Genomic DNA, 63683 nt, shown 5'->3' with positions numbered 1-63683 from the left:
TCATTCATTGTTTAGCTTTAACTGGGTTTAAGCCTCATTCGTTAAAGATTTTCATTGTTAGGCCTCTGTTAGCTTCATGTAAAGGCTTCCCCCCTGTAAAAACAACTTCATGTTAGGCTCATGTTAGGCTTTAATTGGTTAGGGGCTTCATTTTTGTAAAACTTTTCATTTTTGCTTCTTGTTAGGCCTCATGTTAGGGCTTCATGTTAGGGGGCATTCTCATGTAGCTTCAGTTAACTACTTCATGTTAAGATTAATGTTTAGGGCTTCAGTTAGCTTCATTGTTAATAAAATAATGTAGCTATTGTTAGCTAGTGTAAAGGCTTCATGAAAGCCCTCCTGTGAAAAAGCTTAATGTTAAGCGTAATGTTGAGTTCATGTTTAGGCTTAATGTTTAGCATTAATTGGTAGAACATTGTTAACACTTTTCCGTGTAAGCTTTCATGTTGAGCTTTAATGTAATAGCTTTCATGTTAGCTTATTACCATGTTAGTTTAGATACACTTCCTGTTTACTAGCTTTCATTAGTTGTTAGGCCTTCATGTTAGGCCTTCATGTTTATGTAGCCATTCTTCATGTTAGCTTATTTGTTAAGCTTCATTGTTAGCTTCAGATTCATGTAGCTTATGTTCTTACATGTTAAGGCTTCATGTTAGCTTCATGTTGCCTCGTAGCGTTCGATTAAGCCCAGACTTATGTGTAGCCCTTGCTTCAGTAGCTTTAGTTGCTTTCATTTAGCCTACATTAAGTTAGTAAGCTTAGCTCATGTTTAAATAGCTGTACCCATTGTTTCACTAGCTCCATGTTAGATTAGGTCTTCATGTTAGGCCTTTCATGTTAGCTTTCATGTTAGCCTTCATCTTAAGCTTCGATGTTCGTAGCTTCGTAGGTAAGCTTCATGAAAGCTTCGGTTAGCTTCTGTTAGCTTGTGTAAGGCATTCGTGTTACTTTCATGTTAGGCTTCATTTGTAAAGTCTTCCATTGTTAAGGCCCTTTTCTTGTTAGCTCTGTTAGCCTTCATGTTAGGCTTCATTGTACGCTTCATGTAAGCTTCATTGTAGCTTAGTTGGAATAGCTGTGTGCTTCATGTTAGGCCTTCATGTTACTGCGCCATGTCAGCTAGTAAGCGCTTCATGTTAGCATTCATGTAAGCTTCATGTTAGCGTTCTGTTAGCCTCATGTTGCTTTCATGTTAGCCTCATGTTAGCTTCATGTGCTCCTGTTAGCTTCATGTAGTATAGCTTTCATGTTAGACGTATGTTAGCTTACATGTTACGGCTTCATGTTAGCTTTCATGTTAGCTCTAGCTTCGGCTCATGTAACTCTCATGTTCGCCTTCGGTTAGCTACCGTAAGCTTCTGTAGCTTCATGTAAAGCTTCATGTAAGCTTCATTGTTAGCTCATGTAAAAACTTCATGTAGCTTCATGTTACCTAATCGTTAGATTCATTTAGCCTCATGTTAGCTTCATTAACAATTCTGTTACTGCTCATGTTAGGCTTCATTGTTTGCCTGCATGTAGCTTCATGTTAGCTTCATGTACGCTTCACTGTTAGCTTCGTGTACGCTTCGTTTACGTTTGGTGTTAGCTTCGTTTTAGTTCGTGTTCAGCTTCATGTTAGCTTCATGTTAAGCTTATGTTACGTTCATGTTAGCTTCATGTAAAGCTTCTGTTTAGCTTCATGGAGCTAAGCTAACGTCCTGAGTGTACGATGTGTTTTGTTGGTTTCACGTGTTTTAGCGCTAACATGTAGCTCAACCTCGTCATTCAGTCCACCTTAAAACACCTGAACGTCCTTTAAGGTGGTTTCATGGTACAAATTATGGCTAAGCTAACAGGACACATTGATGTGAGACCAGCAGGATACCCGGTTCTGTTCGGTTCTGATCAGGTTCTGTTCAGACAGTTAGCAGAGGCTGGTCCAGTCCGTGTGCTGGCTCTGCTGGTCCATTTCTGTCTCGGGTTTTGTAACGGGCTCAGCTGGTCGGCTCGGTGTCGACAGGAAGGACCGCTGCCGCGACACTAAATCCTGCTGCGTCCACAGAACTCAGCCTTTGGGACGTGTTTAGCCCACATCAGACAGGCAGCGCCCCCTAACAAACCCCAGAGGTACGCAGACTGCTGTACACACAGGGGTCTCAAAGGGGGCCTTCAAGTCCAGGATGCTTCTTTCCAACAGGAAAGACACTGGAACACAGGAAGTCCCACCCTCATCTGTTCAGTCCGTCACGACCAACGGTCGTGGACAGGAAGTCGACAGAGCGGGGCTGGGCCTTGTCGTCTGTGCTTTATCTGCATTTACTTCCTGCTCTCACAGAAGAAAAAACAAGCGCTCCTACTTAAAACCGACGGTAACCACAGGGATCCATCGTCTGCCGGTGTTGGTTTCAAGATGTCGAACAAACAACGGGTGATATGCAAAATATGAAGCGTGCTTCAAATGCCAGCAGTACATCAACTTAGATCATCATCTGAGCAACACCAGAACATGAAGTTGCTTGAACATCTCAGGGCTGCCCTCTCAAAGAAAATGCGACGAATCAACCAGCACTCGGCAGAGTCTGGCCTCTTCTTCCAGATCAACACCGGACCACAAAAACAGACAAACAGATAACGTGCAGTAACACACCACGTCGCGACATGCCCCGGGTGGTGGTGGGAAAGCTCAACACCTGACCCAAGACGAAATCTGCCAGGTCTGCCTGAGGTGTACATGTGTGAGGAAGAAGAGCTGGCCAGCCAGCCGTGAATTGAAACACATGGAGCCATGCCTCAGTCTGACGGTCACTATAGAGACGACCCACGGCCGGCCCCCGCACACGGCCTGCAGGTAACTCATGTCATGGAGCTTAAAGAAGCTCGTCAGGTGTGTGACCACTGATACGCGAAGCTGTGAGCCTGAACCACGTGAATAATTCTCTTATTAATGTAAATGTAAATTTATTTATTTCTTAATTTAATTTTATTATTACAATAACCCACTGCTGGTCCATAACACAGAACGTAATGATCTATCTATGCCGGGATGGGCAACTTAACTTTTCTTTGACATTACCAGAGGGCCACATTTGTTGTGTGTGTGTATGTATACAGTTACCCACACACAACAGTGCAGTAACTGAACATATGTTCACGCTCAATGCATGTATAACAGTTTAGTCTTTTGTATCTTGTAAAATACAAAAGCTTGAGATAATGAAATATACAACCACTCGCTGTGATCTCATACAATAAAAATACATACCATATCCTCAAAGATGCCTTGAGTGCAGACTGCTGTGTGGTTGTGGTCTGGTAAAAAAGTATCTGTTGTTTGTGTACTTTTGATTTGAGGTCAGTTGCTTATAGAGCCCTTGCAGCTCCAGTATATTTTTGTATTTAGCTTAAACCTAAATTAAAATCTTTCATAGAGATAGTGTCTGAGCATACTGAGCACCAGTGGCGGTCACTAGGCCATTTTAGGGGGGCTTAGCCCCTGTCAGTGCGCATTTATACAACCATTCCACTTTTTCATATAGGAACGCCCACATCACTGAATTCCAGTCCATGTTTTCCATGCGACCCTGCTCACTGACCTTGCGTGTTTACCTCTGAAGTTACCAGAGCCGAAACCTCACAGCGGCAAGGCAGAGCGCGAAACGCATGAAGGATGGACATTAGAGCCTTTTTAAAGAAAGTAAGCTCATCACTGTGGTAGTAACACTTAGCTAACAGCAGAAAAAGTTCCATGTAATTAATAAACCAAAATGTTCCGTGTTTGAATCCCAGCTGGCCAGCTCTGAAAGGTCCTAGCTGCTGAGCTAGTTGAGATGACTTCTGTTAACCCTTCCCGCTATGGGCAAGACATATGGGGGTTGAGACCAAGTTTTCATTCCTGGTTTAATGGCTCCACATTGGTGCGATTTCTAGTTTTCTGGCAGGTGGAGGGGAAAATAGGAGGGTGAAACGAGGGGCAGGGGAGTAACATCGTGATGGCCTGGTTTATGAAGATGTTGGTAAGTCTAGGGTGGTGGTTAGGTTACGAGAACAGTCTTCTCCTGTATATGTTTCCATGATGATGGAGTTATGAAAACCACTTGCCCTACTTCATTTTGTGCAGGTACGTATGGCACCTGCAATTGTTTTGTATTTGTATTTTAGCACATTAACTGGTTGGTTGTTTAGCTGGTAAAGCAGCTGAAGGTGTATGTGAGGCGTCATCGTCTTAGATTAATCAATTGATTGACAAAGCTTTAATTGGTGCTCTGAAAAATTTTCGGCGATGGGCTAAGCCACCCCAGTTTCTTAAACCTAGTGACGTCCCTGCTGGGCACAGAGAACTCTTCTTAAACTCTTAGGCTGTGCCGAAATCACTCACTCATTCCCTACATAGGGAAATAAATGTAGTGGACTATATAGTGGAGCTCACAGAAAAAAAAGTTCGGACACTTTCGGACACTTCTCTTGGCGCCGGTAATTACTTTCATTGCTGTCGCAAATTTAAACGTACCACATTAATGTCGTCTCACATAATTCTTGACCATATACTACTGGCTTTTTATTAAATTAGAGTCTTTTGATTACTGTCCTGTATGTTTTATTTTCGTGTTTTGTTTTCTATTTAAGCATCATCCTCATCCTCTCATCCATCCGCCGAAAAAAACATACACCGTTATTTTAGAAAACTCCTGTAGCGCTGTAGAAATGCCATCTACTGTCAGTCTGGCTGTTTGTGTTTTATCAATAATTCAATTATTTACTTTTTATTTACTTTTTTATGTCAATTTATTTCAATTTATTTCCTTTCCGCGCCCAGAGAACTTCTGGCAATGCATGATGGGATATCTTGCTTCGGTTAGTGACCATCGGATGTTCACTACATCTCGCGGTGAATTGTGGGATACATGCAGTGACTACATAGTGGACACTAAACATTCGGACACCACTACAAAATGGCGTGGTCACTACATAGTGGTTAGGGAGTGATTTCGGACACAGCCATGGTCTTCTTCACACATTTCTTTAGACATGTCTGGACGTCTCTCCCTCACTGCTCCAGAAGAAGCATGCACAAGGCGGCGTCTGCATTGGAGGCGCTGTCTAGTGGCCAACTGTGTAATTACAACTGAAGACACATTTTTATCATTTTCAAAAATGAATCTAAGGGCCACGAGTGACGGCATCCCTGATTAATTAATGTGTGTGTGTGTGTGTGTGTGTGTGTGTGTGAGAGAGAGAGAGAGTGTGAGTGAGTGAGTGAGTGAGTGAGTGAGTGAGTGAGTGAGTGTGTGTGTGTGTGTGTGTGTGTGTGTGTGTGTGTGTGTGCATCTCTTCCAGTCCAGCCTCTTGGCCTGTCAGGACGATGACAGCCCACTGACTGTGACTGATCTATCAAAGCCTCCATCCTGGATTACTGAGGGAGTGTTGCTGGACGTGGCAGGTTGAAGATACCAGACTGCACAGAAGAAAAGGTGGAGCACATGATGGAGGCAGCGCTCTGTTAGACTGAGCTGGATCACAGCACAAGCTTCTTTAACATCAGAGCTGTGTGCCTCCAGCAGTCTGTTCATAAAACACCCTGAGCAGTCAAACTGTGAAACACAACTCTATGAAACGTTCCTCAAACGTTCCTCAAACGTTCCTCAAACGCTCCTCAAACGCTTCTCATACGCTCCTGATAGGACAGTCCAGAACATTGTGAATTGTGGTCACATGATGTCACCAAAAAAAAACACGATTTTTACTGACCTGGATCATGTGACTCATTTCACTGAAGGTGGATCAGAACAGACCAATCAGCAGCCTCCGTGTCTGTGAAGTCACAGGCTGCAGTTCCTCAAACATCCACTAGAGGCTCCAGAAGAGCCTTAGATCTTTCTTAGATTGATCTCAGTTTGTTCACGTCAATGATGAATCCTCCATGCAGACCAAAGTTTGTCATGGAGTCCCACAAGGTTCTGTACTAGGACCACTTCTATTCAGTTTATATATACTTCCTTTAGGGAACATTATTAGAAATCACTCTATCAATTTTCATCGTTATGCCGACGACACCCAATTATATTTATCGATCAAGCCTGATGCAACCAATCAGTTAACTAAACTCCAAGCATGCCTTAAGGATATAAAAAGTTGGATGACCTACAATTTTTTGATGTTAAATTCAGACAAACTGAAGTTCTTGTAATTGGACCCAAACACCTCAGAAACTCTCTTTCTAGAGACTTAGTTACTTTAGATGGGATCACCCTGGCCTCCAGCTCCACTGTAAAGAATCTTGGAGTTGTTTTTGATCAGGATTTGTCCTTTAACGTCCACATAAAACAAATTTCGAGGACTGCATTCTTCCACTTACGTAACATCGCTAAAATCAGACGCATTGTCTCTCAGGCGGATGCAGAAAAACTAGTCCACGCATTTGTTACTTCAAGGCTGGACTATTGTAACTCTTTGTTATCAGGCTGCTCCAATAAGTCTCTGAGGACTTTGCAGTTAATTCAGAATGCTGCTGCACGTGTTCTGACAGGAACCAAGATCAGAGATCACATCTCTCCCATTCTGGCTTCCTTGCATTGGCTCCCTGTTAAATCTAGAATAGAATTTAAATTCTTCTCCTTACTTACAAAGCTCTTCATGGTCAGGCACCATCATATCTAAAAGAGCTCATAGTACCTTACTACCCCTCTAGAACACTGCGCTCTCAGGACGCTGGGTTCCTTGTGGTTCCTTGTGGTTCCTTGTGGTTCCTATAGTCTCCAAAAGTAGATTGGGAGCCAGAGCTTTCAGCTATCAGGCTCCTCTTCTGTGGAACAAACTACCATTCTGGGTTCAGGAGGCAGACACGGTCAACACCTTTAAGAGTAGACTGAAGACTTTCCTCTTTGATAGAGCTTATAGTTAGTGCTGGCTCAGGTCATCCCTTAGTTATGCTGCCATAGGATTAGACTGCCGGGGGACTCCACCTCCCCCAGGGTTATGCCTTGGTTGAAAATGCAAAAACTCTCTCTCTCTCTCTCCATCTGTAAACCTTCATGTCTCATTAATCATGTCTCTAACTAAACTTCTTCCCTGGAGTTTCTGTCTCTGTCGTCCAGCAGGTTCTCGTGGATCGTGGCTGCTGCTGTGGTCCTGCATGACGTCCACTACACATATTACTACTGTCATCATTGCTGCCATATCTCCATCACAGTTTATAGTTAGTTGATGATTTGCTGCTGCTGAGCATCTGTGTCTCTCTGTCTCTATCACAGGTTCCACTGTTAAAGGTTTTTTGTGGGCAAGTTTTTCCTCACTGGAACCGAGGGTCTAAGGACAGAGGGTGTCACTGCCTGTACAGATTGTAAATGGACTTTGTGACTTTGGACTGTACAAATAAAATCTGATCTGAGTCAGTCCAATAACAGGGCTGAATGTTAGCACGTTAGCACGTTAACATGACAGTGTAACAGGAAGTCGAGTTCATTAAAACATTTTTTATTTTATTTTTGAATTTTTAAACAAATTTACAGAAATTAATAAAAACTCACAGAACGAGAAACAAACAAAAACAAAGTTTAATAAAGTTTAAAGAAAAAACAGATTTTCAAAATAAAACCTCACCTGTCTGTACCTTACCTGTCTGTACCTCACCTGTCTATACCTCACCTGTCTGTGCCTCACCTGTCTGTGCCTCACCTGTCTGTACCTCACCTGTCTATACCTCACCTGTCTATACCTCACCTGTCTGTACCTCACCTGTCTGTACCTCACCTGTCTATACCTCACCTGTCTATACCTCACCTGTCTATACCTCACCTGTCTGTACCTCACCTGTCTGTGCCTCACCTGTCTGTGCCTCACCTGCGACGATGCGTCGACTACTAAATTAGTTGTTGATGACTTTGTTCTTCATCATCTTCATCTGCAGCTGTTCTTCATCATCTTCATCAGCAGCTGTTCTTCATCATCTTCATCTGCAGCTGTTCTTCATCATCTTCATCTGCAGCTGTTCTTCATCATCTTCATCTGCAGCTGTTCTTCATCATCTTCATCTGCAGGACCTTCTGGCTGGCTGAGGCTCGGTTCTTCTGAGGCTCGGTTCTTCTGAGGCTCGGTTCTCCTTCTGGCTGGAGGAGGCTCGGTTCTCCTTCTGGCCCGCCGGACGTTTGAGCGAAGAGTCGGAAATAGCCGAGCGTCACTCGGGTCAGTCCGTGACACCGAGACGTGACGTCACTTCATTGGCAGGCTCGCTACCGGAACTACCTTTCAAAGTAAAATCCCATAAATCTGAATCTATATGTTATGTATGGTCCACAGTGAATATTTGAGTTGTGTTATATTATATTATATTATATTATATTATATTATGTTACATCTGACACAGTGTGAGGTAAAACAGTCACATGACGTGTGAGGACTTCATTTAAATTAAAATACATTTAGCTGATCAAACTTCAGCCCTTATTGTGAAGGACACTACATGTGACATTATTATGAATTATTAGTTTGAACTTTGACCCTTCTTCAGAAAATGTTTTTCTAAAAGGTGTTAAAAATATTTGTTACGTTTTTTTAACGTTCTCTGCGTTCAGCTTCAGTCCTGACACAACATGATGTTACATAATGTATGAGCTTATCATCAGAGACACAGGTCCACCTCTCCTGCTGGACGTGTCCTCCTCTCCTGCTGGACGTGTCCTCCTCTCCTGCTGGACATCTCCTCCTCTCCTGCTGGACGTCTCCTCCTCTCCTGCTGGACATGTCCTCCTCTCCTGCTGGACGTGTCCTCCTCTCCTGCAGCTGCAGTCAGGGCGTCCTACATGTGTTTGAGTTGTAGCAGCAGCTGAGTAAACATGATCACTGAAAACAAACAAACAAACAAACAAACAAACAAACAAACAAACACTTTGCTTTGATCTTTCACCTTTGATCCTGATAAGAAAGGAAGACAAACACACACACACACACACACACACACACACAGAAAAAGGCCTCAAACAGTATGGAATGGAGCCCCCGACCATATGATTTAAATAAATTTCAATTCAGTTGTATTTATAGAGGTGGAGGGGTATCGGAGTCCCTGGCAGTCTAGTCCTATAGCAGCAGAACTCAGGGCCCGGTTCTGGTGCTAAAGGCAGATTTAGTTAGCAGCAGCTCATGAGCAGTTAACTGTCTGTCAACCTGTCCATCATGAAGTGGACGTCACATCAGACCCAGTTTGAAGAAAGTTCTGTGGTTCTGGTTCTGACCGCAGCAGCCCTCACAGACTGGATCAAACAGGAAGCGGCGGCCATGTTCGTTCACCTGTTCGGCTGACATCGTCTCTGTCGCCGGTCGTCTCCATGGTAACCGAGTCATCAGTGTGACATCACCACCTCCTTCATTAAGGACCTGATTCATCATCTGATTCAAACCTCACACACTCCATCATGTGTTGCTCCATCGTCTCCACCGGGTGGTGCTGCTGTCCTCAAGAGAAACCAGACTCCACCCACAGATCTGTGCTCACACAGAACCAGAAACTGGACCTGACATCATATTCATAAAGACTCACTCTGGTTATGTGATGTCATGAATAAGACGACGAGTCTCTCTGAGTGATAGAGCAGAACGGCTTTAATTCAAAGGTTAACAACAGGTGGTGTCTTCATATTCTAACATGCTCTGCGTGTCCGGAACACACTGACAGATACTTGGTCCCATAGGAAAGTATTTACATAAATACATGATAACTGAAGAAATACAACAACAGACAGACAGCAGGGAGGTCCATCAGAACCATCAGATCCATCAGATCCATCAGATCCACCAGAACTATCAGGTCCATCAGATCCATCAGAACCATCAGGTCCATCAAAACCAGACGGATACAGCCAGTAAACTTCCCATCCTGCATGTGTGCTGTCTAAATGTGACACAGCAGCTCGGATATGATCATAAGAACAGAAATAACACGAGACAGTTTGATGCAACGACAGGAAGTGACTTTAAAGGGTTAACTCAGCATGTGGGACGCTTCCTGTTCTCAGTCAGCGTGAAAACGTTTCTGTATGTTGATAACGTGATGTCACACACCTGAACAGTCATTCTCAGGTAGCAGGAAGTTGACCTACTCAAACAGTAGAAACAGTAGAAAACAGAAAGATGTTTTAAAGAAGGCATCTCAAAGTAAAGTCAGATAATAATATTAATAATATTAATAATAACAGAATATAGATAAAATTCATATCATGTTGACAGCGTGTAAAAACATATTAATTATTATACATGAATCATAAAGCTGATTAAGACAATGAACGAATAATTAAAGTGCATTAAGCTGATTAAATGTTGATAACTTATTGTAGTTTAATTAAAGGAAGAATCTGAAATCTGAAACTTCAATCAGACTCTGTAAAAACAGATAATCAGTTATCTCGTCGTCACTTCCTGTTTCTTTTCTTTAAAAAACATTTAAAACATTTTTATCTTCTACAGCTGCTAAATGGAAATACTTCGTAAAGAGTAACGTAAAGGTATAAAGTGGATTAAAGGTAAGCGTCTCAGCATCTCTGACAGCTGCTGGACAGCAGCTTGGATCAGTTCATACGGTGGTTATTCTAAAATAAAGTGCTGTGGATATAATTCAAATTATAATCTGAATTTACTCGACCGACCAAACAAAGTGTCGACCTGTGAGAAGTGCTGCATTAAAATAAGAAGTTCAAACCAACGTCAGAGATCATTTAGTTTGAGTCTTACTGAGACCTTTAAGTTATTTGAGCTCCGTCCTCCACCTTCCTTCTTCTTCTTGATCTATAAATAAGTAAACCATGAGCGTCCCGTTCATCGTAGACGTGTTGTAAAGGTTCCTGAGGAGGTTGAACGTGGCCGAGGTAACGCAGGCCACAAGGCTGACAGTTGGATGAACTCAGCGGGAACGACGTGGCTTATCTCTCTCTGTCGACGTCCTCCGTCCTTCCAGCCCAAACATGGCGGTCGCAGCAGACCTCACAAGGCAGTTGAGACTACTTCATAAAAGAAATTGCAAATCAGAAGAATACAGATCCTCCAGCAGCGACGTCATCAACGGGACGACATTGTGAGCTGACTGCATAGCTAGAGTTTAAAGCAAAGACGCCTCTGAACTCACAGAACGCCGTACAAAGACACAAAACACAAAGTACTGTTGTGGCTGCACGAGGTCTCCTTCATGGTTTGTTAGTTTCCTAAAGTATTTCCAAAGGTTTGACTAACTTGACTCTATCCTCTCTAACGAGCCACTGGACAGTTGTATAAGCCACCAGCTGAGTCATCGCAGGAGCCTGAACATCTTCCAGAAAGGATCCTGAACTGATCACGATTAACTTGAAGAAATGTTGAAGCCTCATGCAGGATCACTGACTGTATAAATAAACATCAATCATGGATCTCTTAAGAGTTGGAGGCTCAGTGTGGTGGTTCTGGTCAGTGACATCCTGACGGTTATTCCTTCACCGGCTAATGCAGGCTACCGAGGTTGCAGCTTGGTTAGGATCCAGGCCATATTTACAACAGGAGCTACTGTATCAAGAAGTAAAGAAACTGCCTCGGTTCACCAGCAACAGGAAAAGATTAGAGAACTTGAAGGCCTTGGGTAAAGAGGGTGAACATCTAGAAGCCAAAGGTGAACCTGTGGGACCCCAAAGTCTACCACAAACTTCCTTTTTGAGCACTTGAGCAATTTTGTTACCCAGGTAATATCAAGACCACATCAACTAGCAACTTACTACACAAACCAACCACAAGGCTACAGCCCCGACAGCAGCCAATCATCTAAATGTTAAGGATTCACCACCAACACAAACATACTTTGGACATCGCAGTTGTCGCTACACAGGCAGGGTCAAAGTTCAAATAGACTGAGCCAATCGGCAGCAATTCGTCAAAAAGTGGAGATGCAAGAAGAAATCCAAACTCTGATTCTCAGTCCTTGAAGTCTGTCTGTCTAAAGACTCTGGAGCTTCTTATTGTGGGTCATGTTTTGAGCGTTACGTCAGTTTAGTGCGGCAGAAGGTAATCTCTATTTTCCACGAACGAAAGAGAAGGAAGACAAAGAAGTGAAAAATTAATCTGCTCTTTAAGAAAACAAACAAAAAAAACTTTAAACCAAGCGTCTTCAGAAGCAGGTCATTCCATCCGGCTCCGAGGTCGTGGTCGCTGTGGCTCCTCCTCCAACCAAAAAGACAGCCATGCTGGACTTTGACTGGTTGATTTTGGGGGCACCGATGCTCCCTGCTCTTTGAGAGAAATGGGTCTGACAGCTGCTACCACCGGTGTTGAAGTTGAAGTCCGGGTCGAGAGCTGTGTCCGTGGAAACAACCCATGATGCCGGACGCCATTTTTTCAGGGTGTACGGAGTCTTGACACGGCGTTTGATTTTCTCTCCTGAAGCACTCAGACTGCCGTTCTCTGTCAGAGAAACATCATCTGGGGAGGAAACAAATCAGAAAATGGAGGATTCATACCTTTAGTTTAAATCACAGGTACAGAGTATGAGCGGTGTCAGAACCTTGTTGCTTTAGGAGCCTGTTTTGTGCCACTGAATGTGAACTCAGACAGTGAAATTTATGTGAGTGTCCTTGAGAAACAGTTGGTGTTACATCCTTGGTGACTACTTGTGGGGCTCGCTGGTGTGCTACTAATTCACCACCTCATTTCTATCTACTGGCAGACATTCAGCTGATATGGATGTTCATGGTCATGGGGGGATTCTTAATGCTTTAGACCCATCCTGACCACCTCGAGTTCAGACACTGGTAAAAGGGTCTTCAACAGCTGTACCATTGTCTGGTAAGGTAGCTGTACAGACCACGGACCCTGCAGTAAATAACAAAACTAATGTGAAGTGAAAATAATGTTGGCTCACCTGAGGAGATGCAGGAAGAAGACAGATCCAGGGAACTTGGACGCACAGGCCTTTTGGCTTTGGTCGGTCCCATCTGGGGCCGCAATTGAGCTGGAGTTGGATCTGAGGCCCGACTTTGTAAAGCTGCAGGTTCTGGTGTTGAAGCTTCTGCAAGAGTCGTGGTTTCTGGATCTTGAGACAACACAACTGTTTTTTCTGGTTCTGGGGCTTCTGGATCTGTGGGATCTGGTCCTGGGGCTTTTAGGGGTTGATTTTCTGGGGCAAGGATTAGTGGATCTTGGGCTTGTGAGGTTAAAGTTTTGGTGGCCGGTTCTTGTGCTTGTGAAACTGGGGATGCTGAACCAGAATCTGGATTGCTGCAGCCTGGGACTGGTGGACTGGCAGTGAATTGGACCAGATGAGCCTTTGGGCTTCTTGTAGGTCGTGGGGTCAATACTGGTTTTGTACAAAGGGTTCTCTGGACACATGGACCTGTATCTTCTGAACCTTGGCCAATGGGAGGGACCTGTGGTGTTGGGCCAGATTCACTGATCTGCTGACCTGCCAGGTGTGGCTCAGGTTTAGGGCTGCCCTGGATCTTGACGCCTGATCCTGAAGCTATTCTGTTGTTGTTGTTGTTGGAGTTTGTGCCTCGTCCTGTCAAGATGCTTCCAGGTCTTGACTGATGATGATGCAGATGAGGAAGGGGTTCGCTCTCAGCTGGCGGTTGTTCGCTTGTCAGCAGCGGTTCGTGTTCATCAGGACTGAAGTTCAGCAGGTTCATACAGTTGTCCTCTCCTCCGATCATCCCTCTCTCCATCTTTTCCTCCTCCTCCACCTGTGGGCCCGCTGGATTGGTTCGACCTCTGCCTATGACACCATTCGTCACCAAAGTGGGGACACCCGCACTGTAGCTGTTGGCAACCACCATTCTCGGCTGGCCTCGGTTCCCAGTCGTGGCACTGCCTCTCGTGTTGGTGTTGTTCGTCACCGTGGTTACCAGGTAAGGCTCTACGGCCGTGGCGACCGTAACCGCGTTCATTTTAGCAACACCTGTTTCCACCTGAAAGACAGAACGTTCTGTTAGTGACCGACACACTGAGGACTTCAACAGTATCAGCTGTGCCCCCTCACATCATGTCAATGCTACAGCAGCTGCTATAGTTAGCTTGGAGCCTGATCAGACTTTAACCAAAGTTCTGGAGGTCACTGATGAGTTAACGAGGCAGATCATAGGGAGCAGAACATCTTCAGACTTTGACCATCGAAAACCTAAGGTCTGAAGGCCGGCAGGACAAGTACAACTAATTAATGGAGTCATGGATTGACCAGCTACAAGTAGAGACTAAAACAGGCTGGGTCAAGCTTTAAAAAGGATCCTGAGAGGTTCTGGTCACCTCATGAAACAATTTTGCAACTTCAGTTTTGGTATCATGGTAGAGGTGATGTGTGGGGATCAGTCCTCACCAGGTCGGTTCAGATCGTGCTTTACCTGTCTGTGGTTTAACTTGAGCTTCCCTAGTTTGAGTCGGGAAGAGGCTGAAGTGGTCTCCTTGGTCTTGGGGAGAAGGTGGAGAGTGGTGGGCCTCTGGGGCAGGTTCTGCTGTTTGGGGAGGGGGTGGATGGACGAGGAAGGAGGGGTACCAACCCCACCAACAGCCCCCATTTCACCCTGAGGGGTCGTCACCGAACTACTCGTCTTGAGGAAGCACAGGAACAGATCACAGTTAGTTCATACAATCAATAACACAAGCTGTTCAGTGAAGTGTCAGCAGAACCGAACCTCTGACAGGAACTGTAGTAGTACCTGATGGTACAGCAGGTTGTTGATTTGATGCTGTGATGATCCAAACTGTTTCTGTGAATGTTCCATCAGGTTCTCGTCAGATGTTTCCCTCAGGTTCTTATCGACCTGCAGAGACCAACTGATGTTAACACCAGCTCAGCAGAAGAACCAAAACAATAAGAACAAACTGCAGGTAAAGACCTCTTTGGGGTCCAGTTTGTTGGTCTCCAGGTCTTCTTCTGTCAGCTGCAGGCAGACTGGGACACTGGACACAGCGCCACCTGGAGGACAGCAGGGACGGTTACAGCAACAAGTCAAACAGTTCACGTCATTCATTCAGTTGTGTTCCTGACTGTGTGTTTGTGTTTGACTTACCGGTGTGTTCAGACTCGGAGATGCTGCAGAGGACGGTGGACGGAGTCTGGACTGTGTTGGACAAGACGCTGCTGTCTGAACCAGACGAGCGAGCCTGACAGACAGATGGACAGATAGAGAGACAGGACTGAATATGACGAACACATTAAAGTTTGTATTTTCTCTCTCGTTGATTTTTTACCTGAGCCTGCTGACGTTCGTAGTTGATGGAGTTTCTGTTCTTTTCTGCACCTTCAGCTCCACTCGTGGTCGTCCTGACAACTGATGATGGGTGGCCGTCTCCCTGGAGATTCTTGACCACACCCACCTGCAGATCCTCAATGTAGGAGGAGGTGGAGCCAGCCTGAGGAGGCCAGTAGCTGTGAGACAGATTCCTGAGAGAGAGACAGAAAGTCACACGACAGATAACGGTAGTCCTTTATTTAGTGTGTGTACCTGAGGAATGGAAGGAATCCTTGTGGTTGTGTGTATACCAGTGGTTGGTTGTGTGTACCTGTAGTTGTGTGTATACCAGTGGTTGGTTGTGTGTGCCTGTAGTTGTGTGTATACCAGTGGTTGGTGTGTGTGCCTGTAGTTGTGTGTATACTTGTGTGTATACTTGTGTATACTTGTTGTGTGTACCTGTGGTTAAGTACTGCATTGTGTGTACTCAGCAGTGTGAGTTCCATCAGTCTCTCCTCAGCACACTGAGCGGTGAGTCGAGCCTCAGCGTCCTGATCCCAGCAGTCCTCCATCGTCTCCTTCAGAGAACGTAACACCTAAAACACAGTGACAGTCTGTTAGCATGACATCATGACCTGTTAGCTCTAGCCTTAGTTAGCTGCTAGCAGCTAGCTTCATGTGTATGTTTGAGTTGGACCTATGCTGAGCAGGAACACTAACCAGGCTGTTCTCCTTCCAGGCTTCAGGGAATCTGGGTCTGAACTTCTCTCTGGCAACGAGGATCTGCATCTCCTCGAAGCTCGGATGATTCCCCAACTCTGCCTGGAACGCCAGCTGATACTCTGGTACTGCTTCATCTGCACACACACAACAACATTATGCTATCAACTCATGAAGTGCTAATATAGTGCTAATGCTCTACACTAAGAGTCTGTTAGCATGACTTCATGTTTTGACTCGTGTCACTTCCTGTCTGTGTGCTGTGTGTCGTTGGCTCACCTGGGAACAGGTGTGAGCACCTCCTGAAGCTCTCCCAGTACAGCAGACCCAAAGCATAAACATCCACCTGCTTCAGCGCCGACTCACAGTCCCTGAGGTTCAGAGCTCCACCCAGAACCTCCGGAGCCATGTACCGGACCGTCCCCACCTGAACACACAATCATCTTCATCACCACCATCATCACCATCATCACCATCATCATCATCATCACCATCACCATCACCATCACCATCGTGATGATGATGATGATGATGATGATGATCACCATCATCATCATCACCACCACATCATCATCACCATCACCATCATCACCATCATCATCACCATCATCATCATCACCATCACCATCATCATCATCATCATCATCACCATCATCATCATCACCATCACCAGCATCATTATCACCATCATGATGATGGTGATAATGATGATGATGATGATCACCATCATCATCATCACCACCACCATCATCACCACCACATCATCATCACCATCATCATCATCATCATCACCATCATCATCACCATCATCATCATCATCATCATCATCATCACCATCATCATCATCATCACCATCACCAGCATCATCATCACCAGCATCACCACCATTATCATCACCATCATCATCACCATCATCATCATCATCATCATCATCACCATCATCACCATCATCATCATCACATGACCTGACCTCAGATATTGCCATGGTGTCGTCGTCTCCGGGACAACAGGGCTGATTCCCCGTCAGTCTCATGGACAGACCGAAGTCTGCGAGGACGCAGGACAGATCGGACCGGACCAGAACGTTCCTGCTGGTCACGTCTCTGTGGGCCACAGCCGGCTTGTACTGGTCTGAGACAGACAGACAGAGAGAGTGACAGGGAGAGACAGACAGACAGACAGACAGACAGACAGACAGACAGGTTTGACCTGACTCTCTCTGTTGACATGAACAGTGTGATAAGAAGTCGTGGTACCTCCTCTGTACAGCTCTGTGTGCAGGAAGGCCAGTCCTCTGGTGACACCGTGAGTCATCCTGCAGCAGGTAGACCAGTCCACTGTGTAGACAGACAGGTAACGAGACAGGCAGCCCTAAAACAGACAGACACACACACAGATCATGATCATGTTGTCACAGTGCAGGTACAGGTGTGAGTCTGTTTCGAGGTCCCCCCCGACCCTTCAAAGAGCAGCAGGTGCATGGGCTGAAATATGAGTCACCAGAAACTGAATCGTTTATATTTGAATTGTTCAGTTTGAATCATTGCATTGAAATTATTAGTTTGGAACATTAGTCAATAGATCCAGGTCAATGGATCCATGTCAATAGATCCATGTCAATAGATCCGGGTCAATAGATCCGGGTCAATAGATCCGGGTCAATAGATCCAGGTCAATAGATCCGGGTCAATAGATCCGGGTCAATAGATCCAGGTCAACAGATCCAGATCAATTTTATAATATTTATAGCACCTGTACAAAATTAAATTTTTCATTTTTGTGTATTTTGTGTCACTTCAGTAAAAGTCAAACATCATGTTAAAGAAGGTGTGTATGTGTGTTACAGTGTGTGTGTGTGTGTGTTACAGTGTGTGTGTGTGTGTGTGTGTGTGTGTGTGTGTGTCTGTGTGTTACAGTATGTGTTACAGTGTGTGTGTGTGTTACAGTGTGTGTGTGTGTGTGTGTGTGTGTGTGTCACAGTGTGTGTGTGTTACAGTGTGTGAACTGACAGTTAAGTAGTAATGACTGTCTGACAGAGGAATGCAGTAAACCAACCAGGCAGACGTGTGTGTGTGTGTGTGTGTGTGTGTGTGTGTGTGTGTGTGCATGCGTGCCGTCAGTGGCTCCAGACAGGAAGTCGGCCTGAAGGCGCCGTCCTGCAGCACAATAACAAACTAATGGAGTCTGAGAGACGCCTGCAGTCTGTGAGCGCCTCCTGCTGGCTGCTGAGCTGAGCACAGTCACATGTTAGGAACTGAGAGTGTGAATGGACTGAATGTATATATAAGCACACACTCACACACAGACACACACACACTCACACTCACTCACACTCTCACTCACACTCACACACACACTCGGCAACCAGCGATCTTCTGATCAGTGGACAACCCTCTCTGTGTGTGTCAGATAGGGCTGCCACGATTAGTCGATTAGTCACGATTATGTCGACGAACAAAATTGTTGACAACTAATTTAGTAGTCATCGCATAGTTTTTTTTTCTTCGCTTTTTTCTCGAAACTGCGGCTGCAGCTTCCACTGCCGCGTCTGCCTTTCTGTCACACACACTCACACACACACACACACACGCAGTAGTGGTAATCGGCGTCAGGCCTGACTGTACCGTAAATGATACCATAACACAGACCCTCCAGGAATTCACAACGTTGCGATTTGCAACTTCAGTGAATCCCTGTGAATTCAGGGGTGTTGCAATTTTAACCAATCACCGCGATTTTTCAGCAACTTCGCGCCTGTGTTCAACTCGCGCGAGGATCCCCTCGTGGGACCTCTCCCCGGCGCTGACTGGCCTCCGCCGGGTGCATTTCCTCCGCGGCGGCGGACTCGGTGGCTCACGGCTCCGCTAGCATTAGCCTCTTAGCCTTAGCCTCTTAACATTAGCCTCCTAGCCTTAGCCTCTTAACATTAGCCTCCTAGCCTTAGCCTCCTAGCATTAGCCTCTTAACATTAGCCTCCTAGCCTTAGCCTCCTAGCATTAGCCTCCTAGCCTTAGCCTCCTAACCTTAGCCTCTTAACATTAGCCTCCTAGCATTAGCTTCCTAGCCTTAGCCTCCTAGCCTTAGCCTCCTAGCCTTGGCCTCTTAGCCTTAGCCTCCTAGCCTTAGCCTCTTAGCCTTAGCCTCATAGCCTTAGCCTCCTAGCCTTGGCCTCCTAGCCTTAGCCTCCTAGCCTTAGCCTCTTAACATTAGCCTCCTAGCATTAGCCTCCTAGCATTAGCCTCTTAGCATTAGCCCCGTAGCTTTGGCCTCCTAGCATTAGCCTCCTAGCCATAGCCTCCTAGCCTTAGCCTCTTAACATTAGCCTCCTAGCCTTGGCCTCCTAGCATTAGCCTCTTAGCATTAGCCTCCTAACATTAGCCTCTTAACATTAGCCTCTTAACATTAGCCTCCTAGCCTTAGCCTCTTAACATTAGCCTCCTAACATTAACCTCTTAGCATTAGCCTCCTAGCCTTGGCCTCCTAGCACTAGCCTCCTAGCCTTAGCCTCCTAGCATTAGCCTCCTAGCCTTAGCCTCTTAACATTAGCCTCCTAGCATTAGCCTCTTAGCCTTAGCCTCTTAGCATTAGCCTCCTAGCCTTAGCCTCTTAACATTAGCCTCCTAGCCTTAGCCTCCTAGCCTTGGCCTCGTAGCGTGTTCTCTTACGTGTGGGTAGAACTCCATGAGGATCATGAACTCTGGCCGTCCGTCGGCAGCCGTCCTCTCGTCGGCGGCGGTGAAGCGTGCGATGTTGTCGTGTTGCGTCAGCAGAGGCAGACAGTAGATGGAGCGCTCGTTAGCGTAGTTCTGACGGTTAGCCGAGCTGAAGAGTTTGACGGCCACGCAGCGCTCATCGAGACAGCCGCGGAACACTGTGCCATAACGACCTCGACCAATCAGCTGCCGGGAGGAAGGACAGGGTCGTAAGTGACATCACACAATGTTTTGTTGCAGCTAACGTGATAGTGATGTCATCAGTGTGTGTGTGTGTGTGTGTGTGTGTGTGTGTGTGTGTGTGTACCTCCAGTAATTTCAGGTTGTCCAGGTCAACAGCAGCACCTGAGTTTGCCGCCTCCATCACGTCCAGAGAGGACAGACTGTGCTTCTTCTTCCCTGAAAACACACACACACACACACACACACACACACACACACACACAGGTAACATCAATTATTAATAATAAAGATCATTAATGACCTGTGACCTCACAGTGTGTGTGTGTGTGTGTGTGTGTGTTCACCTCTCATCATGCGGTATCCCAGGAACAACGCTATGATGACAATGGCTGCTACAGCAACGGTTACCAGGGCGACGAGGGCCGTCTTTCCCCGCCACAGCAGCTCAGGAGCTGCGAGATGATGATGTCATTCATTTACATCACTGTGACATCACAACTCAAAGGTAAACACATGAGGGCGTCACAGTTTGTTGCCTCTTGTTTGTCCTCTTGGCAGCAACAACATGCTAAAGTAGCAAAGCGCTAATTAGCTGCTAATGCAATCTGCCGTTAGCATGCTAACAGAACACAGCTAATGCTAATGTAGCTGATTGCTAACATGAGTTAGCTCACTGCTAACATGAGTTAGCTCACTGCTAACATTAGCTACATTACTTGATGCTGAGATGCTAAGTAGTGAACCGCTAACTGTGGTTAGCTGATGCTAGCTCATAGCGCTAGCTGCAATGCTAACGCACACTCGCTATTGGTTAAAGGAAATTTCTGCCTAGCAACAACGAGCAGGAGACACGTGATTGGTTGGCACAGAGTGATGGGCTCACCTGTCTGTCGGTCCCAGCCGTGTGACATCATCGCCCTCAGGGCGGGGATGTCGGCGGTGGGCGGGGCCTCGGTGTAGTTAACGTTGCACAGGTGTTGGCTGCAGCAGCAGAACCTGTAGTTACTGTTCCGCATCGCTGTTACCAGGCAACGGTCGCCTTGACACTCCAGCTGATGAGTCCAACAACCTGGAAGAGACGGACAGGTCCAGTTTGTACCGGACTCAACCGGTACGTGTGTGTGTGTGTGTGTGTGTCTGAGTGTGTGTGTCTGAGTGTGTGTGTGTCTGTGTGTGTGTGTGTCTGTGTGTGTGTGTGTGTGTGGTCTGTGTGTGTGTGGTCTGTGTGTGTGTCTGTGTGTGTGTGTGTGTGTCACCTTGTTTGACCAGGTGTATTTCCCCGTCTGATCTCTTTTCCCACAATCCATAGCACCGGAAGTTATGCCTGCAGCGAATCGTGCCGTTTTCTTGAACCTCTCCTCGCAGCTCAATGGTCAGTCCACTGTGAGGCTCCGCCCCCTGATCAGCGTAGGCGCACTCCAGATGTTCAGACTGGAAACCTGCAGACAGACAGACTGAAAACCTCTGTCGGTGAGTCAGTGTCCATAAGTCCCCATGTCCAAATGTCCAACTTCACAGCAGAAATAAACATGTTTACAGCCTGGAGCTAATTTCCCCGTTCATGACAACTGTACTGAGCTAACAGCAAGCTGCCAGGTGTCGTCATGCAGGTCCACTGATGATCCACATCTTTGACCATATTTAGATTAGCCATGAGGAGGACTACAAACATGGCTGCAGCCTCTGTTTGTTTACATGATACGTAATAAAACAACTGCAGCTGTGCTCTGTCTGTGTGTGAGTGACTGCTGAGAGACACAGAAAATCTCTAAATGAAGCCCCTCCAACTAGTGGACACTAATGCCAAACGGTAGGTGGTATCAAAAAGGCCAAATGAGCGTGAGCATCCTCATCTTGTCGACCATGTGAATGCTGAATTTCAGTGTGTGAAGTTAAAAAATGTGACCTGGGGAGAGAGAGAAAGAACAGGTGCCCCGTGCTCCTTTGGGAAATTTCTCCTCTCCAGTTTACATGGGAGTAGATGGGGCTGTCGGTGGGTGATCCTGGAGCATCAGTGCGTCTCCCGCCAAAACTATAAGTCTGACAGCTTCAGCAGTGATATCGCTGCGTAGCCCACGAATTTTCCTACGTTTCTATGTAGAAATTATTTCTGTAGAGTGACATTTGTGGCCACGAGAGCCGTTTGCAAATGTATTTTTTGACAAATGTTTTTCTCTTTCTACCAATACACACCCATTGTAAACGCACACCATTCCTGACCGAGCCGGTCGCTTTGAGACCCGTTTTGTGTTTGTGCGACCAAAACTGAGGGAGAAGTAGGACGCTGAAATCCCGAAAATGACATGACTAACTTTGAGATGAGTTCATGTCTCTGTTCAGGGCGGCCTCAGCGTGTCATCGAGCCGTCCTTTAAATCCTGACACACTGTTGGAACCTGGAACACATTTCACTGATATATCCTAAGATGTTTCCAACATGTTTAGAGAGTCACACAGACTCTGCATGCTGACCTGAAGACTGACGGGTGGAGACCAGCTCAGGAATCTGACAACAAGCTGAGCTGGAGCCAGGAGGACTCACTGTTTAGACTGAACACACAATGAGAGGATGTGTGCACGTCTACATCTTATCACCACATCACAACTACAACTGATGCAGACTGACTGACGACAGTGTGTGTGTGTGTGTGTGTGTGTGTGCGTCACAAGTTAATTACAGAAACGATTCATTAACTGAACATGGCACGCCACTTCCTCATGTTTCTGTAAACTGACACCAGAGCATGATGGGAAATTAAGTTCTTCTGATCAGACACACACACACACAGACACACACACAGACACACACACTTGACTAACATTTACTGCAGCTAAGCTAGCAGTTTCCCTTGGTTTGCAGTGTTTGTGCTAAGCTAAGCTAAGTGTGTACCTGTGGCAGGCAGCAGCACGACGCACACTGTTAACCACACAGCCGCCATGTTGGATCCACCTCACAGATTCAAGTCCCTGAAGACGTCACACTGGAACGCCAAGCCGCATCACGGGTCAGGTGATCCGGGGCAAGACCCTCTGCAACACAAAGAGACCACATCAGACCAGTCCAGACCATTCCAGACCAGACCAGACCATTCCAGTCTAATCCAGACCATTCCAGACCAGTCCATTCCAGACCAGACAATCCAGACCAGACCATTCCAGTCCAGTCCAGACCAGACCAGACCAGACCAGACCAGACCATTCCAGTCCAGTCCAGTCCAGACCAGACCAGACCATTCCAGTCCAGTCCAGACCAGACCAGACCAGTCCAGTCTAATCCAATCCAGACCATTCCAGACCAGTCTAGTCCAGACCAGTCCAGACCAGTCTAGTCTAGACCATTCCAGACCATTCCATTCCAGTCCAGACCAGTCCAGTCTAGTCCATTCCATTCCAGTCCAGACCAGTCTAGTCCATTCCAGTCCAGACCAGACCAGTCCAGTCCAGACCAGACCAGTCTAGTCCATTCCAGTCCAGACCATTCCAGTCCAGTCCAGACCAGACCAGTCTAGTCCATTCCATTCCATTCCATTCCAGACCAGTCTAGTCCATTCCAGACCAGTCCAGACCAGTCTAGTCCATTCCAGACCAGACAATCCAGTCCAGACACTTTTTTAGATTTTTTAGCAGGAAGTGACAAATGTGACATCATAGAGCCGAAACACATTCTGAACGTTGCTGTAACGTTAATCTAACATTCAGACACTGAGAGGTTTCATGTGTTTGACCTGCTGTGACGTCACTTTAACGTTGTTGTAATGTTTTCAAACGTTTGTGTTCTAATAATCTGATCGTGTTTCCATGGTAACCAGGTGAAATCAGTGTGTCTCTGTTCACACAGTCAGAACCAGAACTCACACTTCACAGAGTCTTTTAAAAACATATAAATATATAAATATATGTTTAATGTTTCAGAGTCATCGTGCTGAACATGTGAACTATAAAAACTGTTTATTAGAAATGTTTAAATAAAGTCCATTAAAAAAAGAAGTCTCAATCTACTCAACACAAAACACAAACAAAAAATATAGAAATATATTAATAATATAAAATATATAAAATATATAATAGATATAAAATATATGAAATATATATATATATATAAATATATTAATAAATATAAATATATAATATATTAATAATAATATATAAATATATTAATATATTAAATATATATATATATAAAGTATTATATATAAATATATGAATATATATTAATATATAAATATATTCACATATTTAAAATATATCAATATATTATATATATAATTATATTAAATATATTAGTGTGTGTGTGTGTGTTGGTGGTGTGTGTTCAGATCATGAAGGCAGACACACACACACACACACACACACACAGTCGTGTCAAACGGCCTGTGCGCGGTGCTGATCAGGTTGTTGGTATTGATCAGCTGACTGCAGGTAACGACAGTTGAGGATTGAAGGGAGTGGCGCGGCGCGCACACACACCACACACACACACACACACACACACACACACACACACACACACACACACACACGGTAACGGTAACGGTGTGTGTGCTCATACCGGGGAGGAGGATGACTCCGGCCGTCGCGCAGGAGGAGAGGAAGCAGCCTGTCTGTCTCTCTGTCTGTCTCTGTTTTGATGCGGCCCGGTTCGGTTCGGCTCGGCTCGCTCGTCTCTCCTTCAGGGTGGATCCGGATCCGGTCTCAGGTTCTTGAACAGAATCAGAAAATCCGCAGAAATGAATCCGAGCTGCGAGTCCCTCGACCAACATCCAGATCTGTGCAGCTTCCGGAGCAGACTTTCAAAATAGAGAGCAGAGGAGGCGGCGAAGCAGCTGGTAAAGAAGCAGACACCGGAAGTGAAGTCAAAGACTGCAGACAGTCTGCGGGGACGTCACGGAGACTACGTCCAGGTTTCAGACAGTCTGCGGGGACGTCACGGAGACTACGTCCCAGTTTTCAGACAGTCTGGGGGACGTCACAGAGACGACGTCCAGGTTTTAGACAGTCTGCGGGGACGTCACGGAGACACGTCCAGGTTTTCAGACAGTCGGGTGGGACGTCACAGAGACACGTCCAGGTTTCAGACAGTCTGCGGGGACGTCACGAGACTACGTCCAGTTTTAGACAGTCTGCGGGGACGTCACGAGACTACGTCCAGGTTTTAGACAGTCTGTGGGGACGTCACAGAGACTAGTCCAGGTTTTAGACAGTCTGCGGGGACGCACAGAGACTACGTCCAGTTTTAGACAGTCTGCGGGGACGTCACGGAGACTACGTCCAGGTTTAGACAGTCTGCGGGGACGTCACAGAGACTACGTCCAGGTTTTAGACAGTCTGCGGGGACGTCACGGAGACTACGTCCAGGTTTAGACAGTCTGCGGGGACGTCACGGAGACTACGTCCAGGTTTTCAGACAGTCTGCGGGGACGTCACGGAGACTACGTCCAGGTTTCAGACAGTCTGCGGGGACGTCACGGAGACTACGTCCAGGTTTCAGACAGTCTGCGGGGACGTCACAGAGACTACGCCAGGTTTTAGACAGTCTGCGGGGACGTCAAGAGACTACGTCCAGGTTTTAGACAGTCTGCGGGGACGTCACAGAGACGACTACGAGGTTTTAGACAGTCTGCGGGGACGTCACAGAGACTACGTCCAGGTTTCAGACAGTCTGCGGGGACGTCACAGAGACTACGTCCAGGTTTTAGACAGTCCGGGGACGTCACGGAGACTAGTCCAGGTTTAGACAGTCCGCGGGACGTCACAGAGACTACGTCCAGGTTTTAGACAGTCTGCGGGGACGTCACGGAGACTACGTCCAGGTTTTAGACAGTCTGCGGGGACGTCACAGAGACTACGTCCAGGTTTCAGACAGTCTGCGGGACGTCACAGAGACTACGTCCAGGTTTCAGACAGTCTGCGGGGACGTCACAGAGACTACGTCCAGGTCAGACGCTGCGGGGACGTCACAGAGACTACGTCCAGGTTTCAGACAGTCTGCGGGACGTCACGGAGACTACGTCCAGGTTTCAGACAGTCTGCGGGACGTCACAGAGACTACGTCAGGTTAGACAGTCTGCGGGACGCCACGACACACGCAGTTTTAGACAGTCTGTGGGACGTCACAGAGGACTACGTCCAGGTTTCAGACGTCTGCGGGGACATCAGAGACTACGTCCAGGTTTCAGACAGTCTGCGGGACGTCACAGAGACTACGTCCAGGTTTCAGACAGTCTGCGGGGACGTCACGGAGACTACGTCCAGGTTTCAGACAGTCTGCGAGGACGTCACGGAGACTACGTCCAGGTTTTAGACAGTCTGCGGGGACTCACAGAGACACGTCCAGGTTTCAAGCAGTCTGCGGGGACGTCACAGAGACTACGTCCAGGTTTTAGACAGTCTGTGGGGACGTCTCAGAGACTACGTCCAGTTTTAGACAGTCTGTGGGGACGTCACGGAGACTACGTCCAGGTTTAGCACTGGGGACCTCAGAGACTACGTCCAGTTTGAGACAGTCTGCGGGGACGTCACAAAGACTAGTCCAATTTTAGACAGTCTGCGGGGACGTCTCAGAGACTACGTCCAATTTTAGACAGTCTGTGGGGACGTCACAGAGACTACGTCCAATTTTAGACAGTCGCGGGGACGTCACAGAGACTACGTCCAGGTTTTAGACAGTCTGTGGGGACGTCTCAGAGACTACGTCCAGTTTTAGACAGTCTGCGGGGACGTCTCAGAGAATACGTCCAATTTTAGACAGTCTACGGGGACGTCTCAGAGACTACGTCCAGGTTTTAGACAGTCTGTGGGGACGTCACAGAGACTACGTCCATGTTTAGACAGTCTGTGGTCTCGAGAGACACGTCCAGGTTTTAGACAGCTTGGTCCAGAGACTACGTCCAGGTTTTAGACAGTCTGTGGGGACGTCTCAGAGACTACGTCCAGTTTTAGACAGTCTGCGGGGACGTCTCAGAGAATACGTCCAATTTTAGACAGTCTACGGGGACGTCTCAGAGACTACGTCCAGGTTTTAGACAGTCTGTGGGGACGGCACAAGAGACTACGTCCAGGTTTTAGACAGTCTGTGGGGACGTCACAGAGACTACGTCCAGGTTTTAGACAGTCTGTGGGGACGTCTCAGAGACTACGTCCAGGTTTTAGACAGTCTGTGGTCTCAGAGACTACGTCAGTCACGTGTTGTTGTTGAACAGCGCCCTCTCGTGTCTGAACGCGTTGCTTACGTCTCTTACGTACAGTGTGGAGGGCGGCAGCCTTGACGTCATCACGTTGGGCGTCGCTGTGGACTGTGGACTGTCCGCGTGGAGCAGCGGGGAAGGTTCCAGTGTTTTGGTTTGTTGCGGGTTGTTTTGGTTTGTTGCGGGTTGTTGCGGGTTGTTGCGGGTTGTTTTGGTTTGTTGCGGTACGTGCTGTCAGTGTGTTTGAGTCAGACTAACTTTACACGAGCTAACATGCTAATCTGTCAGTGTGAGACGCGTTAGAAAGTGAAGGACAGACAGTTACACACACACACACACACACACACACACACACACACACACACACACACACACACACACACACACACACACACACACCAGGTCCAGCCGAGCTAACGGAGCTAGCCGAGCTAACGTCAGGTGTTTCTATTTATACCTGCACGTGCACGTACAGCTGCACGCGCACGTACAGCTGCACGTGCGCGTGTGACATGAACTGTTTAACACTTTATTAATTTTAATTAAACAAAGTGTAGATTTAAAGTTCGTAAAACATAAATAATAATTAATAAGCATGCCTGCAGCCTATTGGCTGCTGAGCAGGTCAAACCATTCTCAGAGCGCGGGGGTGTTTAACACGTCATCAACGTCCTGTCATCTGCAGGTCATCATGGCTCTCACTCAGGTGTCCTCCAACAAGTGTGCAGGTGGCTTCCAGAAAGTGTTCGAACATGAGAGGTGAGCGCTCACACACACACTGACACACACACACACACACACTGACACACACATACTGACACACACACACACACACACTGACTGACACACACACACACTGACACACACACTGACTGACACACACACACACACTCACACATACTGATACACACACACACACACACTCACACATACTGACACACACACACACACTGACTGACACACACACACACTGACTGACACACACACACACACTGACACACACACTGACTGACACACACACACACACTCACACTCACTGATACACACACACACACACACACACACACACTGACACATACACACACACACTCACACATACTGACACACACACACTCACACATACTGACACACACACACTCACACACACACTCACACATACTGACACACACGTACTGACACACACACACACTCACACCCCTGTGGAGCTCTGAAGGTGTGTTCATGTGTGTGTTCATGTGTGTGTTCATGTGTGTGTGTTGCAGCACGGAGCTCAAGTGTAAGATGAAGTTTGCGGTTTACCTGCCGCCGAAGGCCGAGACGGACAAATGTCCTGTCATGTACTGGCTGTCAGGTGAGTGAACGTCCTGCTCTCTGATTGGTCACTCAGCTGCTTGCTGTCAATTGTTGGGGACTATTTTCTGCGGTGGATAAATCCTGCGATCCTCCTGAGTGACCTCTAGAACCTCCTAAAGATCCTTTAGAACCTAAGCATTGACCACTCAACTCTCCAACAGCTGGCCAAGACTGGATTAGTAACCACCAAAACCTACTGAACAACCTTTAGAACCTCCTCACTGACCATTAGGACCTCATGAAGAACCTTTAGAGTCTGCTCACTGACCATTAGGACCTCATGAGGAACCTTTAGAGTCTGCTCACTGACCATTAGGACCTCATTAACAACCTTTAGAACCTCCTCACTGACCATTAGGACCTCATGAGGAACCTTTAGAGTCTGCTCACTGACCATTAGGACCTCCATGAGGAACCTTTAGAACCTCCTCACTGACCATTAGGACCTCATGAAGGACCTTTAGAACTTGCTCACTGACCATTAGGACCTCATGAAGAACCTTTAGAACCTCCTCACTGACCATTAGGCCCTCATGAAGGACCTTTAGAGTCTGCTCACTGACCATTAGGACCTCGTGAAGAACCTTTAGAACCTCCTTTCTGACCATTAGGACCTCATGAAGAACCTTTAGAACCTCCTCACTGACCATTAGGACCTCATGAACAACCTTTAGAACCTCCTCAGTGACCATTAGGACCTCGTGAATAACCTTTAGAACCTCCTCACTGACCATTAGGACCTCATGAAGAACCTTTAGAACCTGCTCACTGACCATAAGGACCTCATGAAGAACCTTTAGAACCTCCTCACTGACCATTAGGCCCTCATGAACAACCTTTAGAACCTCCTCACTGACCATTAGGACCTTGTGAAGAACCTTTAGAACCTCCTCCCTGACCATTAGGCCCGCATGAACAACCTTTAGAACCTCCTCACTGACCATTAGGACCTTGTGAAGAACCTTCAGAACCTGCTCACTGACCATTAGGACCTCACGAAGAACCTTTAGAACCTGCTCACTGACCATTAGGACCTCACGAAGAACCTTTAGAACCTCCTTCTTAGTTCTTAGAGGTTCTTCAGAACCTCCTGGTTGGCGTGGTGAACCTTCTTTAGCTGCTCTCTGATTGGTTGTTTGTTCCCATGCAGGCCTGACGTGTACGGAGCAGAACTTCATCACTAAAGCTGGAAGTCAGCTTCCTGCTGCAGAACACGGTATCATCATCGTGGCTCCAGACACCAGCCCACGTAAGACACACACACACACACACACACACACACACACACACGCCTTCGTTCAAAGCTCCGAGCTGACTGTCAAGTTTCCCATCGTGCATCAGGTGGCTGTAACATCGAGGGCGAGGACGAGAGCTGGGACTTTGGCACCGGAGCTGGTTTCTACGTGGACGCCACAGAGGAGCCGTGGAAGAACAACTACCGCATGTACTCGTACGTCACCGAGGAGGTGCGTTTGATTCCCTCACCTGAACACCACAGTCTCATTTAAAGTTAACAAGCATTAACGGTGATCTCCGTCTCTCCGTCAGCTCCCCAAACTGATCAACGCCAACTTCCCCACCGACCCAGACAGGATGTCCATCAGCGGGCACTCCATGGGCGGCCACGGGGCGCTCATCTGTGCCCTGAAGAACCCTGGGAAATACAAGGTAACCGTGGTGATGGTGATGATGGTGATGATGATGGTGATGATGATGATGATGGTGATGATGGTGATGATGATGATGATGGTGATGATGATGATGATGATGATGGTGATGATGATGATGATGATGATGATGATGATGATGATGATGATGATGGTGATGATGATGATGATGATGATGATGGTGATGGTGATGATGAAGATGATGATGGTGATGAAGATGGTGATGATGATGATGGTGATGGTGATGATGATGGTGATGATGATGATGATGATGATGGTGATGATGGTGATGGTGATGATGGTGATGATGATGGTGATGATGGTGATGGTGATGATGGTGATGATGATGGTGATGATGGTGATGGTGATGATGATGATGATGATGATGATGGTGATGGTGATGGTGATGATGGTGATGATGATGATGATGATGATGATGGTCATGGTCATGGTGATGGTGATGGTGATGGTGATGGTGATGATGAAGATGATGATGATGATGATGGTGACATGTCCTCGTGTCTCTGCAGGCTGTCTCTGCGTTCGCTCCCATCTGTAACCCGGTCCAGTGTCCGTGGGGACAGAAAGCGTTCTCGGGATATCTCGGCTCCGATAAGTCCACATGGGAGGTCAGTCCACCGCAGAAGAAGAGCGTTCTGATGGGTCGCATCACTTGTCCCGCCGTCACAGACTGAACTCGTCTTCGTCTCTTTCAGGTGTACGATGCCACCGTGTTGGCAGCGTCCTACTCCGGTCCTCAGCTCGACATTCTCATCGATCAGGGCCGTGACGACCAGTTCCTGTCAGCCAGCCAGCTGCTGCCCGACAACCTGATCGCTGTCTGCTCCGAGAAGAAGATCCCCGTCGTCTTCAGGCTGCAGCCGGTCAGTTCCTGTACAGTCTATCAAAATAAAAGCACAATTAAAGATCAGTCTGAACAGGTCTCAGAGTTTAGTCTGAACAGGTCCAGTCTCAGAGTTTAGTCTGATCTTGTCGCTTCATGACCTGAGCGTTGGGTTTCCTCCTGCAGGGCTACGACCACAGCTACTTCTTCATCTACTCCTTCATGAATGATCACATCAAGCATCACGCCAAGTTCCTGAACGCCTGAAGCTGACAGTTGTTTACTGCGACCTGCTGCCATCAATCCCAAACCTTCATGATCCTGATGACGGAATCTGACAGTTCGAAGTGTTCGTGCCTTCAGTTTGAAAAGAACAAAACCTTTTATTTTGAAGGGCTAGGTTGTGGTTCTCATCATTTGTTGTGTTTGGTAATACTTCATACTTGAGTGCAGCATCTCGTTTAGTTTCATTGAACATGTTTGCTAGTGGGGCAGTGATCATGTGAACAGTCCCAGCTGTTTTTCACAATAAAATCCTGTTCTTCATAGTGGTGTTTTGTTTGTTGACCTGCAGGTCCAGGACCAGTTACTGAAACACATCGTGTCACTTTACATTAAAGAACTTTAGCAGGTTCTCCTGAAATATCAATGAAACAGTAAGAGACCTGCTCAGTGGTTCTTCCATGTCTAGCAGCTCGTCACTCTGCAGTCACATACTAAACATGTCTGCAACGTCATACATGATACAAACTGGACAAGTCATGAACTTTGTTGAGTTCTCACCTGTTCAGCAAACCCATGAAAATATTTAATGCACAAACCTGACTAAAGAAAAAGGTTTGGACGCCATGAAAAACAAAGCCGCAACAAAACTGAAGGATGCCAAACACTCAACACCTGTCTGAAGCTTCCACAGGTGAACAGGTTCGTTGGTAACAGGTGTATGAGGTGAGGTTCACCACTCCATGGGTAAATAAACAAAACTACAGTCCATCATACATGACTGACCTTCAACATCTCAGCATCTACAAATAAAGTTCAGACTACTAAAGAGAGAAAGACCGCACACTCCTCTGGACCAGAACATCTGAGACCAACTGACGAGTCCACGTTTCAATCACGGTGAAACTAGAACCCTTCAGGGCAAAGAGGAAAAGGAACATGCAGACTGTTACCAGCTCTAGAGCAGTCTGTGATGGTATACAGGTGTGTTAGTGTCCATGGCATTATGGGTATTTTCCTGAAGATTCTGATCAACACGCTGACATCCAGGGACACTGTAACGGTACTAACACTTGTACTAGGACAGGACCGCCGGTAACGGTACTACTTACTAGGACTGGACATCACCGCCTGGTGATGAGTTGAAAGCTCCGCCCTCTCTTCCCCCGAGTGTCCAAGACATACGGACGCAGATCTGATGACACGACCACAAAGTCGATCATCGACCTGCACCTTAGGGTGCTCTGGTACCAGGTACACTTATGAATACCATTATGCTCATACATTGTGTTTGTTATGGCCAATCCATGACTAGCACAGAAATCTAATAAAACACAGCTCGGGTTCAGATCAGGCAGGCCGTTCCTCCCAATCACTCCCTTCCAGGTTACTCCGTTGTCACCCACGTGGACCCCACCCAGAGACTCCAAGAAGGCCGGGAATAAAAACACGCCCAGGTTCCCGCCTCTGCCTGCCGCCCAGCTGGACACCACTTGTGGCAAACCCTGATTCTCTTCCCTGAGTGATCTGACAGTTTGTCTGAGCTTCTTTGGGCCGAACCAAAGTCCTTTACAAACTCCTTCCACACCAAGAGTTTTCCTTTTGTAACCACTGTCTGCTTCTTCAAAAGACTCTTTGATCAACCAGGCTTGAAAGTCCTCCTTCAGCACGTTATCGGGTTTCCAACATGAAAAAGTCCTTGAAGACAGGGCCCCCCGTCAGATGTCCCTAGATCACCCTCACTGCACATTTTACCTTGTCTGACAGAGTTCATCAGTCACAGCTCTACTGCTCTCTTCACTTGATTGTTCTGGACAAATATCTGCAGACCTGATTTGACCATCATTGATCATGGGGTGTCTGATATCAAGTACATTCACAAATCACTCCATGCGAGGACACTGAAGACAGGTTTACACTACACGGTATCAGGAACCTGCACACAATGATTAACAAGGCCTGCAGGTAAAGTGTGATACCAAGATAACACCTTCTTAACTTGTAATGTGTAATACACAGGTAGGTCCCTCATGCACCTGATGGGTCGGTTCTCTACCTGCACAATGTGACGTTTGGATTTTATGAACTGCATGTGTGTTTACTTCCTGTTGACTCTACAGTGACATTACCTTGGTCTCTAACCTCACCATCATCAGCCTGATTCTCAGCTTTCCTAACATTGGGTTGACATGGCTTTTCTTTCCACGTGGTTTAAAATGACACTGACTGAACGACACCGCCTTACGCTATCAATAAACCGAGCTCAGAGCTCAGTGCTCAGTACAGGATTTAAATTAAAGTGTGTCCGGCTGAATATAGGAGTTTATATTAAATCATTTCTACTTCTTAAATAAAAACACATGGATTCATTTAGAGTAATCAAAACACATGAGCAGTAATACATCACAGGAACAGTCCACATATTGATAAATATAGAAACATAATCTATTAAATAGTCTCAATATAAGATGCAGTGAAACATATTAATGATTTACTAACCTTACATAAGTCTTAAAAACACTGATCACTTACATATCGATAGCTAATGAGCAGAAATATGCAAAATGAATGAAATCTTCTGAGAGTACCAAAATCACTGAAATTTATTTGGAGTATTTCTGGGATCAGCCGCCGTGTCAGAGCTTAATGTGACTGATTCTGTAACATGGAGATTCAATGGAAGAACATGAATGCAGGACTCATGCATCTGAATCACACAGGTTTAATATAAATAACAAAAACTACACAGCAGTGCAGCAGTAACCAGGTTTATTCATTCAATATTAATAAAGACAGTTTGTTTGTCCAAACCCAGCAGGGAACATGAATGCAGTCATTCTGACTTTATTAGTACTGTTACATAAATCTGATCACTTGCTTCACGTTTAGTTTGTTAGTTCATTTGTGTTAAAACTTTGTCATTCAAATGAGAGGAGAGCTGTATACATGACTCATTTTGCTCGGTACGCTGAACTGAAGAAAAGATTGATTAATATACAGAATACTAGACGTGCATGAGTTATTGTGGATCTTTAAATACTCTGTAGACAGAAAGTGTTTTACAAAAACACGTTCAAACATTCTGAATGATTTTACTGAGAGCAGCAGCACAGAGCGCCTCTACAGCATGTTGGCCTCACACGAGTCCGGCTGCAGGATCTGAAGAGTGACAATGTGTCTGATAGCTTTTCTAAACCAGGGGTAGAAAAAGGCGTAGATCACAGGGTTCAGACAGGAGTTAAAGTACATCAGGAAGCTCATAGAGGCCTCGAGTGGAGAACCAATCAAGATATTACCACCTGTGAGACACAGGCAGTAATATGGAGAGTAACAAAGCAGAAACACAGCAACAAGAACACCCAGAGTCCTGGCTGCCTTCAGCTCCGATTTCTTTGTTAGAGTCACTGAAAGCTGGAGTTTAACGGCTGTAACATGAGAGCGCATGGCACGAGCCTGAGCGGCCGCCACCACAAACACTCTCAGATACAGAATCACAATGATAGAAATGGGAATACTGAAGGCGAACGCAAGATCCACATCTCCATCAACGCCAACTACACACTCTCCATAGCAGGAATTATACCTGCCCGGTTGTTTCAGGTGATCATATGAAAGAAAAACGCTGTAGATAACAGAGCAGATCCAACACAGACAAACAGCAGAGGTGACTGTTCTTTCAGTGACTCTGCTGGGATAATGCAGAGGATCACAGATGGCCACATAACGGTCCATTGATATGAGCACCATGCTGCCCACAGAGGCAGAGATGGCGGTCAGAGGTAGGAAATAATAGAAAACACACATCAGGTCACCCAGAACCCAACAGGTCACCAACATAAGGGCTTCAATGGGCAGTACCAGGAGGCCCACAAAGAAGTCTGAGACAGCCAGAGAGAGGAGGAGGAGGTTGGTGGGTGAGTGGAGCTGCCTGCAAGGGAGAGATCATCATCACAAATGTTATGAATTGAAATGAATGCTTATTGGAGCTCAGACACTTGTTGAGTTTGAGGAAATGATGTGAAGCTGAGAGATTATCTGTGCCTGAAGTGGGAGATGGAGATGATGACCAGCAGGTTGAGAGTGGCAGTGAGCACAGAGATGAAGAACAGCAGGAGGTAAAGGAGCAGAGTCCCAGACTGAGGAGGCTTCGGCTTCCTGCAGGAGGTGTTGAGGAGCTGTGGAAAGCAAAGTTCAGCTTCTTCCATGGTCACAGACAGAAGCTGCTGAGCTCTGACAGCTTCCTGACCAAAGATCTCTGAGGGTCACACACTTCATTTATCTCTCTCCTCCCTCCTCTCAAACCCAGAGGGAGCGTGACTGTGGCCCGGCTGTGATGTTCTCATCAGCGTGATGTGTATAGATCGGACTTTAACATCACATGTTGTGCATGACGTCATTCTTTAAATATAAATATTAGACTTTATGTAGTATAGAATTAAGTTTTTTATCTTGTGATTCAGACAGTCACAGAGTTTTTATCTAATCATGAAGTCAATTATTAAACAATATTAACGTCATTTTCAAATGACTCAGATTCAGAAATGTAACGGGGGGTCGGTGCCTTGCTCAAGGGCACCTCGGCAGTGCCCACGAGGTGAGATGGCGCCTCTCCAGCTACCAGTCCACCTTCTATATTTTTGGTCCATGCTGGACTTGAACTGGCCACCCTCCGGCCCCAGCCTAATGCCAAACTTCTCCCCAGGAGAAAATCATTGAGCCACTTCATCTGTGGTCACTACCCAAACCTAGTGTTACTGACAGTTCGGTCTGCCTCTTGACCAGCATTGTCACCAAGTTGAGTTCAGGAGCTCCTATGAATCCTCTGAATCCACTACCACACCATTCTGAGTCTGGGTCAACAGTTTTCCTCCCCTCCGGAGTCATCTGACCGTTTCTCAGAACAGTCCTTCTTCATCACTAACCCAAACTCATCCCACGCCCAGACTTTTCCACAACTACACTCCTCCATCTTATCAAGGTAACACCAACAATTATCCATCCATGCATTTCCTTCCTCTTAACCAGGGTGACCTGTACAGTGGCAGCAGGTTTAGAAGGGTGTTCCAGACGTTTCCCTCCCCAGCAACACATTCAAGCTCCTCCTGAGATGTTCCCCCGGCCAGATGGTCTATGTAGTCCCTCCACGAGTTCTGGGACTCATTCCAGTTGGATGTGCCCAGAACACCTCCAAAGGAAGGCGCCCAGGAGGTATTATTATGAGCAGCAGCTCTACCTCAAGCTCACTCCGACTTCCTGTTCTCCTCACCCTATCTCTAAGGCTGAGCCTAGCCACCATACGGAGAAAACTCATCCAGGCCGCTTGTGTCTGATCTCTTGGTCACTACCCAAAGCTCGTGACAACAGGTAAGGGTTGGAACGTAGATGGATTGGAAAATCAAGAGCTTTGCCTTCCAACTCGGCTCCCTCTTCCACACAACTGTCCACGACAACAGCCACAGTACTGCTGACACTGGACCAATCCACCGGTCCATCTCATGCTTCATCTTCACATCATTCATGAACAACACCCAAAGAATCATGGCCCCAGACTTGGAGATGCTATCATGTTGCAAGGTCATGGTCTGATGAAGCCAACAGAACCACATCTTCTGCAAATAGCAGTCTCACAGTCTGCCACTCCACAGTACTGTTTAGACCTTCTAGCTGCCTCAGGATACCCATAGGCCAACCCAGCCAAAAAGGCTTCTTCATGACTGGTGTCCACTCACAGGGTGGTTGCAGATGTGGCATGAGCAAGGAGAATTTTGCGACAATGCCACCTGGGGTATGTTTACCCACAGGAAATTGTTGGTCCCTGACTTTTAATGTACAAGGCCACAGGTTGAATAATACCACGGGGCAAGAGACAGTTTGCAAACTAAGAAGATACTTTATTAAACAGAAAAGAAATAAGTAATTAGAGACGGAGGTTAAAGGGCTCAAGGCTGCGGGTCAATCACCCAGCTACACCAAGACAGAGAAATAATTAGCTGGGGGCTGAGCGACAGAGCCGCTGAATGGCAAACAACTTCGTACTTACCAACAGGGGCAAGCAAGCGCACCCAGGAAGGGCTTCTGGTAAAGCGATGCGATACCTGAATGGAAGGACCGTACACCTGCAACGGATACGACAACCACCACGAGGCCACGCCAACAGGCCACAGCCGCCGGAAGAAGGTGGAGAAAGAGGAAATCACCGGTGTCCGCACCTCTCGCTCTATATAAGAGCGCATTGTGTCGGTCTTCATCACGACGCTCCGCCATCAAGTGGCAGGGAAGGAGACGACCTGTCACAGAGAGTTTTGAGAGGGTCCAGTCTCTCTCTAGGATTTTGGTTCTGGAAGCAGTGCTATGCATTTTTTTAAGTATATATTTTTGGGCCTTTTATGCCTTTAATGGATTGGACAGCTGAAGAGAGACAGGAAGCAGAGAGGGGGAGTGACACGCAGTCCGATGCGGGATTCGAACCGGGCCGGCTGCAGCGAGGACTGTAGCCTCTACACACGGGGCGTCTGCACGACCCACTACGCTACCGACCTCCCCAGCCCAACTATATCTAGTTGGCATTGCTCCACCTCCCCAGCAGGCTTTAGTTCCTTCCCCAAGAAGAAGACAGCTGCTTGGAACAGGACAGACAAGGAATGGACTTTAGACCAGATTTTTGGTTCAGGGTCTTTGTGATACGCAGAGGAGAACAGATGGTATCTACATGTGTGGTTCCCACCGTGAAGCATGGAGGAGGAGGTGTGATGGGGTGTGGATGCTTTGCTGGTGAACAAAAAACACTGCACACGAAGGTGTGTCCAAACTTTTGACTGGTACAATGTGTGAGTATGTCGGATATATTTCAAGGCCACCTTGTGTTGTTGAGACGTCCTGGATTGACTGACCTGATGTCTCTTTACTTATCTGAGCAGTTGTTAATATGGATTACTGCAGTCGTCTAATAGGGCTGTATCTGTAATGAACCTCTCATACGCTGACAGCTTCCTCAGCAACAGACAGTCAGAGTGGGCACTGTGGGATCCTGCACCATCATTTACACTCTACACCAGTGACTGCATCAGCTCCTAATCTGCCACCACATATATCAAATACTCCGATGACACTGCCATACTGCACTCCTGTGTAACGGAGTTAAGGTGAAGATGATTCCACGATGATTAAATGTCCTATTGACCTTGAAGGCAGCAGCCCTGTAGTTTCGGGTGGTGCACCCTGTGGGACCTCGCTGCAGGTGCATGAGTTGTTTTATATTAATTACACGTGGTTAGCTAACCTGCTTTCTTTTCGTTTGATATTTTTCAGACGTATGTTTGTGTGTGTGAGGGAAACAGGACTGACTGTGTGTGTTTGCCAAAAGTGACGAGAGAGGACGGAGCTGCTACACCTGCATGACGATCATTCTATCTCAGTTATCAAGACACAAACAGTCTGGAACCTCGTCCATCACCCCACACACACGGGTAATGAACCCGTTGAGATTGTGGAGTTCTTCAAATACCTCGGACTCACGCTGGACAAACTGAACTCTGATCGACACACCACTGACACCCACAAAGACTCTCAGAGCACTTCCTTTCCCATCGTTGTCCTGAGCTCCGACCTCAGACCTGCACAGTCTTTATGCACAGAGAATGCAGTCACATGACCCAAGCCACCACCAACACCGCCACAGGTCCACGGCCTGTAACCGAGCATCTCTTAACGAAAGCACCATGAGCTGAGAGGAAAAGATGTTCATTGATTATCTGTCATGTTTTCAAACATTCCACTAATTAACACACCTGGTGATTGAAAACCATTCCAGGTGACCTGACCTGTCAGTCCCCGAACATTATCTATGGGAAGATGAACAGGCTGGGGTTGGATGGTGCCTCAGATAAACAGATTCATGAGTTTGATTGATTATTGATTCAGTTTAGAGTCAATCATTTAGAAAACATAGGCAGTAATACATCACAGTGACAGTCCACATATAGATAAATATAGAAACATATTTATTAACTATTCAACAGTCATGATATAACCTGCAAACATGCTTAGATGCGTACTGTACTGTACATAAAATGCATCTACTCATTTAAAAGGATATTTATACTTTGAGATATATTTTACACGATCACTTCAATTCTGATAAACGAGCAGAAATATTCAAAAACTGATGCAATCTTACCAAAATAAAAGCAATAAACTTTGTCCTGACTGAATGTTCAGATCATGAAATTACACTAAGACGTCACAGAGGGCGTGAAATATATATTTATATTGTCTGTGTATCATAGACTATATGGAAGGGATTTTAAAACATGTTACTGTGAATCTGTCAGCAGCCGACAACATTCACATTTTCTCCTTAAAGCTACAAAAACACTGAGTGAGAGCAGCAGCACAGAGCGCCTCTACAGCATGTTGGCCTCACACGAGTCCGGCTGCAGGATCTGAAGACTGACAATGTGTCTGATAGCTTTTCTAAACCAGGGGTAGAAAAAGGCGTAGATCACAGGGTTCAGACAGGAGTTAAAGTACATCAGGAAGCTCGTAGATCACAGGGTTCAGACAGGAGTTAAAGTACATCAGGAAGCTCATCAAGGCTTCAGTTGGAGAACCATACAAGATGTCAGAGCCTGAGAGAGAAAGGCAGTAATATGGAGAGTAACAAAGCAGAAACACAGCAACAAGAACACCCAGAGTCCTGGCTGCCTTCAGCTCCGATTTCTTTGTTAGAGTCACTGAAAGCTGGAGTTTAACGGCTGTAACATGAGAGCGCATGGCACGAGCCTGAGCGGCCGCCACCACAAACACTCTCAGATACAGAATCACAATGATAGAAATGGGAATAACAAAGGCCACAGCGAGGTCCAAATCTCCTGCAACGCCAACCAGACACTCTCCATAGCAGGAATTATACCTGCCCGGTTGTTTCAGGTGATGATATAAAAGGACAACGCTGTAGATAACAGAGCAGATCCAACACAGACAAACACTAATGATGACAACTTTAGAAGTGACTCTGCTGGGATAATGCAGAGGATCACAGATGGCCACATAACGGTCCATTGATATGAGCACCATGCTGCCCACAGAGGCAGAGATGAGGGTTACAGGTAGGAAGAAATACAGAGCACACATCAGGTCACCCAGAACCCAACAGGTCACCGCCATGAGGACTTCAATGGGGATCACCAGGAGGCCCACAAAGAAGTCTGAGACAGCCAGAGAGAGGAGGAGGAGGTTGGTGGGTGAGTGGAGCTGCCTGCAAGGGAGAGATCATCATCACAAATGTTATGAGACCACAGAGTGTGAATAAAGGCTGGAGCCACGGCAACTCCCTCAAATAAAGTTCAATAAGACTGAGTGTGTGAAATCATTTCAAAGCCTGAGTCCAGATCAGCAGCACAAACCGAGACAAAGACACGACAAGCTGTGAAAGGAATCAAAGTTATTGAGCCTTATTGGAGGAAATGATGTGAAGCTGAGAGATTATCTGTGCCTGAAGTGGGAGATGGAGATGATGACCAGCAGGTTGAGAGTGGCAGTGAGCACAGAGATGAAGAACAGCAGGAGGTAAAGGAGCAGAGTCCCAGACTGAGGAGGCTTCGGCTTCCTGCAGGAGGTGTTGAGGAGCTGTGGAAAGCAAAGTTCAGCTTCTTCCATGGTCACAGAGAGAAGCTGCTGAGCTCTGACAGCTTCCTGACCAAAGATCTCTGAGGGTCACACACTTCATTTATCTCTCTCCTCCCTCCTCTCAAACCCAGAGGGAGCGTGACTGTAGAGTCTGACAGACTCAGTGATTCGTTTGATTCGTTTGATTCGTTTGATTAACCATCGATTCAGACAGAGAGAGGAAAACACACACACACACACACACACACATCATTAGGAAGGAAGGAAGGATACCAGGTAGGCTGCTGTGTTAGACTGGACACTGCTGGTTCAGAGGTTCTGTCACCGTGTTCACTGTTAGACTGGACACTGCCGGTTCAGAGGTTCTGTCGCCGTGTTCACTGTTAGACTGGACACTGCCGGTTCAGAGGTTCTGTCGCCGTGTTCACTGTTAGACTGGACACTGCCGGTTCAGAGGTTCTGTCGCCGTGTTCACTGTTAGACTGGACAGCTGCTGTTCAGAGGTTCTGTCGTGTTCCTGTTAGACTGGGCACTGGCCGGTTCAGAGGTTCTGTCACCGTGTTCACTGTTGACTGGGACACTGCCTGTCAGAGTTCTGTCGCGGTTTACTGTTAGACGCGGACACTGCCGGTTAGAGGTTCTGTCGCCGTGTTCACTGTTAGACCGGACACTGCTTCAGAGTTTCTGTCGCCGTGTTCACTGTTAGACTGGACACTGCCGGTTCAGAGGTTCTGTCGCCGTGTTCACTGTTAGACTGGACACTGCCGGTTCAGAGGTTCTGTCGCTGTGTTCACTGTTAGACCGGACACTGCCGGTTCAGAGGTTCTGTCGCTGTGTTCACTGTTAGACTGGACACTGCCGGTTCAGAGGTTCTGCTGCTGTGTTCACTGTTAGACTGGACACGCGGTTCGAGGTTCTGTTGCTGTGTTCACTGTTAGACTGGACACTGCGGTTCAGAGGTTCTGTCGCTGTGTTCACTGTTAGACTGGACACTGCCGGTTCAGAGGTTCTGTCGCTGTGTTCACTGTTAGACTGGACAATTGCCGGTTCAGAGGTTCGTCGCTGTGTTCACTGTTAGACTGGACACTGCTGGTTCAGAGGTTCTGCTGCTGTGTTCACTGTTAGACTGGACACTGCGGTTCAGAGTTCTGTCGCTGGTTCACTGTAACTGGACACTGCCGTTCAGAGGTTCTGTCCTGTGTTCATCAGAGGAAGGGGGGTTAGTTAGACTGGACACTGCCGGTTCAGAGGTTCTGCGCTGTGTTCACTGTTAGACTGGACACTGCCGGTTCAGAGTGTTCTGTCGCTGTGTTCATTGTTAGACGGGACACTGCGGTTCAGAGGTTCTGTCGCTGTGTTCACTGTTAGACTGGACACTGTGGTTCAGAGTCGCTGCTGTGTTGTTCACTGTTGTTAGACTGGACACTGCCTGGTTCAGAGGTCTGCTGCTGTGTTCACTGTTAGACTGGACACTGCTGGTTCAGAGGTTCTCTTGCTGTGTTCACTGTTAGACTGGACACTGCTGGTTCAGAGGTTCTCTTGCTGTGTTCACTGTTGACTGGACACTGCTGGTTCAGAGGCTCTGTTGCTGTGTTCACGTTAGACTGGACACTGCGGTTAAGGTTCTGCTGCTGTGTCACTGTTAGACTGGACATGCGGTTCAGAGGTTTGTTGCTGTGTTCACTGTAGACTGGACAATGCTGGTTCAGAGGTTCTGTTGCTGTTCACTGTTAGACTGGACACTGGCTGTTCAGAGGTTCTGTCGCTGTGTTCACTGTTAGACTGGACACTGCTGGTTCAGAGGTTCTGTCGCCGTGTTCACTGTTAGACTGGACACTGCTGGTTCAGAGGTTCAGCAAACCAAATGTTCATGTTGAAAACTTTACTAATGTAATGAACACTTTCTGAACTTTTATGTTATACTGTAACAGGTAGAGTACGTGCACCTTACCACTGAATTGGAATCCTGAAGGGGATCTCGTCAGGACAATCACGGCTGATGTCGAGGAAAGGAGAAAAGACCAATCAGCTGCTGAAACGTTATCAGCTGATATTCAGTAAAAATAAACGATCATCAGATCTGAATGTTTCCACGGAAACAACCACAAAAATGATCGATGACACAAACGGTATACATTTACTCGCAGATCTCGACCTCTCGGACAGGATGAACATGTATTTGTAGAGTGGCGAAATACAGCAGAACGTGGTCCACGACATAAGCAGAACGTGGTCTACATCAAACCATAAGTGGTCGGTTGTGAATGTGGTCTAAGACAGACCAGGGCAAGTAGAGGAGTGAGGAGTCTTCAGTCGGTATACAACACTATAGTCAAAGATCGATATAAAGATTTATTAATTTACACTTGACTGAATTTTGGATTTCAGTAACAAGCTCATCGAGAGATTTAATTACTGACAGAATACCTGATTTATGAATTTCCTAGGACTTAGGAGCATTTTCAAGGACTCACCTCTTAGCACAGGTGTGGAATAGCCAGGGTCTCAGTTTGTTCATGTCAATGATGTCCTCCATGACCGACCAAAGTTTGTCATGGAGTCCCACAGGTTCTGTACTAGGACCACTTCTATCAGTTTAATATTGCTCCTTTAGGGAACATTATTAGGAATCACTTTAATTTCATCGTTATGCGCAGCGACACCCAATTATATTGGATCAAGCCTGAGAAACCAATCAGTTAACTAAACTCCAAGCATGCCTTAATTTATAAAAGTTGGATGACCTACACATTTTCTGATGTTAAATTCAGACAAACTGAAGTTCTTGTAATTGGACCCAAACACCTCAGAACACTCTCTTTCTAGAGACTTAGTTACTATTTAGATGGGATCACCTGGCCTCCAGCTCCTGTTAAAGAATCTTGGAGTTGTCTTTGATAGGATTTGTCCTTTAACGTCACATAAAACAAATTCGAGGGCGGCATTCTTCCACTTACGAACATCGAGCTAAAATCAGACGTCGTGTCTCAGGCGGATGCGAGAAAACTAGTCCACGCATTTGTTACTTCAAGGCTGACTATTGTAATCTTTGTTTATCAGGCTGCTCCAATAAGTCTCTGAGGACTTGCAGTTAATTCAGAATGCTGCTGCACGTGTTCTGACAGGAACCAAGATCAGAGATCACATCTCTCCCATTCTGGCTTCCTTGCATTGGCTCCATATTAAATCTAGAATAGAATTAAATTCTTTCTCCTTACATTACAAAGCCTCTCATGGTCAGGCACCATCTTATCTAAAAGAGCTCATAATACCTTATTACCCCTCTAGAACACTGCGCTCTCAGGACGCTGGGTTCCTTGTGGTTCCTTGTGGTTTCTTGTGGTTCCTTGTGGTTCCTATAGTCTCCAAAAGTAGATTGGGAGCCAGAGCTTTCAGCTATCAGGCTCCTCTTCTGTGGAACAAACTACCATTCTGGGTTCAGGAGGCAGACACGGTCAACACCTTTAAGAGTAGACTGAAGACTTTCCTCTTTGATAGAGCTTATAGTTAGTGCTGGCTCAGGTCATCCCTTAGTGATGCTGCCATAGGATTACACTGCAGGGGGACTCCCCCTCCCTATTTAAACTGATGAACTGTCAGTATTTAAACTTTATTTAAATCAGTTTCTACAGTGACCACAGAGAGAATCACTGTTACATATAAATGATTAATATTCAGGGATGTAGTACTGATACACGACGCACATGACGTCACCCAACAGCCAGCAGCCGTCAATGAAGAGCGCCTGGAAGAACATCAGGACACCAACGAAGAAGTCCTTCACACAGAAACCAGAACACCATCCAGGTCAAACTGGGTCCAGTACGGCAGGCATGTACCGTGGTACCTGGTACCGTGTACCAGAACTTGAAGTCATGAGTCTGAAGTATGGATCACATCACGTCTACATCAGACATCAAGCCAATGACGACTACTGGACTACGTCAATACCTTGGACCTCTGCAAGGGACACTGAGAGCCAGACCTGGATCGTCTACATCCAGGCCTCCTTCAGGTGGAGGACGTGAAGTCTGGCCTCAGCCAGGAAAAGTTATATTTAAAAAAAAACCATAACAGGACCAGGACCCAGGACCAAGACCAGGACCCAGGACCTGTCTTTCTTGGCTCTCTTGGTACTGGCTGGAGAACAATGGATCCAGGAGCGTCATGGTGACGAGGTGTTACCTGGACCTTCAGGTCTGTGTGGTGACCTCCAGTCATGTTCATCGAACGGTGAACTGGCCCTTTAAACAGACATTACATCATTCTCTGTGAAGGTTGCAAACAAAGAACCCTCTGAAGATCCATTACATCATGTGTTTACGCTGAAGCCCGTTAGCGCTTCACACCTCTGATTGCTGCTGCGTCCTCATGTGACACTAATGAAGCAGGTGTGAAAGGTGACAAGATAACGAGCCGCTCAGCGATCAGCCGTCTACAGACGAGACTGAGGAACGGACGGCAGATTACTGTGACGGAAAGTAACTGAGTACATTTACTCAGGATCAGAACAGACAGGAGATCATTAGAATAAAGGTGTTAGAGCTGCTGCTCACCTGTACGAGGCTGAAGTGATGCGTTCACTTACCGCTGTACAAACTGAACTCAACTCTCTGTGATTTACAGAGTTTATGATGGACAGTGAAGTAAACTGCTGACAGCTGTAGCTGCTGTTAGCTCCTGTTAGCTCAGTCTGTTAGCTGCTGTTAGCTCAGTCTGTTAGCTGGACTGTGAGAGCAGAGCACCGGGGGAGTGTTAGTGTTTATACCAAAGAAGAAGAGGAAGAAGAAGAGGAAGAGGAAGAGGAAGAGGAAGAGGAAGAGGAAGAGGAAGAGGAGGTCTACAGGCCCGTGTCACAGGCAATGCTGATGGGGAGCAGAGCCAGTGTCGTGCCAGAACAGGAGCTTGGCGAGCGGACAGTGTATCCGGGCCCAGCAGTCAGCAGCTTCTATGGCAGAGGAGAAGAGAGTGAAGAGGACGCTGAGCTAAGAACTTTAAAAGGAGAGAGTGAGCGCGGCTTCTGAGCTGTGATTGGAGCAGAGACATCAATAAACAATAATCACGTTAAGATCTTTTTATTGAACCTGACATAAAACACACGTCAGACTGGAGGATCATGGGAAATGTAGTGCGTCATCACTCAGCAGTCTGACAGATTTAATATAAATACACAATAAATAACCTTCAAAGAACACATTTATAACGCAACAGTAACGTTTCTTCATGAACTGATTCAGTGACGACATTCGACGTGAAAAACTGTCCGACTGTCCCTGAACGCACCTTTGATCTGACGCCTGTGAACAGCCAATCAGAGGACAGCTCTGTGTTGGCGTTCGTCTGATTGTCTTTGAGCCCGTTTTAGGTTTTTTGGTCAGAAGCTTCTATTTTTTATCTTTCAGGAGTTACGATTGGCCGAGGGACATCCTAAGCTCCTCCTCCCTCAGGCTGCGGTCCAATCGCTGCGTCTCAGACTCCAGGACTGACGGGATTGGACGGCGTGTGACGGTGGCCAGCGAGTCAGTGAGGTCGCTCCTCAGAGAGAGCAGCCACTGGCTGTTTTTGGTCGACTGCTGGATAAACTCCGCCCTCTGCTGCTGGTCCACAGCCAATGAGAGGCGGAGCTGACTCACCTGAGGGGCGGAGACACAGTGACATCATCAGCATCCACCTGATCACTCACGTCACCTAAAACTTCTTCTTCTGTGGTCTCACCTGGTCCTCCAGCTCCCTCACTCTGCTCCGCAGGCGCTCTTCTTCTGTGGTGTCCTGAACACACACACACACACACACACGTTACACACACACACACACATTACACACACGTTACACACACACACACGTTACACACACACACACAATTTACACACACACACACACACACACGTTACACACAGACGTAACATGTGTGTGTGTGTGTGTCTCACCTGAGGTCTGCTGTCAGTCAGCTGCTGTCTGAACCTCAAACGCTCCTCCTCCACCTGAAACACAACAAACATTACCTGTCTCACTGTATACCTGTCTCACTGTATACCTGTCTCACTGTGTGTACCCGTCTCACTGTATACCTGTCTCACTGTGTGTACCTTACTCATTGTGTGTGTACCTGTCTCACTGTATACCTGTCTCACTGTGTATACCTGTCTCACTGTATCCCTGTCTCACTGTGTGTACCTATCTCACTGTGTGTGTACCTGTCTACTGTATACCTGTCTCACTGTATCCCTGTCTCACTCTGTATACCTGTCTCACTGTATACCTGTCTCACTGTGTGTACCTGTCTCACTGTATACCTGTCTCACTGTGTGTACCTGTCTTACTGTTCACCTGTCTCACTGTGTGTATACCTGTCTCACTGTATACCTGTCTCACTGTGTGTACCTGTCTCACTGTATGTGTACCTGTCTCACTGCGTGTACCTGTCTTACTGTTTACCTGTCTCACTGTGTGTACCTGTCTCACTGTATACCTGTCTCACTGTATACCTGTCTCACTGTGTGTACCTGTCTCACTCTGTATACCTGTCTCACTGTGTGTACCTGTCTCACTGTATACCTGTCTCACTGTGTGTATACCTGTCTCACTGTGTGTGTACCTGTCTCACTGTGTGTATACCTGTCTACTGTACACCTGTCTCACTGCGTGTGTACCTGTCTCACTGTGTGTATACCTGTCTCACTGTGTGTGTACCTGTCTCACTGTGTGTGTACCTGTCTACTGTATACCTGTCTCACTGTATACCTGTCTCACTGTGTGTGTACCTGTCTCACTGCGTGTGTACCTGTCTCACTGTGTGTATACCTGTCTCACTGCGTGTGTACCTGTCTTAGGGTGTCTCTCAGCCTGTCTCTCTCTCTCTTCAGGTGTGAGTTCTTCTTCTTCACTTGTTTCTCGTTCAGCTCCAGTTCAGCCACCAAACGCTGGAGGACCACCAGTCTGTCTGCCACGGCCTGCACACACACACACACACACACACACACACACACACACACACAGGTAACAGTTAGCTCTGCCTCAGTCAGGTGCTCTGGACATCCAGGTGTGACCCACTGACCTCGTCTGGGTTAGACTCCGCCCCCGGACTCTGCTCCTGTTGGTGGGCTCTCTCCCTGTAGCCAATCATAGCCGCCTCAGTTCGCTCCAGAGCCAATCGGACGCGCTCCCTGTCTGCGTGCAGCTCCTCGGCCCTCTGAGTCAGAGTGTACACCTGCACAGACAGACAGTTAGCTCCATGCTAACACATCATGGGAATGTCCATTAACGTGCTAAGAGGAATTAGCATCATTAAAAGTAGTTTGACCTCAGCTTCTCTCTGCCTCAGCAGCCTCCTCATCTCCTCCTTCTCCTGCAGTAGGGAGGTCTGCTCCTCCTCCTGCTCCTCCTCAGGAATCTATAAACAAACATTTAAAGGTCATGTCGGCGTCTCCTCTTTACTTTCTGTAAAAAGTTAAAGCACCTCCTCCTGCTCACCTCTTCTCCTCCTCCCTCCTCATCTGTCCCTTGGTCTCTCCTCCTCTTCTTCAGTCCGTCCACCTCCTCTCTCTGTGTTTTATACTCCTCCAACTCGGCCCGGCTCTCCTCCACCTCCCTCTGCGCCTCCTGCACTCTGGACCTCCACACCTGCTCCCTCTCCTTCAGTGTCTGGATTTCTCTCGACAGAGTTTTCAGTGTCTCCTTCATCTCCTCCACTTTGCTCCTCCACCTCTCCTCCACCTCCCTTCTCTTCTCCTCAGCCTTATCCTTCGCCTGTCGAGCCTCCTCCACCTCCTCTATCATCTCTCTCCTCCTCGTCTCCAGAGCTTTGGCTCGGGCTCTCAGCTCCTCCACCTCCTCCCTCTCGTGTAGTGCCTCCTCTCTGACAGTGGGCAGGTTCTTCCTCTCCACCTCCTCCTTCTTCTCCTTCAGAGCGCTCCTCAGACGCTCCCCCTCTGCATGGCTCTCCTGCATGTTCACACATGATGACGGTTAGCTTAGCTTAGCATAAAGACTGTAAACGGGGGGAAACAGCTAGCCTCGTCATAAAGCTAACTGCGGTACCTGCAGGAGGAGTTTGAGCGTCTTCATCTCCTGCAGCGCCTCGCTCAGACCCTCCCTCATCTGCTGCTTCTCCTCCTCTTTCTCCTTCACCTCCTGCTTCCCTCGCTCCCTGCTCCTCCTCAGATCACTCACCTGAAACAGACAGACAGTTCATGTGCTAACGTGCTAACGTGCTAACCTTAGCGTAGCATCAGTGAGGCGTACCTGAGTGTGCAGGGAGGTCAGGTTCACCTCCATCAGCTCCACACGCTGCTGCACTCCTCTCAGCTCCTCCTGGGCCTCCCTCCTCATCTTCTGCTCCTTCTGCACCTCCTCTCTGAGAGCCATCACCTCATCTCTGCTCTTTATCAGCTCCTCCTGTACCTCCTCATTCTCCTTTTCCTCCTTTTGCACCTCCTCTGTGATGACCTTCAGCTTATTTTTGGTTCTCCTCAGCTCTTCTTGTACCTCCTCCATCTGCCTCGACTCCTTCTGCACCTCCTCTCTGAGAGCCATCACCTCTTGTCTTCTCTTCCTCAGCTCTTCTTGCACCTCCTTCTTCTCTGTTTGTTCCCTTTTCACCTCCTCTCTGAGTACAGATACTTCCCTCTCACTCCTCCACAGCACCTCCTCAGCCTCCTCCTTCTCTTTCCTTTGCACCTCCTCTGTGATGACTTTCAGTTCATTTTTGGTTCTCCTCAGTTCCTCCTGTACCTTCTCCATCTGCATGCACTCATCCTTGGCCTCCCCTCTTTTCTTCTGCACCTCCTCTCTCAGAGTTGTTGCCTCTTCTCTCCTCGTAATCAGCTCTTCCTGCGCCTCCTTCTTCTCCTTTTGCTCCTTCTGTACCTCCTCACTAAGTACAGACACTTCCAGCTTGCTCCTCCTCAGCTCCTCACTCATCTGCTTCATCTGCATCCACTCCTTCTGCACCTCCTCTCTGAGAGCCGTCACCTCTTGTCTTCTCTTTATCAACTCCTCTTGCGCCTCCCTCTTCTCTCTTTGTTCCCTCTGCAGCTCCTCTATGAGAGCTATCACCTCCCTCTGGCTCCTTTTAAGCTCCTCCTGTACTTCCTCCATCTGTTCCTGTTCCTCCTGTACCTCCTCTCTCTTCTTCTGCACCTCCTCTCTGAGAGCTGTCACCTCCTCCTCTGTCCTCATTAACCTCTCCTGTGCCTCCTTCTTCTCCTTTTGCACCTCCTCTGTGAGGACTTTCAGCTCATTTTTGGTTCTCCTCAGCTCCTCCTGTACCTTCTCCATCTGTGTCCACTCCTCCTTGGCCTCCCCTCTTTTCTTCTGCACCTCCTCTCTGAGAGCTGTCACCTCCTCCTCTGTCCTCATTAACCTCTCCTGTGCCTCCTTCTTCTCCTTTTCCTCCTTTTGCACCTCCTCTGTGAGGACTTTCAGCTCACACTTGGCCCTGCTCAGCTCCCCCTGTACCTCCTCCATCTGCCTCAACTCCTTCTGCACCTCCTCTCTGAGAGTTGTTGCCTCTTCTCTCCTCCTAATCAACTCCTCCTGCGCCTCCTTCTTCTCCCTTTGTTCCCTCTGCAGCTCCTCTATGAGAGCTGTCACCTCCCTCTGGCTACTTTTAAGCTCCTCCTGTACTTCCTCCATCTGTGTCTGCTCCTCCTGTACCTCCTCCCTCTTCTTCTGCACCTCCTCTCTGAGAGCTGTCACCTTCTCCTCTGTCCTCATTAAGCTCTCCTGCGCCTCCTTCTTCTCCTTTTGCTCCTTTTCTACCTCCTCACGAAGTACAGACATTTCTAGCTTGCTCCTTCTCAGCTCCTCATTCATCTCCTTTATCTGTATCCACTCCTTCTGCACCTCCTCTCTGAGAGCTGTCACTTCCTCCTCTGTCCTCATTAACCTCTCCTGTGCCACCTCCTTCTCCTTTTGCACCTCCTCTGTGATGGCTTTCAGCTTGTTCTTGGTCCTCCTCAGCTCCTCCTGCACCTCCTCCATCTGCCTCGACTCCTTCTGCACCTCCTCTCTGAGAGCCGTCACCTCTTGTCTTCTCTTTATCAACTCCTCTTGTGCCTCCTTCTTCTCCTTTTGTTCCCTCTGCAGCTCCTCTCTGAGAGCTGTCACCTCCCACTGGCTCCTCTTATGCTCCTCCTGTACCTCCTCCATCTGCCTGCACTCCTTCTGCACCTCCTCTCTGAGAGCTGTCGCCTCCTTCTCTGTTCTCTTTAACCTCTCTTGTACCTCTTCCCTCTCCCTTTGTTCCTTCTGCACCTCCCCTCTGAGAGTTGTTGCTTCTTCTCTCCTCCTCATCAACTCCTGCTGCGCCTCCTTTTTCTCCTTTTGTACCTCCTCACTAAGTACAGACACCTCCCTCTTGCTCCTCCTCAGCTCCTCTTGTAGCTTCTCTATCTCCTCTCTCCTCCTCCTCTGGTCCTCCTGACCTTCATCCCTCTTCCTGTGCACCTCCTCTCTGAGAGATGTCACCTCCCTCTCCCTCCTCCTCAGCTCCTCAGACAGCCTTGCCTTCTCCTTCTCCAACTCTCTCTCTTTGGACCTCCCTTTCTCCTCCAACAGGATGTACTGATCTTTCTCAACTTCCTTCAGCTCCTCCTCCAGCTTCCTGTTCTCTTCCCTCAACCTCCTCAGCACCTCCTCCATCTCTTCCAGTTCGTCTTCAAGCCTCCTCTTCTCCTCTTCTGTCCCCCTCAGCTCCTCCACCTCCTTCTCCATCTCTTCCCATCTGTCTTCCAACCTCCTTCTTTCCTCCCTCGCACTCCTCAGCACCTCCCTTTCTTCTTTTAACGCCCCTTCTACCTCCCTCACTTTCTCCTCCAGCTGCTGCGCCTCCTCCTCTTGCTCCTTCAGGAGGTGATTGAACTTTGCTGCCTCCCTTGCGCTTCTCTCTGCTCTCTCCTTCCACTCATTCACCTCCTCCTCCAGCCTATGTTGGGCCTCCTCCCATTCTCTGGACCTCCTCCTTGCTCTCTTACTCTCGGCCCATGCCTCCTGCACCTCCCTGTCCTGTGAGGAGATCCGGCTGTCCTTCTCCTCTCCCTCCCTCCTCTCCTTCTCCAGGAGCAGACGGGTTTCCTTTAGTAGCTTCTCAAGCTTCTCCACCCGCGCCTCCTTCTGCTTCAGTCTGCCCTTCACCTCCTGGTGCTCCCTTGCTCCCTCCTCCTCCTGCCTCTTTGCCAGCTCCAGTTGCTCCTTCAGCTCCTCCACCTCCTCCTCCCTCTTCTTCACAGCGCTCATCTGTCGCTCCAGGCGGTGTTCCCTCCGTTCCACCTCCTCCTTCATCTCCTCGCACTCCTCCTTGGCCACGTTGAGCTGCAGCCTCAGCAACTCCACCTCCCCCACCTCCTCCTTCAGTCTCTGCACCTCTTCCTCCCTTCTCTTCCTCCTCTCCTCCTCCTGTTCCTGCAATCTTTCCTTCTCTCTCCTGTCCTCCTCTTTTAGTTTGGAGATTTCCTTTCCTAGTCTGTTCACCTCCTCCTCCACCTCCTTGGCCCTCCTCCTCCATCTCTCCACCTCCTTCTCTGTTGTGCTCCTCAGTTGCACCATCTCCTCCTCTCTATCCTCCTTCTCTGTTTCTAATCTCTCCATTCGGTCGCAGAGTGCCTCAATCTCCTCCTCCCTCTTCGCCTCCTCCTCCCTCTTCACCTCCTCCTTCATGAGGCTGATCTGCGCCTCACTTTCTGTCACCTCCTCCCTCAGCCTCTCTTTCTCCTTTATCAGTCCCTCTATGCGCCTCCTCAGTGCCTCCACCTCTCCATCCCTCGTCCCCAGCTCCTCACTCAGAGCCTCCCTCTCTCTCTGCCAGTCCTCTGCCTCCTCCCTCCTCTCCTCCTCTTCCTGTCTTCTCCTCCTCCTCAGATTCTCCGCCTCTTGTGTCAGCCTCTCCGTCTCCTCCATCAGCGCTTCCTTCTCCTCCTCGCTTCTCTCTCTTCTCCCTCTCTCATCTTCTGTCATGGCTGTCGCTCCCTCCAGTTCTCCTCTCAGACACCTGATCTCCCCTTCAGACAGACAGACAGACAGACAGAGACAGACAGACAGAGAGAGACAGACAGACAGACAGAGACAGACAGAGACAGACAGAGACAGACAGAGAGACAGACAGACAGAGAGAGACAGACAGACAGAGAGACAGGTGAGGATGTGACATCACGCGGCGCTGTCACGACATCGTGACATCACGCGGTGCTGTCCTGACATCACAGACTGACCCTGTAGCGCCTCCTTCACCTCCTGCAGTGTGTTGATGTGAGTGTTGAGCTGACATTGCTCCACCTCTGACTGAGAGAGCTGCTGCTGCTGCTGACGGAGCTGAAGGTGGAGAGACGAGGACAGACACCTGCAGAAACAGACAGACAGGATGTAACCACCTGTTCTAGGTAGACCTTGTTCAGACTCCTCCTCCTCCTCCTCCTCCTCTCTCAGGAGTGTTTGTTACCTAAGCTCCTTCAGCTCTTCCTCTAGCTGCTCGCTGCGTCTCTGCAGGCCGTCCTGCTCCTCCAGCAGCCTCCTGTGCTCCCTCTGCTGCTCCTCCAGCTGTCTGTCTCTCCTCCTCACATCATCCACCGCCTGACGCAGCTGCTCTTGCACCTCCTTCAGCTCCCTGCACACTGAGGCATGCTGGGAGGACATCTGAGGACCGCACAGACACCATACATGACACACGGTACAGGTGAATCACTGTCACATGACACAGGTCACCTCCTCCTCTTTACCTCCTCCAGCTGACCTCCATCCCTCTCTCTCTCCTCCATCAGGGAGCTCAGCTGTCTCTCCTTCTCCTCCATCATTCTCTCCATCTCTGTCTCACTTTCTTTAAGCTTACGGACAACAGTGGACTCCGCCGCACTCTGCGCTCTGAACAACACAGAGAACAGCAAAACAGATTATAATCTGGATTAAAGGTTTAGAATCCAGATTAAAAGTTTATAATCTGAATAAAGATTTAAAATCCAGATTAAAGGTTTATAATCCGGATTTAAGGTTTTATAATCTGAATTAAAGATTTATAATCCAGATTAAAGATTTATAATCCAGATTAAAGGTTTATAATCCGGATTAAAGGTTTATAATCCAGATTAAAGGTTTATAATCCGGATTTAAGGTTTTATAATCTGAATTAAAGATTTATAATCCAGATTAAAGGTTTATAATCCAGATTAAAGGGTTTATAATCTGGATTAAAGGGTTTATAATCTGGATTAAAGGTTTATAATCTGGATTCAGGTACAAACCTGTCATGGAAATGAACTCACCTGAGCTGGCTGCTCTCCAGGTTGAGGGTTTTGATGTCCCTCTGCAGAGAGTTGACCTCTGACCTCAGATCCTGCAGCTGTGATTGGCTGTCTGACAGCTCACACTCCAGCTGGAATCAAACACAGGAACACAGGGATGAGATCACTTCCTCCTGTCCGGAGCCTTTGAGCCAGGCAGCAGCTCTGATGGCGAGCAGCTCTGATGGCGAGCAGCTCTGATGGCGAGCAGCGGTACCTGCAGCAGCTGTTTGTTCAGGTCTCTCTTGTCTGAGACCAGTGCAGAGTTCAGGGCGGCCATCTTGTCCAGAGCGTCCCGTCCCTCCTCCACCTCCCGCTTCAACACACACTCAGAGGACGAGAGACGCAGCACACACTCCCTGGACTGAAGGTGGAGACACATAATGTATGTATTACTATAGGTGTAGACAACACATGATATATGTATTACTATAGGTGGAGACAACGCATGACGTATGTATTACTATAGGTGGAGACAACACATGACGTATGTATTACTATAGGTGGAGACAACGTACGGTCTGTCATGTGTCTTGTGATCAGGTGACCGGCTTTACCTTCTGCAGGGCGTCTCTGCTGTCAGCAGCTTCTTCTTCTGCTCTCTGTCTGTCCAACTGCTGCCTCTCCAATGCCCCCTACAAGAAGACAGGAGGACAGACAGGCAGAGAGGATTAAAGACAGACAGACAGACAGACAGACAGACAGACAGACAGACAGGAGAGTGAACCACAGACTGGTTCATCACCTTCAGAGTGTGGATCTCCATCCGGTGCAGAGCTTCTCTCTCCGTCAGCTGGACATTCTCCAACAGTTCAGCCTCCACCCTGAAACCAGACCATCACCATCATCATCGTCAACATTATCATCACCACCATCATCTGATGGAGTGCAGTAACGTACCGTCTGCTTGTCTCTCTCTCCTCCTGTCTGTCTCTCTCCCTCCTCAGCCTGTCATTCTCTCTCTTCCCCTCCTCCTCCCTCTGCTGCACCTCCTCCAGCTCCACACGCAGAGAGGACAACAGCTCATGCTCCCTGAGAGACAGACAGGTGAGGACGGTCACTACAGGGGGCGTGGCCTTATGGCGGTTAAGTTTGTGTGTGTGTGTGTGGGTGTGTTTGTGTGTGTGTGTGTGGGTGTGTTTGTGTGTGTGTGTGTACCTGCTCAGTGTGTCCACAGAGTGTGTGTGTGTGTTGTGTGTGTACCTCCTCAGTGTGTCCACAGAGTGTGTGTGTGTGTGTGTACCTGCTCAGTGTGTCCACGGAGTGTGTGTGTGTGTGTGTGTGTGTACCTGCTCAGTGTGTCCACGGAGAGTGTGTGTGTGTGTACCTGCTCAGTGTGTCCACAGTGTGTGTGTGTGTGTGTGTGCGTGTGTGTGTGTACCTGCTCAGTGTGTCCACAGAGTGTGTGTGTGTGTGTACCTGCTCAGTGTGTCCACAGAGCGTGTGTGTGTGTGTGTGCGTGTGTAGCTGCTCAGTGTGTCCACAGTGTGTGTGTGTGTGCGTGTGTAGCTGCTCAGTGTGTCCACAGTGTGTGTGAGTGTAGCTGCTCGGTGTGTCCACAGTGTGTGTGTGTGTAGCTCCTCGGTGTGTCCACAGTGTGTGTGTGTGTGTGTGTGTAGCTGCTCAGTGTGTCCACAGTGTGTGTGTGTGTGTACCTGCTCAGTGTGTCCACAGTGTGTGTGTGTGTGTGTGTACCTGCTCAGTGTGTCCACAGTGTGTGTGTGTGTGTGTGTACCTGCTCAGTGTGTCCACAGTGTGTGTGTGTGTGTGTGTACCTGCTCAGTGTGTCCACAGTGTGTGTGTACCTGCTCAGTGTGTCCACAGTGTGTGTGAGCTCCAGCTGTGTGTGTTGTGTGTGCCTGTGCAGATGTTCGTTGTCGTCTTCCAGTTGTTTCAGTCGGAGCTGCAGAGCTGATTGCTCCTCGCCGAGCCGCCGCAGAGATAGCTCCGCCCCCTGACACACACACACACACACACACACACACACACACACACACACACACACACACACACACACACACACACACACACGTCAACACCTGCTTGACCTCTGACCTGCAGCAGTCGTCGTGGCGGTCTGTGACTCACCTGCAGCTCCTCGTGTCTCCTCTGGAGGGCGCTCTCTGTGTCTGACAGGACGGACAGCATCGAGGACAGGTCCAAACTGAGGACACGGTCTGAAGGGACCCTGCTGGTCCCCGCGACTCTGGACTGAAGACATAAGACAGGTTAGGAGACCACAACACCTGCTGACCAGGTGAGGAGACCACGCCCACACAGGAAACAGGAAGTGGAGGACTCACCAGTTTGATGACAGCCTGACTCACTGACTCGAGGACTGTCTCTGTCTCTCTGTGTCTCTCTGCTGCTCGCTCTCTGTCCTCCGTCTGTCTGTCCACAGCCTGCAGCGAGAGAGACAGCTCTGCTATCCTGAGAGAGACGGACAGGTGTCAGACGGACAGGTGTCAGACGGACAGGTGTCAGACGGACAGGTGTCAGACGGACAGGTGTCAGACGGACAGGTGTCAGATGGACAGGTGTCAGACGGACAGGTGTCAGACGGACAGGTGTCAGACGGACAGGTGTCAGATGATAATAGCTTTATTTGTACAGCCCAAAGTCACAAAGTCCATTTTCCTCTGAGGCTTTACAATCTGTACAGGGAGTGACACTCTCTGTCCTTAGACCCTCTGTGCTTAGACCCTCTGAGCTTAGACTCTGTCCTTAGACACTCTGTCCTTAGACCCTCTGTGCTTAGACCCTCTGAGCTTAGACTCTGTCCTTAGACTCTCTGACCTTAGACCCTCTGTGCTTAGACCCTCTGTGCTTAGACCCTCTGTCCTTAGACCCTCTGTGGCTTAGAACCTCCTTGTGCTTAGACTCTCTGTCCTTAGACCCTCTGTCTTAGACCCTCTGTCCTTAGACCCTGCTGTCCTTAGACCCTCTGTGCTTAGACCTCTGTCCTTAGACCCTCCGGTGCTTAGACCCTCTGTGCGTTAGACCTCTGTCCTTAGACCCTCTGTGCTTAGACCCTCTGTCCTTAGACCCTCTGTCCTTAGACCCTCTGTCCTTAGACCCTCTGTGCTTAGACCTCTGTCCTTAGACCCTCTGTCCTTAGACCCTCTGTGCTTAGACCCTCTGTGCTTAGACCTGTCCTTAGACCCTCTGTGCTTAGACTCTCTGTCCTTAGACCCTCTGTGCTTAGACTCTGTCTTAGACCCTCTGTGCTTAGACCCTCTGTGCTAGACCCCTTTGCTTAGACTCTCTGTCCTTAGACCCTCGGTGCCTTAGACCTCTCTTGTCCTTAGACTCTCGTGCTAGACCTCTGCTAGACCGCTTGCTTAGACCTCGTCCTTAGACCCTCTGTGCTTAGACTCTCTGTGCCTTAGACCCTCTGTGCTTAGACCTGGTTAGACCCTCTGGCCTTAGACCCTCTGTCTTAGACCCTCTGTGCTTAGACTCTGTCCTTAGACTCCTCTGCCTTAACCCTCTGTCCTTATAGACCCTCTGTCCTTAGACCCTCTGTCCTTAACGACTCTGTCGCTTAGACGCTGTCCTAGACCCGCTGTCCTTAGACCCTCTGTGCTTAGAGCCTCTGTCCTTAGACCCTCTGTGCTTAGACCCTCTGTCCTTAGACCCTCTGTCCTTAGACCCTCTTGTGCGTAGACTCTGTCCTTAAACCCTCTGTGCTTAGACCCCCTCTGTCTTAGACCTCTCTGTCCTTAGACCCTCTGTCCTTAGACCCCTGTCCTTAGACCCTCTGTGCTTAGACCCTCTTGTCTATAGACCCGCTGGCTTAGACTCTGTCCTAGACCCTCTGTCCTTAGACCCTCTGTGCTTAGACCCTGTGCTTAAGACCCTCTGTCTTAGACCCTCTGTCCTTAGACCGCTGTCCCTTAGACCCTCTGTGCTTAGACCCTCTGTCCTTAGACCCTCTGTGCTTAGACCCTCTGTGCTTAGACCCTCTGTGCTTAGACTCTGTCCTTAGACCCTCTGTGCTTAGACCCTCTGTCTTAGACTCTGTCCTTAGACCCTCTGTGCTTAGACCCTCTGTCCTTAGACCTCTTGTCCTTAGACTCCTCTGTCCTTGACCCCTGTGCTTAGACTCTGTCCTTAGACCCCTGTCTTGACCCTCTGTGGCTAGACTCTGTCCTTAGACCCTCTGTGCTTAGACCCTCTGTCCTTAGACCCTCTGTCCTTAGACCCTCTGTGCTTAGACCCTCTGTGCTTACTTTTGTCGTTAGACCCTCTGTGCTTAGACCCTCTGTCCTTAGACCCTCTGTGCTTAGACCCTCTGTCCTTAGACCCTCTGTCCTTAGACCCTCTGTGCTTAGACTCTGTCCTTAGACCCTCTGTGCTTAGACTCTGTCCTTAGACCCTCTGTGCTTAGACCCTCTGTCCTTAGACCCTCTGTGCTTAGACCCTCTGTCCTTAGACCCTCTGTCCTTAGACCCTCTGTGCTTAGACCCTCTGTGCTTTAGACCTGTCCGTAGACCTCTGTGCTTAGACCTCTGTGCTTAGACCTCTGTGCCCTTAGACCCTCTGTGCTTAGACCCTCTGTCCTTAGACCCTCTGTGCTTAGACCCTCTGTGCTTAGACCCTCTGTTCCTTAGACCTCCTCTCGTGCTTAGACCTCTGTCCTTAGACCCTCTGTGCTTAGACTCTGCTCTGTCGTTAGACCCTCTGTCCTTGACCCTCTGTGCCCGTAGACCTCTCTGTCCCCCTTGAACCTCTGTCCTTAGACCCTCTGTGCTTAGACCCCTGTCCTTAGACCCCTGTGCGTAGACGCTGTCCTTAGACCCTCTGTGCTTAGACCGCTGTCCCTTAGACCCTCTGTGCTTAGACCCTCTGTCCGAGTCTTAGACTCTGTCCTTAGACCCTCTGTCCGTTAGAACCCTCGTGCTTTAGACCCTCTGTGCTTAGACTCTGTCCTTAGACCCTTGTGCTTTAGACCCTCTGGTCCTTAACCCCTGTCCCTTAGACCCTCTGTGCTTAGACCCTCTGTCCTTAGACCCTCTGTGCTTAGACCTGTCCTTAGACCCTCTGTGCTTAGACCTTGCTTAGACCCTCTTCCTTAGACCTCTGTCTTAGACTCTCTGTCCTTAACCTCTGTGCCTAGACTCTGTCCATTAGACCCTCTTGCTTAGACCCTCTGTGCTTAGACCCTCTGTCCCTTAGACCCTCTGTGCTTAGACTATCTGTCCTTAGACCCTCTGTGCTTAGACTCTGTCCTTAGACCCTCTGTCCTTAGACCCTCTGTCCTTAGACCCTCTGTCCAGTGTTATATGTTACCGTTCATTCAGCTGGAAAACCGTCGTCTCATGAAGAAGCTTCAGCTCGGAAAGCTCCTCCTCCATCTTCCTCACTCGCTCCTCCTCCATCCTCACTCGCTCCTGCTCCATCCTCTCTTGCTCCTCCTCCTCCCTTCTCTCTTGCTTCTCCTCCTCCTCCCTCCTAACTTGCTCCTCCTCCTCCTTCCTCTCTCGCTCCTCCTCCTCGTTGGCCTCCAGCTCTCCTAAGGTGAAGGTCCCAAGGGTGGAGGAGGATGTGAGAAGAGGAACAGATGCCGAGTCCAGAGCAGGAGCAACCAAGGTGGAGGACAGAGGAGGAGAGGAGGGAGGTGGAGGGAGGTCAGAGGGGAGGAGAGGAGGAGGCAGAGAGAAAGGTTTGATGGGAGGAGCGCTGAGCCTCAGGGAAGAGGACAAGGAGTCACAGCTAGAGAGGAGCGAGGAGGAGAGACGAGAAAACTCCGCCCTCAGCTGCCACAGGTCCCTGCAGACAGACAGACAGACAGACAGTCCTCTGACATGCAGCGGACAGGCATCATACAAGACAGACAGACAGCCATGACATACAGACGACAGGCATGCGACATGCAGGCGACAGACAGACAGACAGACATCAGCGGACGACGAGAACAGACCACGACCAACAGCCAGAACAGGCAGGTAGTACAGGCAGAGCGGACAGGCAGTCGACGGCAGTCGGACAGGCAGGCGGACAGACAAGACAGACAGGACAGGCGGACAGGCAGCAACGACAGACAGAACAGACAGACAGGCAGGCACGTACCGCGACAGGCAGGGCAGACAGAGCAGGCAGACAGACAGACAGCAGGCACCATGCAGGCTGACAGCAGCAACAGACAGGCGGACAGGCAGACAGAGACAGACAGCGAAGGGCAGCAGGCAGACAGACAGGCAGGCAGGCCGGACAGGCAGGCGAGACAGCAGTACAGACAAACAGACAGCAGGCGGACAGCAGCAGACAGACAGCAGCAGACAGCAGGCAGACAGGCGGCGGACAGGCAGGCATACAGACACAGACAGGCAGCGCAGGCAACAGACGGCAGGCAGGCAGGAGACAGACAGAAGCAGCAGACGACAGACAGTGAGTGTAAATGTGTGTAACTACTCTTTTGACTTGTTACAGTAGTTACCTGTGATCCAGACGTACCTGTTGCGGCTCGTCTTCACAGTGTAACAGTGTCTCCTCAGAGGACCACAGACCCCCAGACTGACAACAACCGAGCCTGCTGCTGACCCACATGACCGGACCGACCCTGAAACACACACACACACACCACACACACACACACACACACGGTGTGGGGAAGGTTCCACCACTTAAAAAAATCAAAGAAACAGCTAACAGAGCTAACAGAGCTAACCCATGCTAGCTAACAGAGCTAAACAAGAGCTAACAAAGCTTAACCATGGAGCTAAAGAGCTAACAGATAGCTAACCATGGACTTAACAGAGCTAACAGAGCTAAACAGAGCAACCAGGGAGCTAAAAGAGCTAACAGAGCTAACCATGGAGCTAACAGAGCTGAACAAGCTAACAGAGCTAACCACTCGTAGCTACCATGGAGCTAACAAGCTAACCAGGAGCTAACAGAATCTAACCATTGAGCTAACCAGGAGCTAACCATTGAATACTAACCATGGAGCTAACAAAGCTAACCATGGACCCTACAAAGCTAACCATGGACTAACTGGACTAACAAGCTAACCATGAGCTAACCAATGGAGCTAACCAGAGCTAACCATGAAGCTAAAACATGGAGGCTACAAACTAACCATTGAGCTAACCATGGAGTTAACAGAGCTAACCATGAGACTAACAGAGCTAACCATGGAGCTAACCATGGAGCTACAAGCTAACCATATGCTAACAGAGCGAACCATGGAGCTAACTGAACTAACAAGAGCTAACAGAGCTAACAGAGCTAACCATGAGCTAACAGAGCTAACAGAGCTAACCATAGAGCTACCTGGAGCTAACAGAGCACTGGAGCTACTGAACTAACAGACTAACCATGGACGCTAACAGAGCTAACCATGGCGCTTAAACAGAGCTAGACGGCATGAGGCTAACGAACTAACAGACGCTAACCATGGAGCTACGGCTAACCATGTGAGCTAACACAACAGAGCTAACATGGAGTAACCATGAGCTAACCAGGAGCTAACAGGAGCTACCAGCTCCATTGAGCTAAACCATGTGAGCTAACAGGAGCTACAACCATGGAGCTAATAGAGCTCACAGTAGCTAACCTGGAACTAACAGAGCTAACCAGGGAGCTAACAATAGTCAAACAAGCTAACCATGGAGCTAACCCATGGAGCTAACAGAGCTACCAGAGTTAACAGAGCTAACCATGGAGCTAACAGAGCCTACAGAACTAACCATGGAGCTAACTGAACTAACCATGGGAGCTAACTGAACTAACAGAGCTAACAAGGGCCACCTGAGGCTAACAGAGCTAACATGGAACTAACGAAAATAGACATAGCTGAACCTAAGAGCACCATGGAGCTAACCAGGAGCTAAAACTCCATGGATCTAATTGAACTACAGAAGCTAACCATGGAGGCTACCCCATGAGCTAACAGAAGTCTAACCATGAGTTTGCTCCCGAGCTGTGCCTGTTATGAATGGTATGAATGCTAAATCCTTGAACTGCATGAGCAGTTTGGCACCTTGCATGGTAGCCAATGCCATCAGGGTGTAGTGAAATGTGTTGGTGAATGGGGGAATGAGATATGTGTGTTAGAGCGCTTTGAGTGGTCGGAAGACTCAGAAAAGGCGCTATATAAGTACAGTTCCATTTACCAATTTACAGAGCTAACCCCTGGAGCTAAAACTGAACTAACAGAGCTAACCATGGAGTCCCAGACTAACCATGGAGCTACTATGGAGCGAAAGAGCTTAACATGAAGCTAAGATATGGAGCTAAACCATGGACACTACTAATACCATGGAGCTACTAGAGCCTACACCTGGAGTCTAACCAGAGCATACATGAGCTAACCATGAAGTACGAGCAACGGAGCTAACGAGCTCACCATGGAGCTAAACAGAGCTAACCATGAACGCTAACTCATGGAGTAAAGAGCTAACCAGTGGCTAACAGAGCTTGACCCATGGAGTTCATAACAGAGCTAACCATGTAGCTAACTTAATGAGCTAACAGATCTAAACCATGGAGCTAACCATGGGAGTCTAACAATGGACTAACCGAGCTAAAAAAAACCCCCATGGAGCTAACCTGGAGCTAACCATGCGCTACAGAGCTACCAGGAGCGTAACATGGAGCACAGAGCTAAACCATGAAGCTAACAGAGCTAACCTGGAGCTAACTATGGAGCTAACAGGCTAACCATGGCGCTAACCAATGGAGCTAACAGAGCTCAACTGGAGCTAACCATGGAGCTAACATGGAGCTAACAGAGCTAAACCATGGAGCTAACCTGGAGCTAACTATGGAGCTAACCATGGAGCTAACAGAGCTAACCATGGAGCTAACAGAGCTAACCACAGACCTCCCTCTCTCTCTGCCAGTCTTCCTCTCTTTGCTCCGCCTCCTTCATGGCTCTTGTCCAATCCGATGTCAGCTTCTGGAGGTTCTCCCTCAATGCCTGGTTGGCCTGCTCTGATTGGCTGAGCTGCTCCCGGAGAAGAGCGTTGGTGTCGGCCAGGCCGACGGACCTGGAGAAACAGAAAGCATCATGGAAGTAGAGGGGCCACGTCCCACTTTGATCTCTGTCAGTCCTTGACAGTCATTTACCTGTGTTGTTCCTCCTCCAGCCTGATGAGGGCGCTTTCCAGAGAGTCACTGTGTCCATCTCTGATCCTCTGCTGGAAAACACACATCCTGTCAGACTGCATCCACAACCTCGTTACTGACACGTGTCACTTCCTTCACAATCATTTAGTTTATCACAGCGAGCACAGAACGTCCACATAATGTTCACAGAACGTCTACAGAACATCCACATAATGACCACAGAACGTCCATGTACAAAACGTCTACAGAACATCCACAGAATGACCACAGAACGTCCATCTACAAAACGTCTACAGAACGTCCATCTACAGAACATCTACAGAATGACCACAGAACATCTACAGAACGTCCACATAATGTCCACAGAACGTCTACAGAACGTCCACATAATGTCCACAGAACGTCCATCTACAGAACATCTACAGAACATCTACAGAATGACCACAGAACATCTACAGAACGTCCACATAATGTCCACAGAACGTCTACAGAACGTCCACATAATGTCCACAGAACGTCCATCTACAGAACATCTACAGAACATCTACAGAATGACCACAGAACATCTACAGAACGTCCACATAATGTCCACAGAACGTCTACAGAACGTCCACATAATGTCCACAGAACGTCCATCTACAGAACATCTACAGAACATCCACAGAACATCTACAGAACATCC

General features: G+C 48.1%; 6 protein-coding genes and 1 long non-coding RNA gene across 9 annotated transcripts; 2 read left to right on the top strand and 5 right to left on the bottom strand.

The window, feature by feature from the left end:
• The first annotated feature begins 7895 nt into the window (after positions 1-7895).
• LOC113744793 (uncharacterized) lies at positions 7896-10111 on the top strand. Its single transcript, XR_003461819.1, has 2 exons — positions 7896-8228; positions 8601-10111. It is a non-coding gene; the product is annotated as an uncharacterized LOC113744793 (long non-coding RNA).
• On the bottom strand, positions 9559-24431 carry LOC104931750 (bone morphogenetic protein receptor type-2). The gene is made up of 19 exons (XM_027275734.1): positions 24314-24431; positions 22655-22794; positions 21022-21219; positions 20649-20834; positions 20110-20217; positions 19890-19981; positions 19535-19768; positions 17126-17240; positions 16840-17000; positions 16149-16296; positions 15870-16006; positions 15609-15745; positions 15169-15361; positions 14988-15081; positions 14814-14893; positions 14634-14738; positions 14319-14525; positions 12848-13889; positions 9559-12408 (listed from the first exon to the last, which is right to left on the bottom strand). Exons 2-19 carry the CDS (start codon positions 22701-22703, stop codon positions 12098-12100), a joined length of 3597 nt encoding a protein of 1198 aa, XP_027131535.1. The 5' UTR covers positions 22704-22794; positions 24314-24431; the 3' UTR covers positions 9559-12097.
• Positions 24432-26978: 2547 nt separating this feature from the next.
• On the top strand, positions 26979-31360 carry esd (esterase D/formylglutathione hydrolase). 2 transcript variants are annotated; one of them, XM_027275739.1, is made up of 9 exons: positions 26979-27102; positions 27634-27707; positions 28211-28299; positions 29452-29550; positions 29643-29767; positions 29850-29969; positions 30499-30597; positions 30685-30852; positions 30999-31360. In XM_027275739.1, the coding sequence occupies exons 2-9, from the start codon at positions 27640-27642 to the stop codon at positions 31077-31079; spliced, it is 849 nt and encodes a 282-aa protein (XP_027131540.1). In that variant the 5' UTR covers positions 26979-27102; positions 27634-27639; the 3' UTR covers positions 31080-31360. The 2 variants fall into 2 exon arrangements, with proteins under 2 accessions (XP_027131540.1, XP_027131541.1); XM_027275740.1 differs by lacking the exon at positions 26979-27102 and adding an exon at positions 27154-27172.
• Positions 31361-33959: 2599 nt separating this feature from the next.
• LOC104938874 (trace amine-associated receptor 1) lies at positions 33960-35918 on the bottom strand. Its single transcript, XM_027275730.1, has 3 exons — positions 35794-35918; positions 35076-35189; positions 33960-34971 (listed from the first exon to the last, which is right to left on the bottom strand). Exons 1-3 carry the CDS (start codon positions 35916-35918, stop codon positions 34155-34157), a joined length of 1056 nt encoding a protein of 351 aa, XP_027131531.1. The 3' UTR covers positions 33960-34154.
• A 3636-nt stretch (positions 35919-39554) lies between these two features.
• LOC109143122 (trace amine-associated receptor 4-like) lies at positions 39555-40691 on the bottom strand. The gene is made up of 2 exons (XM_027275729.1): positions 40528-40691; positions 39555-40296 (listed from the first exon to the last, which is right to left on the bottom strand). Exons 1-2 carry the CDS (start codon positions 40689-40691, stop codon positions 39555-39557), a joined length of 906 nt encoding a protein of 301 aa, XP_027131530.1.
• A 5029-nt stretch (positions 40692-45720) lies between these two features.
• Positions 45721-59726, bottom strand: LOC113744792 (trichohyalin). 2 transcript variants are annotated; one of them, XM_027275731.1, is made up of 21 exons: positions 59222-59726; positions 56233-56359; positions 56018-56140; positions 55735-55883; positions 54830-54961; positions 54675-54753; positions 54487-54564; positions 54147-54293; positions 53912-54021; positions 53372-53513; positions 53095-53288; positions 52868-52995; positions 48903-52657; positions 48699-48830; positions 48132-48602; positions 47962-48051; positions 47716-47868; positions 47483-47611; positions 46589-46642; positions 46377-46430; positions 45721-46294 (listed from the first exon to the last, which is right to left on the bottom strand). In XM_027275731.1, the coding sequence occupies exons 1-21, from the start codon at positions 59329-59331 to the stop codon at positions 46067-46069; spliced, it is 6585 nt and encodes a 2194-aa protein (XP_027131532.1). In that variant the 5' UTR covers positions 59332-59726; the 3' UTR covers positions 45721-46066. The 2 variants fall into 2 exon arrangements, with proteins under 2 accessions (XP_027131532.1, XP_027131533.1); XM_027275732.1 differs by having other exon boundaries at positions 48930-52657.
• Positions 59727-60381: 655 nt separating this feature from the next.
• Positions 60382-63102, bottom strand: LOC113744794 (rootletin-like). The gene is made up of 3 exons (XM_027275735.1): positions 63002-63102; positions 62757-62922; positions 60382-60491 (listed from the first exon to the last, which is right to left on the bottom strand). Exons 1-3 carry the CDS (start codon positions 63100-63102, stop codon positions 60423-60425), a joined length of 336 nt encoding a protein of 111 aa, XP_027131536.1. The 3' UTR covers positions 60382-60422.
• Positions 63103-63683: the final 581 nt, after the last annotated feature.

The sequence above is a fragment of the Larimichthys crocea genome, unplaced genomic scaffold (genome assembly GCF_000972845.2).
Source record: "Larimichthys crocea isolate SSNF unplaced genomic scaffold, L_crocea_2.0 scaffold196, whole genome shotgun sequence".
NCBI classification, from domain to species: domain Eukaryota; kingdom Metazoa; phylum Chordata; class Actinopteri; family Sciaenidae; genus Larimichthys; species Larimichthys crocea.
This window is presented reverse-complemented; position numbering and strand designations above follow the sequence as displayed.

What these genes read in the sequence shown, in the direction of transcription:
- LOC104931750 (XM_027275734.1), bottom strand. Translation starts at nt 22,703, where the DNA reads ATGGCGGCTGTGTGGTTAACAGTGTGCGTCGTGCTGCTGCCTGCCACA. An exon ending in ACAACCTGAAATTACTGGAG is followed by an intron (nt 19,769 to 19,889) that starts GTACACACACAC and finishes TCCTCCCGGCAG; the next exon opens with CTGATTGGTCGAGGTCGTTA. An exon ending in ACACCATGGCAATATCTGAG is followed by an intron (nt 16,297 to 16,839) that starts GTCAGGTCATGT and finishes TTGTGTGTTCAG; the next exon opens with GTGGGGACGGTCCGGTACAT.
- esd (XM_027275739.1), top strand. Translation starts at nt 27,640, where the DNA reads ATGGCTCTCACTCAGGTGTCCTCCAACAAGTGTGCAGGTGGCTTCCAG. An exon ending in GGCTCCAGACACCAGCCCAC is followed by an intron (nt 29,551 to 29,642) that starts GTAAGACACACA and finishes ATCGTGCATCAG; the next exon opens with GTGGCTGTAACATCGAGGGC. An exon ending in AGAACCCTGGGAAATACAAG is followed by an intron (nt 29,970 to 30,498) that starts GTAACCGTGGTG and finishes GTGTCTCTGCAG; the next exon opens with GCTGTCTCTGCGTTCGCTCC.
- LOC104938874 (XM_027275730.1), bottom strand. Translation starts at nt 35,918, where the DNA reads ATGACTCCGGAGGGGAGGAAAACTGTTGACCCAGACTCAGAATGGTGT. An exon ending in GTCAAGAGGCAGACCGAACT is followed by an intron (nt 35,190 to 35,793) that starts GTCAGTAACACT and finishes CACCTCCTGCAG; the next exon opens with GAAGCCGAAGCCTCCTCAGT. An exon ending in ATCTCCATCTCCCACTTCAG is followed by an intron (nt 34,972 to 35,075) that starts GCACAGATAATC and finishes ATGATGATCTCT; the next exon opens with CCCTTGCAGGCAGCTCCACT.
- LOC109143122 (XM_027275729.1), bottom strand. Translation starts at nt 40,691, where the DNA reads ATGGAAGAAGCTGAACTTTGCTTTCCACAGCTCCTCAACACCTCCTGC. An exon ending in ATCTCCATCTCCCACTTCAG is followed by an intron (nt 40,297 to 40,527) that starts GCACAGATAATC and finishes ATGATCTCTCCC; the next exon opens with TTGCAGGCAGCTCCACTCAC.
- LOC113744792 (XM_027275731.1), bottom strand. Translation starts at nt 59,331, where the DNA reads ATGGAGCAGGAGCGAGTGAGGATGGAGGAGGAGCGAGTGAGGAAGATG. An exon ending in GAGAGAGAGACAAGCAGACG is followed by an intron (nt 54,754 to 54,829) that starts GTACGTTACTGC and finishes GTCTGGTTTCAG; the next exon opens with GGTGGAGGCTGAACTGTTGG. An exon ending in GCAGAGACGCCCTGCAGAAG is followed by an intron (nt 54,294 to 54,486) that starts GTAAAGCCGGTC and finishes CTCCACCTTCAG; the next exon opens with TCCAGGGAGTGTGTGCTGCG.
- LOC113744794 (XM_027275735.1), bottom strand. Translation starts at nt 63,102, where the DNA reads ATGCAGTCTGACAGGATGTGTGTTTTCCAGCAGAGGATCAGAGATGGA. An exon ending in CTGGAGGAGGAACAACACAG is followed by an intron (nt 62,923 to 63,001) that starts GTAAATGACTGT and finishes CTGTTTCTCCAG; the next exon opens with GTCCGTCGGCCTGGCCGACA. An exon ending in ACTGGCAGAGAGAGAGGGAG is followed by an intron (nt 60,492 to 62,756) that starts GTCTGTGGTTAG and finishes TGTGTGTTTCAG; the next exon opens with GGTCGGTCCGGTCATGTGGG.